Here is a 72089-nt window from a genome sequence, read left to right as displayed (position 1 = left end):
TTCGATTTTGCATACTTGAAAATCATGAACTACAATTAAGCATTGTAAAATTGAGTCGCAAGTGGAAAAAGGTGTAACATCTGCAACACAACGTTTACTTTTGGTATAACAGAGGGGTGAATGCAGAGGAGGCAGCTAGAAAGATTTGAACTGTGTTTGGAACGAGTGCTTTTGGTAAAAATACGCCAGAAAAAGATATTCGTGTTTCAACAAAGATCGTTCTGGCATGAATGATTTTCCACATTAAGGAAGTCTCGACTACTGATAGATGTGATAGATTACTATTTAACCATCATGCGATGTTTGCATTCAACAGGCAAAGTTCAGAAGTCTGGTGTAGGAGTACTGCATGCTCTAATTCGAAACAACAAAAATCAATGGAGTGACTATTATTGAACGTCATCAGGTCACTCATCGACCATTCCTATGCAGTACTGTTACTGGTGACGTATTTTGTTGCCTTTATTGTCAACTTCCTAAGAAGAAATAAAGGCTGTGCCCCACCAAAATACGGAAACTCGAGGAAAGAGTAACGTGAACATGATATTTTACATCTGATAATTCCAAAAGTGTGTTTTGGGCTACGAATTCTGCCCCCAGGGTGTGTGCAACACAGCTGGCATTTGTTGCCACAACTGAGACACCTTTCTTTCGCAGTGTAAGAAAATCGAGCAACAAAACTACATCACCTGTGCTATTGTATGATAACGCACTATGTTGATTTGAGAAAGAAAACAGTCCAGGAGATTGATAGAAAAGTCGTCTGTCAGGCACTTGTATTGATAGGGAAGTCCTCTCTCAAGCACTTGTCCCTCTCGTCATATATTTGTAAAATTTTACCTTTCCCGCTCTTGATCGATCAACCGTCAAGGCAATTCATTTCTAGACGGAAATACTCTTAAAACTACTCTGGTTTAATGACATCGTTAGAACCAGTAGGTTTCTACAGGCGTAGAGTTTGTAAACAACTTTAGCATTGTCAGATCGTTTTAGATATCGTGAAAGAAAATTCTGCTGCTGATTAATTTCTCTTTGATAATTACTGTTGCGTTTAGTAAACTAATGGAAAATGCAATCAAAATATTCACTGTACTAATACAGAAACATCACGACGGCAGTCTATCTTAATAAAGCATTAAGTGTCTGTGAGACGATTGAACCTATTTTAACACGAATTAGTAGGATATTACCATCTTTTGACTTCGAAAAGATCTGTATTTATTTCATTTCCTGTACCATTCGCAAGTATTATGAAAATGTGACATTTCATAGGTAAAATTATGTATTCACAACAACAAAAAATATGTCGGTAGAAAACAAAAGTGGCATTATGAATTTGGCAGTACCGTAAGGTTTTCGCTCTGACACTAAGAGTTACTGAAAGTAGCAAGACGAATTTTGCTCGAGCGTTGTCTTACGATTCCCTTATTGAGTTTTTATCAGCCTGCTTGTAGCTGTGCTACAAAAGAATTAAAAATCTGGCTTTCAGCGAGTCGCGAATGGCGAACGAAAGCAGCTTGCACCTGTTAGCTAAGCATGTTACCTGGGAACTGGTTTTTTCCTAAACTGGGAAGACGTCCATTTGTGGTTGAATTGTTGGCAAATGTCAGTCAGACGTGTGCCGTTGGTCTAAGCGTTTCGGTGTGTTGAATTTGTACCAAAGATTTTTCCACAGGTTTTTTCTGCCCAAATAGAGAGTTGAAGTTTCCCATTAGTATTTTCACGTCATCCTGGTGAATTTTGCTCATAGTATTTTCGACTTGGTTCCAGAATTTTTCCCATGCACTTCTAAGCGCTACAGTCTGGAACCGAGCGACCGCTACGGTCGCAGATTCGAATCCTGCCTCGGCTATGGATGAGTGTGATGTCCTTAGGTTAGTTAGGTTGAATTAGTTCTAAGTTCTAGGCGACTGATGACCTCAGAAGTTAAGTCGCATAGTGCTCAGAGCCATTTGAACCATTTTGAACCAGAATTTTTCGACATTTTCGGTGTTTTTCTTATTTTCGATGTTGGTGGGGACACGTGCATTGATGAGTGTATATTTTTTACTGGGGCTCTGAAGGAGCATAGTACCTAAGCTTACACACTACTTAACCTAAGGACAAACACACAAACTCATGCCTGAGGGAGGACTCGAACCTCCGCCGGGATCAGCCACACAGCCCATGACTGGAGTGCCCCAGATCGCTCGGCTAATCCTGCGCGGCTACTAAAAGTATACTCGTCCACAAAACCCATGTGGACAATTATCTGATAATCGGTCAGGCTTCGCTTTGTCGCAGCTCTTTAGCAAACAAGTCCATTTACTTTCAGGCTCCTCCTTACAATTCTTGCAGTGCAAGGTAATTGAAAAAACTCATCCACTCGACGCCAACTGAGGAACTGACTGGTGCATGTGTTGTTCAACACACAGTAGTTGTCAGCCTCACTAGAATCAATGATTGTGTGTCTGTGTGTGTGTGTGTGTGTGTGTGTGTGTGTGTGTGTGTGTGTTTTCGTGTTCATGCACAATCTGAATCAATACTATTAACATTAGAGAGACAACCAACAATAAATAATTCATCAAATATGACTGTAAAGTATTTTAATGCGATGGGAAGTTACTAACTGAATTTTCACCCAACCCACGTCCAGCATATTACGTTAAGTAAGATGTATTAACTCCATAGTATCGTTAGCAGAGACAGTGCGCTCTTGTTGTCGAGGCTCGCGACAAGCGCAGCGATCAGCAGTGCCCAATGCCGCCGCGATTTGTTTATGTTGGCTGAGCGTGGACACTGCAGCAGACGCTTCGCCATAAACAGAAAGAAATCACCTTGTCTCTGACCGCAGTGAGCGGATATCACTGCCTGCTTGTTCTTATAGTAACCAACGTGAGACTCTACTCACAGGAGCCATGGAGCAATTGCAATGGGTATCATGTCATTAGTCATCAGAATATTAACCAGTGATGAAATGTCCACTCTATATGAATCCCAAGAAAATAGGAACCTTCTCACAAAGGAATGTGAGGTGATATCAAAATTTATCCAACATACAAAAATTAACTGCAGGGCTTTCATGTATGCAGTAGTAGCACACAAGGAAATATTATGTCTTGGAAGCGTATATTTCATTTCCTCTTCTCATTTTAACGCCCTTGTTTTAGTATGAAGTGGGAAAATAAACACGAAAAACCCAAGTTCCTGAGAAGCATATAAGTCATTTCCTCTTCTCATATCATAACTTTTGTTTTAGTATGAGGTAAAAAAATAAACAGTTTAGGGTTCTGAAACATAATATGACACCAGATTCTTATCGTAGGCGCTATCGGAAACGCAAAAATCAGGGAGCTGTCCATTGTTTTGTCCAAAAGTCTGTTTCCTTTCATGCATTACTCACGTTAGGAGATTCTTATTTAAGGACTTGTGGGCATCAAGTTCTTCAGCAGAACAAGCCTTATGTTATTGTGCTAATTACGGTATGGAAAAAATGCAACAAAGACGAGTTCCCCTGGAGCACATGTCTGTATTCAGCAATGACCGCCAGCTGCCACAACACTTCACAGAATCCTTGCGGCGGGCAACACAACTGTGCGTGCACTTCAGACTTCATTCAGTAAGACGTCAGGAGATGGATGGAAACGTCAAATTAACGTTTCTTTCCGAGTCGTATTCAACCCAGAATGAGGTGTTATTAAGGTAGTTGAACGTTCTAGCAATTACACTTATATAATTCCAATATGAGTATTCAGATAGCCAAAAGAACCCGTGAGTGCGAAACCATCTGGAACTGCATTAACATCAAACTGCAAGAACTTGAGACAATACGTGGACTCTTCTCTTCGCTAGGTGACCTATTACTGATATTTAGGATTCTCACCTGCCTAGGCGTAATGGAAACGGAACTTCAGAGGCGCTTTCCGCTATTCTTGACAAACATGAGAAACTTGTAATCACTGCGAGTTACAACTGCGTGATGATAATGGTTCAGGTTGTCAGTAGTTGTGGTGGTGTTATGCTGTCAAACTGCTTACGGCAACGTTAATGGTGGCGCACATAATTTAGCGCTGACTACCTACCTAAGTAAAGATAGTATTGTGGCGTCGTCGCTTGTCTTTATTTGGCCTCAGCTTGAGTAATCCGATTTAACGAACATAGTACTACATTCGCGGGCTGCTAATGATACAGTATGACTACAGAGATCATCGTACGGGTATTACATTAATTCTGCAATGAATTGCTTAAAAAATGTTACCCTCAGCTATGCAGCTGGAATGACTCATTACACAGGTACTCTATGTTGCACTTGGTTAAGTGATCAGTTCGCTGCAATCCTGCTTCTTCTGTTTGTAAATGCTTGTATACGTCAAAAATGGTTCAAATGGTTCTGAGTGCTATGGGACTTAACATCTGAGGTGGTCAGTCCGCTAGAACTTAGAACTACTTAAACCTAACTAACCTAAGGACATCAGACACATCCATGTCGGAGACTGGAGTGGAACCTGAGACCGTAGCTCTCGCGCGGTTCCAGACTGTAGCACCTAGAACCGCTCGGCCACCCTGGCCGGCATACTTGTATACTGACCACTCGTTATTTGACTAAATTTGAACTACAATCTAATTCGCATGTATATGGCATGGGTTAGCTCCGGCACGAAGGTATGACTAAGGATTGGCTTCCGTTGGAGTCCCGTTATTTTGATGGCAAGACTAATGTTCGCAAATCACCTCTATTGCCTCAAAATCAATTGCATCTTAAATATCGAAGGACCGACGTCCGCACTGTCACAGCGCGTTGAAATACAGCAACGACAGCAGATGAAAATTTGTGACCGACTGAGCTTCGAACCTAGACCTGCTGTTTACTAGACAGACGTTCTGACCACTGCACTATTACTTTTTTTTAAAGTTTGAGAAGAATTTCAGCACCAGGTAGGCGGAGGCAAAGAGGGCAGGGGTCGAAAATCCGAGGCCTGGCCACAGTGCCTCCCCCATACCTGTCACTGAGCAGCTGCATTATTCACATGTATTCCATGTTTGCACTCATATATTCTTTTAAATTGTTGAACAAAATTGAAGTAGTAATTAAGGTAAAATAAATTACAGATTGTCGCCTCCAATCGCGTGCGATCCTTGTGGAACATAACTTATAACAGTGAACAGGGTGACGGAAAAATAAATAACAACCATTCATTCAGAAATATATTCACAATTTAAGTTATTATGCACTGGATGCATATGAAGTCTGTAAGGAAGCCATATATTTTTCAACAAATGGAAGAAGTTTCGGAGCCGGAGGGGTTTGCCAAATTAGAACAGTTGTGATTTAAGAACCGACGTAAAAGAATATCCCAGGAATAAAAAAAAGTGAAAGAATAGTATTCTGCTTCGAATCAATAAAACTGTCCATCTCTTTGTAGCCCACATAAAGCAATAGATAAAATTTTTTTAAAACATTCCTTATATTTGTTATTCTTCTTCAGCTTAAAATGTTCTTCTGCAATATAAAACATGCACTCTTCTAAGTTCGAAGTTTTGTTTATTACGACGTACAACACAAGCTGTTCCAGAAGCCACGAATAACTGTTATTCTTTGCGGACGGGTAACATTTCCAGTCAGGTTTAAAGCTTCAGTTATCGGTATATGACTTTCTGCGGTTCTGTGGATAGTGCTAATTTCTTCGTAGTTCAGTTCCAAATTCTGATTCTATTTTCACATAAGAAGATGTGCGCTACAGTTTCTAGAAGCCCACATTTGTCGCAGTATGAAGATGGTCTCAATTTGATTTTTCATAATCGTTCCGCTGCGGGTATGGTTTCGTTTACAACGTCGCACCATACGGCACTGACTCTAGTTGGTATAATTTTATTGTTGATATTTTTCCAGACGTTTCTCCAGTTTTTTGTAGGTTAATTCACCGGAATTGGTTTGTGTAGACGATGTCTGGTAATATAATCATAGACGGTTCTAGTGTTGGTTTGTGCTGGTGGAAGTCTTATACAGCTCCAATCGCCATAGTACTTTCGGACGTAATCTAGGCTGGCGTTTTACATTAACAGGAGCGTTCCTATCTCCAGGATCTAGCGAGAGGAACAGAAGTTTCGTGATTCTTGTCTTAGTGGCATGTATTAGTTTAAAGGCACGTCTTTAATTCCAAGTCCTCTGTTGTGCCTGTGCAAAGTCGCCGTGTTGAAGGGTACTTTGAAGATATTTTGTTTCCACACATACCAAGAGGCTACAGCTAATATTTTATGTGCAGTGACCTGCAGTATCGGTAAGACAGCTGTGACATGATAAATTTTGCTACGTATGTATGTATTTATAAACTGAACTTTCTGCAGTCACTCTAACGATCGCGTATCATGGTCCTTCAACATGGTTCCGATGACATTAAGTTTCCGCTCCCAACTGTTCGTGGCCATTCGCTTGGGGTTCGCCCTTAACCACAATCCGAGATGGAGACTCACTTCAGTTACATCTAACCAGTGCGCACTTATTGCACTATTGTAGGAACCGAGATGCAGTATTTTGGATTTAAAATTTTGTAAATTTGTGGTGAGAACGTATGGGACCAAGTAAGCTTACACACTACTTAATCTAACTTAAACTATGGACAATGCCGGAGGGAGGACTCGAAGCTCCGACGGTGGGCACTGTCGGGACACAGCAACCAACCTCTCTGCAGCACATATCTACGCTCCTCATCAGACGCGAATTCCCATCTTTGCCGTATACCACATGTGCGGTACTCCCCCCTCCCTCCCCCACCCCCCTCCTCACCGACCATTATTCCACTCGCTCGCGGCCACACTGTATTCCCGCGAGGGTTCGGACGATGTCGTGCGTCAGGGTTCGGACGATGCCGTGCGTCTTGCACTGAAAACTTTAGATGACCCGTCGAGAGCCAAATAATTATACAGGATGTTTCAGGAGAAATAGTAATTATTGTAGGAGATGGTAGTATAGACAAATTGCAGAAACAATGACATATAACATGTGTCCAATTTTTATTGAACATACATATAGCTGGGTTGTAATGTATCTAGAGGTAGCCCTAGATGGAAAAATATTATGAACACCTCACATAAATAATTTGTTCCACTGCGAAAGACAATCTTATAAGCACTAGAAGCTGCTGTAGGGTAAAAATGGGTCTAAACCCAGTACTTACTGGATATACACCTCTGTAAAAAGACCATTGGTAATTTATAGGCCTATAATATGAACAAAGTCGAACAGAAGGTGGCTGCTAGGGAGTCTGGCAAAGTGCAGAGACTGATCTGCTTTCACAAACAGATGGAATTAGCAGGACATCCACTCTTGGGATTGATATTACGCTAGACATGCCAGCCTTACACCTGTGGCTTAAAATGGAGACAGCGGCAGGGACATAAAGGCTAAATATTGGAAATAGCTGGATATAGTTAGAATATACGGAATCCCAAATCAGTATGGCGCTGGCTCGGGAAATGCCGACTAACTATACTATAACTTGTAGCTGTTTCAATAAACCCTGCCATGTAACAGTTGGAGGCAGGGAGCAGTGGAAGAACGAACCACTAAACCGTGCAGGAGACATAATATAGTGGTTTGCTGAGAGGTCGAGAACAGATGAATGTACCGGGTCTGGTGTACTGCCTAGAATCTCTTTAGGGAAGATGGCCACAGTATTACATGACATCTTCTATCAGCAAGTGCACGGAGGAGAATTAGAGTAGACCCTACAAAAATCGTAGCATCCACTTTTATTCAGACAGCCAAGCAGCTCTGAAATCTCTATCAGCCCGTACAACTAGATCGAAGGTCGTTGCAGAATGCCATGAAACATTTTCTTTCGGACGTGTCCGAAAGAACAGACATCACACATATATCCATATACAGGGTGTTTCAGGAGGAATAGTAGATATTTTAGCAGGTGGTAGTACAGACGAAATGCATAAAAAAATTCCATATAAATGCGTCCACTTTTTATTGAGGACAGAGATACAGCTGTTAGTACACGCTTTGACATAAAACTCGACCGGCGGCCGGCCGCTTCAAAGGCTAAGTCCGCGCCGATCGCGAAATGGGACAAAAAAACTGGCCAACTCGCTAATTCTCTAAGTCCGGTTATCTGCACAATCTGCAACACTGTAGACTGCGGCACTTCCTGGAGGAAAACTTGTCCCAAGATAGAGAGACTCTAGGCTGATTACGCCTGTGGTCTTCCGGTAGCGTGCGTTGTTTCTGTTCATGATGTCAGTGGATCGAGAGCAGCTGGCATAAAATATTTTTATAGCCTCTTCTGTCTGAATGCTGAAGACGTGAATGTAATGGTAGCGCAGATTCAATCTATTTCGCTTTGTGACACACCGATATCAAAAATTTATCTAGTAACGATTTTGCGGCAGATATCCTGCAGACTGTCCTCCTCTGGACGCCGTATGCGGCAAAGCTCCGGGATCCATTTGCTGGCTACTGGCAGCGGCCGTGGCGACAGCAGCGGCGCTGCACTCCCCCGTTCTTTATCGAAAGCGCCTGCTACCGCTCAACGCTATTGATGATTTAAAACGCTTTATTATTAAATGTTGCTCCACAGAACATTTCTACAATTTCCATTCACGCTCAAAAGCAACGGAGACAGACGCCCTGATTAGTAGGCGGGTAATCGGCAAGAGCTGAGTATGGCCCGAAATTAATTTTATAGACTGGGACGAAATTAAACCACCTCACTACATTCGATGAATTTATAAATGCTTCATACCTCGTTTCTTTTCCTTTCAAACTTAATTATTTGTGCAACTTTTGGTCAATGCTTGGATGTTTTCGTCAAGCCAGAGTGAGCGTCTGTGGTGTAAAGTGTATTACAGTTCTTGTTTCATTCCTTATGGTAAGTCTATGCGATAAACTGTGTGAATACCTTGCAATGCATGCTCTGTAGCAGTGCAGGCACACTGCACATTTGGAGTTCCATGTACGGGTTCATGAAGTATTTATTGTTGATCGGAAGTGATAGTTAAGGTCATCAGATTTAAACCAGAAAAATTTGTCGTTTTGAAGGTTTCAGAGAACGGAAAGGAATTGCTAACGCCGGTGTTAGAAAACGTCTACAGTTAAATGCTATTGCAAAAATTTAGAAGATGGGAACTATATTAATGAACAGGTGCACTTCATAAACAACCTTCCGACATGTTAGACCTATATGACGAACAAAGCTCAAATTTATATCGTTGACAGTCGGTTTGAATCTTTTCAGGACCTATTTTACAGTGAAGCACCTTGGAATTAGCAAAGCAGAAATCCATGATATTAACTTAATTTACTAAGTCGAAATCGGACGAAGATTGATGTTTAAAGGCATTCTTTAGATTTCGCATAAGAAATTTTTACTAGCAGTTTGCAACTCCATTAATTAAAATGAAAAATAAAAGGTTGTAGTCAGCGGCTTCTACCGTGATTCGAACTTATAGTACAAGCACTGCAACGCACAAGGGAACCTCTGAGCTAACGACACACTGGCGGCCAGAGGCGGACTATGGTCACTGCGATGTTGCCTGAGCCTCAAAACGCAACCTTAAACACACAAACAGAGGAGGTGGAGATTACTGTTTTAACATCCCGTCGACCACGATGTCATTAGAGACGGAGCACAAGCTCGGATTAGGGAAGGATGGGGAAGGAAATCGGCCGTGCCCTTCCTAAGGAACCATCCCGGCATTTGCCTGAAGCGATTTAGGGAAATCATTGAAAACCTAAATCAGGATGGCCGGGCGCGGGATTGTACCGTCGTCCTCCCGAATGCACACACAAACAGGTGTTACTTATGTGAAGAACGCCGTTCTTGGAGTCCAGAAATTAAATATACTTTCTAATTGTGTCATCTTGCAGTGGATTATATAGTACGAGTCTTCGATGTGGAAAACGAATGTCAAGTGAATTTAGCGAGGTAACGCCGACCTACACCCGGAAGTAAATGCACTATCAGAGTGTTGACAAATACTTGCTACGACGCTGCCATTTCTCAGCTCTCTGACGAGGCAGCTCTTCAGCGAAACGCTTGCCGTGATTCTCCGATACGGTTCTTCAGAGTGGAGACGCGCGCGCACGTTTGGTTTTTATGCGGCGTTCTCCCCTGATGGTTTCTGACTTCGCCTTGTGGGCTATGTATACATATGAGACATTCAATTATCATTAATCCAGAATGATACAAGTTTCAGCTTCCGGCGTGGAAGAAGGCTGTTGACGCCGACATTATATCATTTCAACGTAGGGAAATCAAAACGGATCATTCAATGTTTCTCATTCAACATAAAGCATGTGAGATAAATTTCCGTAACGTTCATAATCATCTAAAAATACAAACGAAGTAAAAATACACCGGAAGCTTATTCGAATTGAATATAATGTAAGATACCAAACGCTTTGCACCTCGATGTCGAATTTGTCCACTTGCAATCGTTTGCAGCATGCACATAGAATGTCATGATTACCACGAGAATGAAGAAATATGTTGGTAAGGATGGAAGCAAGAAGAGACGCAGTCAACAAATATTCTATTCCTCATGGCATTCATTTCATTTGACACGTACTGAAAGCGGGAATTTACTTTCGTTAACACGAAAGATATGCCGCACATATTGATAACGAGGAAGTCTGCGTCTTCATACGTTTCCTCCTTGAAATCTGTATGCTCTATTATATACTAAGTAGCCCGATCATTGTTTCAGTAATGTTACCCTCTTGTTTGACCCCGTAACGATGAACAGATTCCAAATGCATGTCTCTGCGTGAAAGTAGCTGTTCGAACCCTTCCTGGGTTGTTTTTTGTGTTTTATTGCTTGGAATTCCTGAAGCAGACCACTGTGCCTTCCCCCCTCGTGGGTTAGGTCTCAAAACTAAACCGCTTTGTATCCAATGGCATAATTTATTCATACAGCATCAGCATAAGACTCTTCCGAGTGAGAGAATGACAATAACAATCGTAACAAGAACAAGCAAATAATAAATGATGTTCATTCCAACGCAGAACGAGAATGGCTTTAAATATAAAAATCTATATCTATATCCATATCTATTGATCTTTGAGTTGGCACAATGCAAATATATTCTTAGCATTTAGTTACTGAATTTAGTTCTGGATGTTTGCAGAGAAAAGGAAAAGTCGGTACTTCTCGCTAGTGTAATATAATGTGAACCAGCAACTACCCTTTCCTTAGAACACGACTCAAGCAGGTCCTCAAGCAGGCACTGCTGCATTCTGTTCCCTGACATTGCTCTGATGACGGTTAATGCAGATAGTTCCGATTATGAAATACAAAACGTATTGTAGGTTAGTTCCTAGGATAGTAACATTGAATTTGCGTTGTAGATGGCACATGAACGTGATGACTATCCATATTCCTCATCAATATAAAAAGACAATATTTTGGGAATTTAGCGGGATTACTCAAAATGAATTCTGAAATTGGGTGACTGACCGCACAGGTGCTAAACGTCGTCAAGAGTATACGATGTCCTAATCGCATTAGGAATATGAAGATCGTCTTCGACAGCTCGCAACTTTCACATTGCTATCTCCACCCTACTCCAGACAGCTCTCGGTGGAGTTGCACTACGTTGCCGATGTTATGGAAGGCCTTCAAACCGACAACAGACCACATATTGAAAAATACAAGCCAATTCTCTTGCAGCGTAAGCTTATTGTAACTAATCTAAAAATTATTGGAGAGGAACATTGTCCTATTCAAAAAAAGTAAAATGTTACACACTATTGACGTCAAACGGACATTATCTATGTCCTGTCTTGTGTATAATATCAAGTGTACTATGAAAATGATTATATATAATGGATTATAAGGTAATGCATTGATACCAGATGGTGGGGGCCGGCCGATGTGGCCGTGCGGTTCTAGGCGCTTCAGTCTGGAACCGCGTGACCGCTACGGTTGCAGGTTCGAATCCTGCCTCGGGCATGGATGTGTGTGATGTCCTTAGGTTAGTTAGGTTTAAGTAGTTCTAAGTTCTAGGGGACTGATTACCTTAGAAGTTAAGTCCCATAGTGCTCAGAGCCATTTGAACCATTTGAACTATTTAACACAAAATGACATTAAAAATTTAAGTTATTCACGAGCAGCTAGTTGAGAATATGTATGAACATTAAATGACACGACGAACCGTCTTGTTCTGCATATGGATTCAAACCCAGCTCATGCAGACTAAGCAAAGATTTCGTGACTGACGAATACTAACAGTCATTCCTGATTAGGCATACAGAGAGTGATATACCTCGATTTTAGACAGTATCAGTTAGCAAATATCAACTTTAAATTGCATAACGCAAACACTTTTAACAGACGCGAATTCCTACCCAGCATCTATTGTCCCTGTTAACGAACTACGAGAGATGTTAAATATTGCTTCTTCACAAGTAACTTACTTGAAATGCCGTGAGGTAAAGCTGTGTGTTGGACACGGATTCGAACCCGGAACCTAATCGGATTGCCATCGAAGCACAGTCAAATGTGACATATCGGAATTTCGCGGCAGTAACTAGATGTTTTAACTGAAATGACGAGACGAAACATTAATTTTTTCCTTCCCAGCACTCCAACCCGGCACCTATCGCTGTTATATTCTAGAGAAAACTAACGTTAAATATGGGTTTGTTGCACCAGCAGTGACATGTGAGCATGTTTGAACTGAAATAATATGACGAAGAGTTCAGCGCTCACTGGGAATAGAGCCCCACACATATCGTTGTTGACTACACACAAAGAGACGTCAGCTACCGAATTTTTCTCCACCAGCTGCTCAGAATAGCATCTTGAACTTACAGTCATCTCGCAAATAGTTCTGTGTCTCACTGGGAGTTAAAAACGTCGGATATCGTTAGTGTTGACAGCGAATGAAAATACATTAAAAATCAAAATTATTATCCACCAGCAGATAGGTGTTCTCATGCTAGAGCTTGATAATACATAATTAAATCTTTAGTGCCGGGCCAGGATTCGATCCCATTCACGCATAATATGTGAAGGTGTTGAGGAATCTGCAGTTTTGAACAAACAACAAATTGTAGTCGAGCTGTATTGCCACGAAGGGATCAAATATCGCGTTAAGGGCGGTCTGAGTTGCATTCCCAGTTCAGAACCAATTTTATCGACATACAGAAGCCCAAATAAAAGATGGAATAAGTGTCCTGTGACCATACATAGCGTTTGTGTCGTCACTAGAAATAAATAACTAGTATAAGAAAGGTTACTGGTGATAGAGCTTCTACATGTCGCCACTCCAGACTTTATTGTGGTTCAACCTACCGTCTACTTGGTAAAGAAGGAATATCATCTTTAATGTGAATTTTCAGACCACGCAGCCATTATATCTCCTTCACTTGGTGTAGCCAGCAGAGAATGGAATCTGTCTCTCCCTATCTAAAATCATTGACAGAAGTGGGAATCGAACCCAGACCATAGGTATAACAACCTACCATCCGTCCAACAGACCACGAAATCCTCTTCTCTGCGAGTCATTTTTCTATCGTAACGCAGTTGCGCCACACTGCATGAGAATTCTGACACACAGGCTCCCTGTAGTAATTTGCAGCATGTTCGGTAAATTCATTTACTTGGTTGACCGAATCACCATGAACTAGCTGCCTCGGCTACCCAGTGCATACATTCGACTATTTTGTAATCACAGAAATAAAATCACGTTACTGCCACCTACACACAACTGCCAACATTGTAGGATGCAGAAGTTTAAATAGGAAGTGTTCCTTTCCACTTGAGCTATTCTATTGCGCTATCTGTTACTAGAAAACGTCGTTCAGTCCAAAAGAAAAGCTGTAACTGTTTGTCTCTCAGAAGTCAAGACCTGGCCATATGCATAATCTCACAGTGCTGTGGAATCCAAAAGTTCTGGAGGAATAGTTGCCGAGCTCTGGAGCTGTTGTAGCTACGTGTCAGCTTGTAGCATAGATAAGATGTCTCGAGTTCGAATACATTCAGTGCTACATTTTTTAAAACGCAATTCTGCTCTCTGCTGAAGTTATCAATCTAATGGAACTTTGAACATAATTCCCTTCACTTCTCAACCCAAAGTGGTCGCATGTGGAAAAAGGACTAACTACTGTGACATTTTGTTCTATTCAGGTTTAATAGACAGCAGGCAGCAGATGCATCTCGAAGATGTGCAGGGAGAGCGCATCGTGCCATAATATGTCAGAAAAGTATTTTCTACATTAGCCGTCGTGTGGTAGTGATATTTGATTCTTCTTCAAACTTTGATTGACAGCTTTAACTCAGAACAAATTTTCTACATGCATGTAATCAATAAACTGCATGTGCATTGTCAGACTGTCATAGGTAACATCAGAGAATTCGCATATATCGTTGATGATTAATTTCTCTCTCATATTTACTATTGTTTTAACAACACTAAAGGAAACCTTACGAAAATTGTGCACTGTATTATAAGAAATGAAATAAAACTAACCATGATAACCTTACGACGAAAGTATCTGTACACAAGCATGCCTCTATCGACACGAATTAATAAAATTCTACTCACTTAGATTTTGATTGGGTCTGTGTTTAATTGGTATGCTGTGTCATACTCAAGAGGTATGCAAATGTGGCATTTCATAAATATAGTTACGTATTCCTAGAAACCCAAAATTCGCTTGTCAGCAGCGGAAAGAGGCGTTACCTGTTGTGCAGCATTGTAAGTTTTTCAACATTGCACTATGAACTGAAAGCATTTTCTTGCGATTTCCTTATTGATGTTGGATCTGACTGCTTGTAGCTCTTTCACAGAAGGGATAAAAACTTTTCAGTCAGTGAGACTGGAACTGCGAACCGTAACAGACGCTGTTTCACAGATCAGCACGTTACCACAGAGCTGGCGAGGAGGTATGGGTCTCAGCTTCCTATTACGACGGCAATAGTAACTAGAACTCGTAAACCGCTATTTAAAGGTCGAGATTAGTTGCGTTTTCCACCTGCAACGACTTTCCTGGGCTGAAAACCGTAAGTTTTCCACCTTTTGTTACCCTTCAAGCTATAATAACTCAGATTATTCAATGGAAATGACAGGTAAAATCAAGTGAACTTTGAGGCTTAATTCCGTGCACACCAGGAAGTAGCTCGTCGATCACAGAGTTGCCAAACAGACGTTGCCTTGTTGCCAAATCTCAGTTACAGTACCAGCAGGAAGAAGACGAACCGATGTGATCCTACAGCGGTCTGGGAAGTGACCATAGCTGGTGTCTCCGAGTCGCGGCTGCTACGGCCTGGAATACGTAATGCGTCTGATTCGCTTTCTGTAACTAGGTTTAGGGACTGGAGCGTAATTACTAATAATACTCAGAACTGACTGCAAACTGAGCATCATTAATCAGTAACTCTCATTATTGTTTTTATATTTCTTTCGTAAGTGCACTCAAAACTAAGAAAGTCATTCACAGGCGTTTTCGTGCCTCGCCGACAGTCGGGCACAACATACAAATAAAAATAAAAAAGAATGTGTGTGTGTGTGTGTGTGTGTGTGAGAGAGAGAGAGAGAGAGAGAGAGAGAGAGAAATAAAAAGCAATGAGAGAGAGTGTAAAAAATTGTTGTAAAGAAATTGAATCATGGTATTTAAAGAAATCTTTCATTAAAATGACACGTTCCACATCATTACGAAATGTCGTATTCATGATCTATGGACCAAGAGTTAATCTTATGTAATCTAATCTAATCTAATCACATCATATTGATGATTAGCCATGAAGAGTCATGAATTACCGAAAGTTTTGCCAATACCAGTAACCAAATCTAAACTTGAAAATAAAAGACGACAATTTTTGTAATAAACCGTGACTCCTATCAAGACCCTTTCATCCCTGTTATCTAACCACGAAAGATGTCTGATATACCTCCATTCTGAAGTAACAAAGTGTGCATGCATTTAAAGATGAAGTGCATGATGTGAAGTTCTGTGACGGAGATACGAACCCAACACGTAATCCGATTGTTAACTAAGAAAAATCAAATGTTACGTATCGGTTTTTCTTACGAGCCGCTAGGTGTCTGAATCTAAAATAAGGATACAAACTTTTGTGCCTAAGCGACAATCGAACTGCACACCTACCGTGCATCCACGAATATAGCTTAAGTATCAGTTGCTTACTCATGAACAGTAAGATGTGTGCGTGTTTGACCAGAAATAACGACACCTGTTGCGATTGTTGGCAACACATGAACAGACATTGAAATTGCGCGTTAATTTTCACTAGCAGGTGGGTGTGCACTTGATAAAGCTAGAAATGAAATTATGAATATTTTTGTACTGGATCAGGTTTCAGACCCACATACTTACCTTTGGAGGAGACCTAGAGAAGATTGCAGTCTTGGGAAAAGGAACGAAATGACTGAACTATACTGTTCCGAGAGATTCAGATCCTCGAAAGAGGAGATACGAATTCGAATCACAGTCCAGCACCAAATTTTTAAACGTCTCTAGTTCAATCAAGTACAAGTAAAATAAGAGCCCTGTCCCTTTAAATGGCTATCGGTTCATCAAATAAAATAAAATTTTCTAATGTAAGTAAGCTTACTGGCGATTGTATTTCTTTTTACCATGACTTCCGCTGTGTCATTTCCCAACGTAAACCGGCTCTGCCCAGTTGGTAATGAAGGAACGTGATGTTTAATGCGGATTCTGGATTATAACGTCTTTCTCTTGAGGTTACCAGAGGTAAAATAAATCTGTTTGTGCCTCTTAAAAGTAAATGCCTGAACCCACGCATTGCACCTGTGATAGCTCGTTCCACCAGACCATTGTGGCCACATTACCCAGCCCCAGGAGCGTGCTTTAACGGATGATGTGTTTAGCTTACAAAATTAGTCACGGTGGAAAAAATGCGAGTCTGTTAAATGGTCAAGTAGAAGCAAGCTTCTGACGCAGAGATTATGCTATTCTCATGTCAGCAGGATGTAAAGACTCTTCTAGGCATCATAGGCTGGATGTGAAGCCATTTTGATTTTTCACAAATTCAGCAAATTTCTTAGTTCGAGAAAATCCACTGTGAAGTGTGAAGTTGCAGGATAATTCGATTATTACTGTTATTATTAATATCATTTTATTCATACCGCTGATGGAACACGACCGTAGTCTTGAGGTAAAACGCGAGACCAGCTAATATGACGTCTGGCGACCGAAAGCACATATCGACAACATTTTTATCGCCCCTTTCCTCTCGGTGCTGAAGCTATGAGTGTAATTCAAGCGAATCTACAATATCATATAAGCTGGTCTCGCGTTTAACCTCAAGACTACGGTCGTAGTCAAGAGTAATGTACTAAGGCTGGAGTCAAGACTTCCTCTGGGAAGTGCCGCAGTCTACATGTTGCTAGATCGAGCATATTGCCAGACATAGAATTCTGAGAGGAGCATGACTGTATTGTCCACCTTACGTGAACGACTCGGCGGTCAATTTTTTGGTCTGAGACTGTATCTACAACACATATTGCACGCTTAAGACCCAGAAGAATTTTAAAAAAAAGTAGTTTATGAGAGCAACGTTAACCATAGCGTTCGAAGTATTCATAGTATTGTATACGTGTATGTAAACGCCTTCCAATGGCCACTCAAGAAAGACAAGGATACACAGTCTAGCTTCAATATTATAAATACGCCTCAGTTTGTGGATGAACTCAGACTTAGGTTGATAATAATTTTGAAAATATAGCAGCACTGTACCCATTGGTGTTAAACTCGTTTTCAACCAATGATTCCCTCAGCTACAGGAACACTACTTCTGATACCTCCTAGACAAAATACTTAAGCAGTGTTATCAGACGAAAAGATCAACCTGACACAAACTGTGGGAAGTTTGTTTTACAACCTTCGTACCTGGATATTCAGCTTTTTCCTATTTGAGATATCTGTGAACGTTGCTGCTTAAGACGATTTAAGCATAAACTAGTATCCCTCAGCTTCGACAATGTTTAAAGAAATCGTCTTATCGGCACTAAATCGTGGTTTGTGAATTGTTTACCGGCCGTACTCTTCCGTACTTTGCCGGTTGGAAGGCGAAAGCTTACTGACAAATTTCACACAGAAATTATTGTCACAGTGTACTTATGGAGCCAAATGAGTCAATTGCGTATTTTCCGGTGAGAAAGAGCACTGGCAAACAGTCTTCGCTACATTAGGTTATTTAAACTGGTGTCACTCTAAGCTAGAATTTATGGTCAGCGACTAAGTGTAAGGTCAACGTTTCGAATGCGAGTTTTGCGACTGTGAAATACTTTTATACATTATAGAAGCGAATATTAAATTTGCACTAATATTGCGAAAATTTTGTACTTGGACAGCTTAGAATGAAAATACTTCTGTTTATTACAAAGGGAAACAATAGATTTTCTAAAACACTGTCTGTCATACACTACTTGAAACAGGTCATGTCGACCAAATCATGTGGAAGAACTAACAGCAACGTATATCGGAAGGCATAAGATCTCTTGCCGTTTGGTTTGTCAGTACTCGATAGCCATTTCTAGGCGAAAGTAAATGAAAAAAGGCAGTGCGTTTTTTTTTACCAAGTAACGTCTTCATCAATTACTTTAGTTTTAATGTAATCTACGAGTAATTGCTGGTGTTTGATATTAACATGAAAATGATTCCGTAGACACGGAAAGAACCTGTACTTGGGAAACTACTTCTATAGTGACCAAAAGGCACTAAATGATGTTCAAGCACTTGTGTTACAGCAGCAGTATGAATAAAATGATATTAATAATAACAGTAATAATCGAATTATCCGGCAACTTCACACTTCACAGTGGATTTTCTCGAACTAAGAAATTTGCTGAATTTGTGAAAAATCAAAATGGCTTCACATCCAGCCTATGATGCCTAGAAGAGTCTTTACATCCTGCTGACATGAGAATAGCATAATCTCTGCGTCAGAAGCTTGCTTCTACTTGACCATTTAACAGACTCGCATTTTTTCCACCGTGACTAATTTTGTAAGCTAAACACATCATCCGTTACAGCACACTCCTGGGGCTGGGTAATGTGGCCACAATGGTCTGGTGGAACGAGCTATCACAGGTGCAATGCGTGGGTTCAGGCATTTACTTTTAAGAGGCACAAACAGATTTATTTTACCTCTGGTAACCTCAAGAGAAAGACGTTATAATCCAGAATCCGCATTAAACATCACGTTCCTTCATTACCAACTGGGCAGAGCCGGTTTACGTTGGGAAATGACACAGCGGAAGTCATGGTAAAAAGAAATACAATCGCCAGTAAGCTTACTTACATTAGAAAATTTTATTTTATTTGATGAACCGATAGCCATTTAAAGGGACAGGGCTCTTATTTTACTTGTACTTGATTGAACTAGAGACGTTTAAAAATTTGGTGCTGGACTGTGATTCGAATTCGTATCTCCTCTTTCGAGGATCTGAATCTCTCGGAACAGTATAGTTCAGTCATTTCGTTCCTTTTCCCAAGACTGCAATCTTCTCTAGGTCTCCTCCAAAGGTAAGTATGTGGGTCTGAAACCTGATCCAGTACAAAAATATTCATAATTTCATTTCTAGCTTTATCAAGTGCACACCCACCTGCTAGTGAAAATTAACGCGCAATTTCAATGTCTGTTCATGTGTTGCCAACAATCGCAACAGGTGTCGTTATTTCTGGTCAAACACGCACACATCTTACTGTTCATGAGTAAGCAACTGATACTTAAGCTATATTCGTGGATGCACGGTAGGTGTGCAGTTCGATTGTCGCTTAGGCACAAAAGTTTGTATCCTTATTTTAGATTCAGACACCTAGCGGCTCGTAAGAAAAACCGATACGTAACATTTGATTTTTCTTAGTTAACAATCGGATTACGTGTTGGGTTCGTATCTCCGTCACAGAACTTCACATCATGCACTTCATCTTTAAATGCATGCACACTTTGTTACTTCAGAATGGAGGTATATCAGACATCTTTCGTGGTTAGATAACAGGGATGAAAGGGTCTTGATAGGAGTCACGGTTTATTACAAAAATTGTCGTCTTTTATTTTCAAGTTTAGATTTGGTTACTGGTATTGGCAAAACTTTCGGTAATTCATGACTCTTCATGGCTAATCATCAATATGATGTGATTAGATTAGATTAGATTACATAAGATTAACTCTTGGTCCATAGATCATGAATACGACATTTCGTAATGATGTGGAACGTGTCATTTTAATGAAAGATTTCTTTAAATACCATGATTCAATTTCTTTACAACAATTTTTTACACTCTCTCTCATTGCTTTTTATTTCTCTCTCTCTCTCTCTCTCTCTCTCTCTCACACACACACACACACACACACACATTCTTTTTTATTTTTATTTGTATGTTGTGCCCGACTGTCGGCGAGGCACGAAAACGCCTGTGAATGACTTTCTTAGTTTTGAGTGCACTTACGAAAGAAATATAAAAACAATAATGAGAGTTACTGATTAATGATGCTCAGTTTGCAGTCAGTTCTGAGTATTATTAGTAATTACGCTCCAGTCCCTAAACCTAGTTACAGAAAGCGAATCAGACGCATTACGTATTCCAGGCCGTAGCAGCCGCGACTCGGAGACACCAGCTATGGTCACTTCCCAGACCGCTGTAGGATCACATCGGTTCGTCTTCTTCCTGCTGGTACTGTAACTGAGATTTGGCAACAAGGCAACGTCTGTTTGGCAACTCTGTGATCGACGAGCTACTTCCTGGTGTGCACGGAATTAAGCCTCAAAGTTCACTTGATTTTACCTGTCATTTCCATTGAATAATCTGAGTTATTATAGCTTGAAGGGTAACAAAAGGTGGAAAACTTACGGTTTTCAGCCCAGGAAAGTCGTTGCAGGTGGAAATCGCAACTAATCTCGACCTTTAAATAGCGGTTTACGAGTTCTAGTTACTATTGCCGTCGTAATGGGAAGCTGAGACCCATACCTCCTCGCCAGCTCTGTGGTAACGTGCTGATCTGTGAAACAGCGTCTGTTACGGTTCGCAGTTCCAGTCTCACTGACTGAAAAGTTTTTATCCCTTCTGTGAAAGAGCTACAAGCAGTCAGATCCAACATCAATAAGGAAATCGCAAGAAAATGCTTTCAGCTCATAGTGCAATGTTGAAAAACTTACAATGCTGCACAACAGGTAACGCCTCTTTCCGCTGCTGACAAGTGAATTTTGGGTTTCTAGGAATACGTAACTATATTTATGAAATGCCACATTTGCATACCTCTTGAGTATGACACAGCATACCAATTAAACACAGACCCAATCAAAATCTAAGTGAGTAGAATTTTATTAATTCGTGTCGATAGAGGCATGCTTGTGTACAGATACTTTCGTCGTAAGGTTATCATGGTTAGTTTTATTTCATTTCATATAATACAGTGCACAATTTTCGTAAGGTTTCCTTTAGTGTTGTTAAAACAATAGTAAATATGAGAGAGAAATTAATCATCAACGATATATGCGAATTCTCTGATGTTACCTATGACAGTCTGACAATGCACATGCAGTTTATTGATTACATGCATGTAGAAAATTTGTTCTGAGTTAAAGCTGTCAATCAAAGTTTGAAGAAGAATCAAATATCACTACCACACGACGGCTAATGTAGAAAATACTTTTCTGACATATTATGGCACGATGCGCTCTCCCTGCACATCTTCGAGATGCATCTGCTGCCTGCTGTCTATTAAACCTGAATAGAACAAAATGTCACAGTAGTTAGTCCTTTTTCCACATGCGACCACTTTGGGTTGAGAAGTGAAGGGAATTATGTTCAAAGTTCCATTAGATTGATAACTTCAGCAGAGAGCAGAATTGCGTTTTAAAAAATGTAGCACTGAATGTATTCGAACTCGAGACATCTTATCTATGCTACAAGCTGACACGTAGCTACAACAGCTCCAGAGCTCGGCAACTATTCCTCCAGAACTTTTGGATTCCACAGCACTGTGAGATTATGCATATGGCCAGGTCTTGACTTCTGAGAGACAAACAGTTACAGCTTTTCTTTTGGACTGAACGACGTTTTCTAGTAACAGATAGCGCAATAGAATAGCTCAAGTGGAAAGGAACACTTCCTATTTAAACTTCTGCATCCTACAATGTTGGCAGTTGTGTGTAGGTGGCAGTAACGTGATTTTATTTCTGTGATTACAAAATAGTCGAATGTATGCACTGGGTAGCCGAGGCAGCTAGTTCATGGTGATTCGGTCAACCAAGTAAATGAATTTACCGAACATGCTGCAAATTACTACAGGGAGCCTGTGTGTCAGAATTCTCATGCAGTGTGGCGCAACTGCGTTACGATAGAAAAATGACTCGCAGAGAAGAGGATTTCGTGGTCTGTTGGACGGATGGTAGGTTGTTATACCTATGGTCTGGGTTCGATTCCCACTTCTGTCAATGATTTTAGATAGGGAGAGACAGATTCCATTCTCTGCTGGCTACACCAAGTGAAGGAGATATAATGGCTGCGTGGTCTGAAAATTCACATTAAAGATGATATTCCTTCTTTACCAAGTAGACGGTAGGTTGAACCACAATAAAGTCTGGAGTGGCGACATGTAGAAGCTCTATCACCAGTAACCTTTCTTATACTAGTTATTTATTTCTAGTGACGACACAAACGCTATGTATGGTCACAGGACACTTATTCCATCTTCTATTTGGGCTTCTGTATGTCGATAAAATTGGTTCTGAACTGGGAATGCAACTCAGACCGCCCTTAACGCGATATTTGATCCCTTCGTGGCAATACAGCTCGACTACAATTTGTTGTTTGTTCAAAACTGCAGATTCCTCAACACCTTCACATATTATGCGTGAATGGGATCGAATCCTGGCCCGGCACTAAAGATTTAATTATGTATTATCAAGCTCTAGCATGAGAACACCTATCTGCTGGTGGATAATAATTTTGATTTTTAATGTATTTTCATTCGCTGTCAACACTAACGATATCCGACGTTTTTAACTCCCAGTGAGACACAGAACTATTTGCGAGATGACTGTAAGTTCAAGATGCTATTCTGAGCAGCTGGTGGAGAAAAATTCGGTAGCTGACGTCTCTTTGTGTGTAGTCAACAACGATATGTGTGGGGCTCTATTCCCAGTGAGCGCTGAACTCTTCGTCATATTATTTCAGTTCAAACATGCTCACATGTCACTGCTGGTGCAACAAACCCATATTTAACGTTAGTTTTCTCTAGAATATAACAGCGATAGGTGCCGGGTTGGAGTGCTGGGAAGGAAAAAATTAATGTTTCGTCTCGTCATTTCAGTTAAAACATCTAGTTACTGCCGCGAAATTCCGATATGTCACATTTGACTGTGCTTCGATGGCAATCCGATTAGGTTCCGGGTTCGAATCCGTGTCCAACACACAGCTTTACCTCACGGCATTTCAAGTAAGTTACTTGTGAAGAAGCAATATTTAACATCTCCCGTAGTTCGTTAACAGGGACAATAGATGCTGGGTAGGAATTCGCGTCTGTTAAAAGTGTTTGCGTTATGCAATTTAAAGTTGATATTTGCTAACTGATACTGTCTAAAATCGAGGTATATCACTCTCTGTATGCCTAATCAGGAATGACTGTTAGTATTCGTCAGTCACGAAATCTTTGCTTAGTCTGCATGAGCTGGGTTTGAATCCATATGCAGAACAAGACGGTTCGTCGTGTCATTTAATGTTCATACATATTCTCAACTAGCTGCTCGTGAATAACTTAAATTTTTAATGTCATTTTGTGTTAAATAGTTCAAATGGTTCAAATGGCTCTGAGCACTATGGGACTTAACTTCTAAGGTAATCAGTCCCCTAGAACTTAGAACTACTTAAACCTAACTAACCTAAGGACATCACACACATCCATGCCCGAGGCAGGATTCGAACCTGCAACCGTAGCGGTCACGCGGTTCCAGACTGAAGCGCCTAGAACCGCACGGCCACATCGGCCGGCCCCCACCATCTGGTATCAATGCATTACCTTATAATCCATTATATATAATCATTTTCATAGTACACTTGATATTATACACAAGACAGGACATAGATAATGTCCGTTTGACGTCAATAGTGTGTAACATTTTACTTTTTTTGAATAGGACAATGTTCCTCTCCAATAATTTTTAGATTAGTTACAATAAGCTTACGCTGCAAGAGAATTGGCTTGTATTTTTCAATATGTGGTCTGTTGTCGGTTTGAAGGCCTTCCATAACATCGGCAACGTAGTGCAACTCCACCGAGAGCTGTCTGGAGTAGGGTGGAGATAGCAATGTGAAAGTTGCGAGCTGTCGAAGACGATCTTCATATTCCTAATGCGATTAGGACATCGTATACTCTTGACGACGTTTAGCACCTGTGCGGTCAGTCACCCAATTTCAGAATTCATTTTGAGTAATCCCGCTAAATTCCCAAAATATTGTCTTTTTATATTGATGAGGAATATGGATAGTCATCACGTTCATGTGCCATCTACAACGCAAATTCAATGTTACTATCCTAGGAACTAACCTACAATACGTTTTGTATTTCATAATCGGAACTATCTGCATTAACCGTCATCAGAGCAATGTCAGGGAACAGAATGCAGCAGTGCCTGCTTGAGGACCTGCTTGAGTCGTGTTCACATTATATTACACTAGCGAGAAGTACCGACTTTTCCTTTTCTCTGCAAACATCCAGAACTAAATTCAGTAACTAAGTGCTAAGAATATATTTGCATTGTGCCAACTCAAAGATCAATAGATATGGATATAGATATAGATTTTTATATTTAAAGCCTTTCTCGTTCTGCGTTGGAATAAACATCATTCATATTTGCTTGTTCTTGTTACGATTGTTATTGTCATTCTCTCACTCGGAAGAGTCTTATGCTGATGCTGTATGAATAAATTATGCCATTGGATACAAAGCGGTTTAGTTTTGAGACCTAACCCACGAGGGGGGAAGGCACAGTGGTCTGCTTCAGGAATTCCAAGCAATAAAACACAAAAAACAACCCAGGAAGGGTTCGAACAGCTACTTTCACGCAGAGACATGCATTTGGAATCTGTTCATCGTTACGGGGTCAAACAAGAGGGTAACATTACTGAAACAATGATCGGGCTACTTAGTATATAATAGAGCATACAGATTTCAAGGAGGAAACGTATGAAGACGCAGACTTCCTCGTTATCAATATGTGCGGCATATCTTTCGTGTTAACGAAAGTAAATTCCCGCTTTCAGTACGTGTCAAATGAAATGAATGCCATGAGGAATAGAATATTTGTTGACTGCGTCTCTTCTTGCTTCCATCCTTACCAACATATTTCTTCATTCTCGTGGTAATCATGACATTCTATGTGCATGCTGCAAACGATTGCAAGTGGACAAATTCGACATCGAGGTGCAAAGCGTTTGGTATCTTACATTATATTCAATTCGAATAAGCTTCCGGTGTATTTTTACTTCGTTTGTATTTTTAGATGATTATGAACGTTACGGAAATTTATCTCACATGCTTTATGTTGAATGAGAAACATTGAATGATCCGTTTTGATTTCCCTACGTTGAAATGATATAATGTCGGCGTCAACAGCCTTCTTCCACGCCGGAAGCTGAAACTTGTATCATTCTGGATTAATGATAATTGAATGTCTCATATGTATACATAGCCCACAAGGCGAAGTCAGAAACCATCAGGGGAGAACGCCGCATAAAAACCAAACGTGCGCGCGCGTCTCCACTCTGAAGAACCGTATCGGAGAATCACGGCAAGCATTTCGCTGAAGAGCTGCCTCGTCAGAGAGCCGAGAAATGGCAGCGTCGTAGCAAGTATTTGTCAACACTCTGATAGTGCATTTACTTCCGGGTGTAGGTCGGCGTTACCTCGCTAAATTCACTTGACATTCGTTTTCCACATCGAAGACTCGTACGATATAATCCACTGCAAGATGACACAATTAGAAAGTATATTTAATTTCTGGACTCCAAGAACGGCGTTCTTCACATAAGTAACACCTGTTTGTGTGTGCATTCGGGAGGACGACGGTGCAATCCCGCGCCCGGCCATCCTGATTTAGGTTTTCAATGATTTCCCTAAATCGCTTCAGGCAAATGCCGGGATGGTTCCTTAGGAAGGGCACGGCCGATTTCCTTCCCCATCCTTCCCTAATCCGAGCTTGTGCTCCGTCTCTAATGACATCGTGGTCGACGGGACGTTAAAACAGTAATCTCCACCTCCTCTGTTTGTGTGTTTAAGGTTGCGTTTTGAGGCTCAGGCAACATCGCAGTGACCATAGTCCGCCTCTGGCCGCCAGTGTGTCGTTAGCTCAGAGGTTCCCTTGTGCGTTGCAGTGCTTGTACTATAAGTTCGAATCACGGTAGAAGCCGCTGACTACAACCTTTTATTTTTCATTTTAATTAATGGAGTTGCAAACTGCTAGTAAAAATTTCTTATGCGAAATCTAAAGAATGCCTTTAAACATCAATCTTCGTCCGATTTCGACTTAGTAAATTAAGTTAATATCATGGATTTCTGCTTTGCTAATTCCAAGGTGCTTCACTGTAAAATAGGTCCTGAAAAGATTCAAACCGACTGTCAACGATATAAATTTGAGCTTTGTTCGTCATATAGGTCTAACATGTCGGAAGGTTGTTTATGAAGTGCACCTGTTCATTAATATAGTTCCCATCTTCTAAATTTTTGCAATAGCATTTAACTGTAGACGTTTTCTAACACCGGCGTTAGCAATTCCTTTCCGTTCTCTGAAACCTTCAAAACGACAAATTTTTCTGGTTTAAATCTGATGACCTTAACTATCACTTCCGATCAACAATAAATACTTCATGAACCCGTACATGGAACTCCAAATGTGCAGTGTGCCTGCACTGCTACAGAGCATGCATTGCAAGGTATTCACACAGTTTATCGCATAGACTTACCATAAGGAATGAAACAAGAACTGTAATACACTTTACACCACAGACGCTCACTCTGGCTTGACGAAAACATCCAAACATTGACCAAAAGTTGCACAAATAATTAAGTTTGAAAGGAAAAGAAACGAGGTATGAAGCATTTATAAATTCATCGAATGTAGTGAGGTGGTTTAATTTCGTCCCCGTCTATAAAATTAATTTCGGACCATACTCAGCTCTTGCCGATTACCCGCCTACTAATCAGGGCGTCTGTCTCCGTTGCTTTTGAGCGTGAATGGAAATTGTAGAAATGTTCTGTGGAGCAACATTTAATAATAAAGCGTTTTAAATCATCAATAGCGATGAGCGGTAGCAGGCGCTTTCGACAAAGAACGGGGGAGTGCAGCGCCGCTGCTGTCGCCACGGCCGCTGCCAGTAGCCAGCAAATGGATCCCGGAGCTTTGCCGCATACGGCGTCCAGAGGAGGACAGTCTGCAGGAAATCTGCCGCAAAATCGTTACTAGATAAAATTTTGATATCGGTGTGTCATAAAGCGAAAGTCTTCAGCATTCAGACAGAAGAGGCTATAAAAATGTTTTATGCCAGCTGCTCTCGATCCACTGACATTATGAACAGAAACAACGCACGCTACCGCTAGACCACAGGCGTAATCAGCCTAGAGTTTCTCTATCTTGGGACAAGTTTTCCTCCAGGAAGTGCCGCAGTCTACAGTGTTGCCAGATTGTGCAGATAACCGGACTTAGAGAATTAGCGAGTTGGCCAGTTTTTTTGTCCCATGTCGCGATCGGCGCGGACTTAGCCTCTGAAGCGGCTGGCCGCCGGTCGAGTTTTATGGCAAAGAGTGTACGTAACCCTAACAAACTCAAATCAAAGGCAAATGAGGACGTTCAAAGTTGATTTTCAAAAATTTCCCCACCAACTTCAATGCACATTTGACTTCTCTTGATAACACCACTTCTAGATCTTCTGAGGTCGTCTTTGCGTTCTTTTATGAGGGCTGCACTATTCATAATTCGAACGATCAGATCGGCTCTTGGGTTTACTTTTTCTTTGTAGACTTCGCCTTTAACCATCCCCACAGGCAAAAATCCAAAGAGAGAACGTCCAGGGACCTTGAAGGCCAAGAAAAGTGCCCATATCTAATGATCCATCTTCCAGAAAATGTTAGGTTTGGATAATGTGTCACCTGACGCATAGAATTCGCAGGAGCCCCGTCATGCTGGAGGAACATAGGCATTCCTGTAGCCAAATAAACCTCTTCCAATAACGCTGGAAGTCATTTTCAAGGAAATGTAGACAACTGGGTCCTGTAAGGACCAACATACGAAACATAAATGCATTGAACCCAGCTGTATGTACGAAATAAAAATTGGACACATGTAATATGGCATTTTTTCTGCAACTTGTCTATACTACCACCTCCTACAATATTTATTATTCCTCCTGAAACTTCCTGTATAATTATTTGGGTCTCCGCGGCTCATCTAAAGTTTTCTGTTCTAGGTAGAAATTAGCACTATCCACAGAACCGCAGAAAGTCATGTACCGATAACTGAAGCTTTAAAACTGACTGGAAATGTTACCCGTCCGCAAAGAATAACAGTTATTCGTGGCTTCTGGGACAGTTTGTGTTGTACGTCGTAATAAACAAAACTTCGAACTTAGAAGAGTGCATGTTTTATATTGCAGAAGATCATTTTAAGCTGAAGAAGAATAACAAATATAAGGAATGTTTTAAAAAAATTTTATCTATTGCTTTATGTGGGCTACAAAGAGATGGACAGTTTTATTGATTAGAAGCAGAATACTATTCTTTCACTTTTTTTTATTCCTGGAATATTCTTTTACGTCGGTTCTTAAATCACAACTGTTCTAATTTGGCAAACCCCCTCCGGCTCCGAAACTCCTTCCATTTGTTGAAAAATATATGGCTTCCTTACAGACTTCATATGCATCCAGTGCATAATAACTTAAATTGTGAATATATTTCTGAATGAATGTTCGTTATTTATTTTTCCGTCACCCTGTTCACTGTTATAAGTTATGTTCCACAAGGATCGCACACGATTGGAGGCGACAATCTGTAATTTATTTTACCTTAATTACTACTTCAATTTTGTTCAACAATTTAAAGGAATATATGAGTGCAAACATGGAATACATGTGAATAATGCAACTGCTCAGTGACAGGTATGGGGGAGGCACTGTGGCCAGGCCTCGGATTTTCGACCCCTGCCCTCTTTGCCTCCGCCTACCTGGTGCTGAAATTCTTCTCAAACTTTAAAAAAAAGTAATAGTGCAGTGGTCAGAACGTCTGTCTAGTAAACAGCAGGTCTAGGTTCGAAGCTCAGTCGGTCACAAATTTTCATCTGCTGTCATTGCTGTATTTCAACGCGCTGTGACAGTGCGGACGTCGGTCCTTCGATATTTAAGATGCAATTGTTTTTTGAGGCAATAGAGGTGATTTGCGAACATTAGTCTTGCCATCAAAATAACGGGACTCCAACGGAAACCAATCCTTAGTCATACCTTCGTGCCGGAGCTAACCCATGCCATATACATGCGAATTAGATTGTAGTTCATATTTAGTCAAATAACGAATGGTCAGTGTACGAGTATGCCGGCCAGGGTGGCCGTGTGGTTCTAGGCGCTACAGTCTCAAACCGCGCGAGAGCTACGGTCTCAGTTTCGACTCCAGTCTCCGACATGGATGTGTCTGATGTCCTTAGGATAGTTAGGTTTAAGTAGTTCTAAGTTCTAGCGGACTGACCACCTCAGATGTTAAGTCCCATAGCACTCAGAACCATTTGAACCATTTTTGACGTATACAAGCATTTAAAAACAGAAGAAGCAGGATTGCAGCGAACTGATCACTTAACCAAGTGCAACATAGAGTACCTGTGTAATGAGTCATTCCAGCTGCATAGCTGAGGGTAACATTTTTTAAGCAATTCATTGCAGAATTAATGTAATACCCGCACGATGATCTCTGTAGTCATACTGTATCATTAGCAGCCCGCGAATGTAGTACTATGTTCGTTAAATCGGATTACTCAAGCTGAGGCCAAATAAAGACAAGCGACGACGCCACAACACTATCTTTACTTAGGTAGGTAGTCAGCGCTAAATTATGTGGGCCACCGTTAACGTTGCTGTAAGCAGTTTGACAGCATAACACCACCACAACTACTGACAACCTGAACCATTATCATCACGCAGTTGTAACTCGCAGTGATTACAAGTTTCTCATGTTTGTCAAGAATAGCGGAAAGCGCCTCTGAAGTTCCGTTTCCATTACGCCTAGGCAGGTGAGAATCCTAAATATCAGTAATAGGTCACCTAGCGAAGAGAAGAGTCCACGTATTGTCTCAAGTTCTTGCAGTTTGATGTTAATGCAGTTCCAGATGGTTTCGCACTAACGGGTTCTTTTGGCTATCTGAATACTCATATTGGAATTATATAAGTGTAATTGCTAGAACGTTCAACTACCTTAATAACACCTCATTCTGGGTTGAATACGACTCGGAAAGAAACGTTAATTTGTCGTTTCCATCCATCTCCTGACGTCTTACTGAATGAAGTCTGAAGTGCACGCACAGTTGTGTTGCCCGCCGCAAGGATTCTGTGAAGTGTTGTGGCAGCTGGCGGTCATTGCTGAATACAGACATGTGCTCCAGGGGAACTCGTCTTTGTTGCATTTTTTCCATACCGTAATTAGCACAATAACATAAGGCTTGTTCTGCTGAAGAACTTGATGCCCACAAGTCCTTAAATAAGAATCTCCTAACGTGAGTAATGCATGAAAGGAAACAGACTTTTGGACAAAACAATGGACAGCTCCCTGCTTTTTGCGATTCCGATAGCGCCTACGATAAGAATCTGGTGTCATATTATGTTTCAGAACCCTAAACTGTTTATTTTTTTACCTCATACTAAAACAAAAGTTATGATATGAGAAGAGGAAATGACTTATATGCTTCTCAGGAACTTGGGTTTTTCGTGTTTATTTTCCCACTTCATACTAAAACAAGGGCGTTAAAATGAGAAGAGGAAATGAAATATACGCTTCCAAGACATAATATTTCCTTGTGTGCTACTACTGCATACATGAAAGCCCTGCAGTTAATTTTTGTATGTTGGATAAATTTTGATATCACCTCACATTCCTTTGTGAGAAGGTTCCTATTTTCTTGGGATTCATATAGAGTGGACATTTCATCACTGGTTAATATTCTGATGACTAATGACATGATACCCATTGCAATTGCTCCATGGCTCCTGTGAGTAGAGTCTCACGTTGGTTACTATAAGAACAAGCAGGCAGTGATATCCGCTCACTGCGGTCAGAGACAAGGTGATTTCTTTCTGTTTATGGCGAAGCGTCTGCTGCAGTGTCCACGCTCAGCCAACATAAACAAATCGCGGCGGCATTGGGCACTGCTGATCGCTGCGCTTGTCGCGAGCCTCGACAACAAGAGCGCACTGTCTCTGCTAACGATACTATGGAGTTAATACATCTTACTTAACGTAATATGCTGGACGTGGGTTGGGTGAAAATTCAGTTAGTAACTTCCCATCGCATTAAAATACTTTACAGTCATATTTGATGAATTATTTATTGTTGGTTGTCTCTCAATGGCCGGCCGCGGTGGTCTAGCGGTTCTGGCGCTGCAGTCCGGAACCGCGGGACTGCTACGGTCGCAGGTTCGAATCCTGCCTCGGGCATGGGTGTGTGTGATGTCCTTAGGTTAGTTAGGTTTAAGTAGTTCTAAGTTCTAGGGGACTTATGACCTAAGATGTTGAGTCCCATAGTGCTCAGAGCCATTTGAACCATTTTTTTTTGTCTCTCAATGTTAATAGTATTGATTCAGATTGTGCATGAACACGAAAACACACACACACACACACACACAGTCATTGATTCTAGTGAGAGTGACAACTACTGTGTGTTGAACAACACATGCACCAGTCAGTTCCTCAGTTGGCGTCGAGTGGATGAGTTTTTTCAATTACCTTGCACTGCAAGAATTGTAAGGAGGAGCCTGAAAGTAAATGGTCTTGTATGGTAAAGAGCTGCCACAAAGCAAATCTTGACCGATTATCAGATAATTGTCCACATGGGTTTTGTGGACGAGTATACTTTAAGTAGCCGCGCGGGATTAGCCGAGCGGTCTAGGGCGCTCCATTCATGGGCTGCGTGGCTGATCCCGGCGGAGGTTCGAGTCCTCCCTCGGGCATAAGTGTGTGTGTTTGTCCTTAGGATAATTTAGGTTAAGTAGTGTGTAAGCTTAGGTACTGATGACCTTAGCAGTTGAGTCCCATAAGACTTCACACACATTTGAACATTTTTTTATACTTTTAGTAACCAACCCACCCACGATCATTACGTAAGATTTCTGGAAGGCTTAGGGAATTGATTTCATTAAGTCGTCGACAGTGTAGCGTGATGGTTTATTTCCCAACATATGTTTTCTATATTTGTCCAAAGGTCGCTTGCTTTTGTAGATCCACGTGGCAATGGCCTTGTTATCTCTGCCCACATATTCTCTATCTGGTTGATGTTTGGTGATCGTGGAACAAACGGCAACAGCTTTATCCTCTCTTGGGCCTGAAACCAATCACGCACTGCTCTGCTATGATGGATGGGGCTCTGCTCCTGTAAATAAACTATTATCTCGTTAGTCCATGTATTTATATTTAAATAACGTATTTGTAATAAGCACATTGGATTATTATTTTTTGACAGTGTTTAAGAATTCAGGCCCTGTCAGAGATAAGTGATCTATATTCAACAGTCCGATTAAGAATGTGATTTGCCCAGTCTATCACATGATGAGAGTCGTAGTCAGATATCCACATTAAGACTGCCTAGCTGAATCCGATTAGAACTATCTGGTATCGAAACGAAATTACAGAAATCGGATAATTTGAACGTTTGTATTGCAACAATGCTGCGCACATAAATTCCTATGATGGAGTAACAGGTAGCAACTGGCTAAAAAAAATTGAGAAATATGTCTTCTAGCAGCAATGTAACGTAATTATAACCCACATTTATGTGATGGAAATACTGAATCGAACAATACACATCTATTTCAGTGGTGGGAAGATACACCATATCGGATTTGCTGATGACATAATGACAATAATAATAATAATAATAATCGCGTGTGGCGGATAGGGGAAACCCTCCCCCATATGGGTGGTACCGAGGAAATCAAATACTAGGGGTGAACCAAATACTAACACAATCCTGAACGGCTACCAAATCCGTTGAACCCAAAATCGAGACACGTCTGAGTGAAATTCACCGCTACTCTGGTCACCGTCTCTTAGCTCAATGAGCTTGGCTGAAAATATTTGCTTTCAAAGGCTTCAACACCCTCTGGTCCTGTCCGGTCCATTTATCACCCAAGCCAAACCAATGAAACACAAGCAAACATGAACTATGCAAGCAAAGTCAACTTTACCCCAGGTGGTACACAACCCGGCTGTCGACAGGCGGCAGTTGGATTTTCGGATTCTGGGGAGTCCAGGTTAGCACGGCAGAGAATATCGAAGATCTCTGGTAAATTTCCCTACAAGGAAGAAACATACATTTAAAAGTAAACATCGATACAATGATCCAAACACGAAAACTAAATAATCTCACAAAAGAAATCCACTGACAAAAAATTCTCATCCTTGCTCTTCAAGAACCACGACTAACTGACAATGAAACCTTGCATTAGGGAAACCATTGCGTCTTCAAAAGCAAAATACAACAAAAGGTAGCGAAAGGCGTACCAATCTTCGGCATTGCATTTCTCGAACACAGATCTATCATCAACTCTGTCAAAGAAATCACACCCATCAACAATGAAAAGGTTCAAATGACTCTGAGCACTATGGGACTTAACACCGGAAGTCATCAGTCCCCTGGAACTTAGAACTAATTAAACCTAACTTAACCTAAGTACATCACACACTTCCATGCCCGAGGCTGGATTCGAACCATCGACCGTAGCAGTCGCGCGGTTCCGAACTGAAGCGCCTAGAACCGCTCGGCCACCGTGGCCGGCCCATCAACAAGCGACTTATGACTATGCTCATTCAGAGCCACAGTAAAAAATATACACTCATCAATGCACGTGTCCCCACCAACATCGAAAATAAGAAAAACTCCGAAAATGTCAAAACATTTTGGAACACACTCGAAAATACTATGAGCAAAATTCACCAGGATGACGTGAAAATACTAGTGGGATACTTCAACTCTCTATTTGGGACAGAAGAAACCTGTAGAAAAATCATTGGCACAAATTCAACACACCGTAACACTTAGACCAACGGCACACGTCTGACTGACATTTGCCAACAATTCAACCACAAAAGGACGTCTTCCCAGTTTAGGAAAAAACCAGTTCCCAGGTAACATGCTTAGCTAACAGGTGCAAGCTGCTTTCGTTCGCCATTCGCGACTCGCTGAAAGCCAGATTTTTAATTCTTTTGTAGCACAGCTACAAGCAGGCTGATAAAAACTCAATAAGGGAATCGTAAGACAACGCTCGAGCAAAATTCGTCTTGCTACTTTCAGTAACTCTTAGTGTCAGAGCGATAACCTTACGGTACTGCCAAATTCATAATGCCACTTTTGTTTTCTGCCGACATATTTTTTGTTGTTGTGAATACATAATTTTATCTATGAAATGTCACATTTTCATAATACTTGCGAATGGTACAGGAAATGAAATAAATACAGATCTTTTCGAAGTCAAAAGTTGGTAATATCCTACTAATTCGTGTTAAAATAGGTTCGATCGTCTCACAGACACATAATGCTTTATTAAGATAGACTGCCGTCGTGATGTTTCTGTAGTAAGCTGAATTTAATTTGTATTAGTACAGTGAATATTTTAATTGAATTTTCCATTAGTTTACTAAACGCAACAGTAATTATCAAAGAGAAATTAATCAGCAGCAGAATTTTCTTTCACGATATCTAAAACGATCTGACAATGCTAAAGTTGTTTACAAATTCTACGCCTGTAGAAGCCTACTGGTTCTAACGATGTCATTAAACCAGAGTAGTTTTAAGAGTATTTCCGTCTAGAAATGAATTGCCTTGACGGTTGATCGATCAAGAGCGGGAAAGGTAAAATTTTACAAATATATGACGAGAGGGACAAGTGCTTGAGAGAGGACTTCCCTATCAATACAAGTGCCTGACGGACGACTTTTCTATCAATCTCCTGGATTGTTTTGCTTCTCAAATCAACATAGTGCGTTAACATACATTAGCACAGGTGATGTAGTTTTGTTGCTCGATTTTCGTATACTCCGACCGAAAGGAATGCTCGATGAGTGACCTGATGACATTCAATAATAGTCACTCCGTTGATTTTTGTTGTTTCGAATTAGAGCATGCAGTACTCCTACACCAGACTTCTGAACTTTGCCTGTTGAATGCAAATGTCGCATGATGGTTAAATGGTAATCTATCACATATATCAGTAGTCGAGACTTCCTTAATGTGGAAAATCATTCATGCCAGAACGATCTTTGTTGAAACACGAATATCTTTTTCTGGCGTATTTTTACCAAAAGCACTCGCTCTAAACATAGTTCAAATCTTTCTAGCTGCCTCCTCTGCTTTCACCCCTCTGTTATACCAAAAATAAACGTTGTGTTTCAGGTGTTGCACCTTTTTCCACTTGCGACTCAATTTTACAATGCTTAACTGTAGTTCATGATTTTCAAGTATGCAAAATCGAATGTTTAACTGCAAGATGATAACTAGAACTTCAAATTCGAAAATGACAGTTGATACATACACTGACAGCGTGGCGCCGCGTTCACATGGGCGGCGCCGGATTTCAGGCGGCGGGTGGCGTGTGGCCGGTGGCCGGTAGCCGCTGCATTGTGAGGAAACGCTCGAGCGTAAGCTGTTATGATCGCGGCGCAGCCACGAGCTGTCCTGCGGAGTTGTTTCTGGAATACTTGTCATTGCTGGTGGGTAGAATGTTAAGCGAATTATCTTCGATGCTCAATCAGAATCATAACTTTAGACCGAAATGTGGAAAAAAAAAATTGTTGGACACGAACAGGAGACCATAAGCTTAGAATGCATGACGATTACCATTTTTTCTTTTCTTTTTTTTTATTGTTCATTATCGATCGTTGTGTTTGGTCATTGCGGACGTCGCAGGACATCCTGTTCAAGTTCGGTGGTTGATCATTCCACTCAGTTTTTTTATTACAGAGGCCAACCGGCTCTCTGACCGAACACGCTGAGCTACCGTGCCGGCTAGCACTAGACCACGGGCTCACACAATCCGAGAACATCTCGGAAGTAGATAACACTTCCTCCTAACGCTTCCGCATCTTACAGTGTTGCCAGATTGTGCAGATGGCCAGTCAGTTTTATTGGCTACGTTAAGTGAATAGACTCGGACTTAGTCTCTGTGGCAGGCGGCGGGCGGTCAATTTTTATGTCTAAAACTGTACTCCAATGTGTTTCATTCACGTATCTGTGTGGCGCTAAAGTGTGGTTATGGATAATACGTATGCTCAGATTGCGAATGCAACATAATAAGTAAAGAGAGGGAAATGAATTAGGCACCCTTCGTCTTCCGTAACATCAAATATATTTTAGTTATTCTATCTTAAATGAACTGCGCAGAAAATCATTCACCAGAAGTAAATAACTTGTTAGCAACATCAGATGATATTAACAGCTTTCCGGCGCGGGTTAGCCGTGCTTTCAACGGCGTCATATCGCGGATCGCACGTCTGCTTGCGCCGTCAGTTCGAATCCTTCCCCGGGCGTGGATGTGTGTTAAGTTAGGTTGGTTTAAGTAGTTATAGGGCTAGGGACTGATGACGTAAGCAGTTTGGTCGCATAGTTCTTGGAGCCGTTTTTTGACCTTTCACGTAATTTTTTTTTTCATAAACGGCCGTATCTTTAGATTGCGTTGACATAGAAGCTCACTTTTTTACACCACCAAGGGACCGGTTACCACAAGAAGTGCGATACATTTCCGCTTATTATGTCTACCCGTTCTGGAGGTAAACGGGTTTTAAAGTTTGGGTAGACCGATAGACGGTCAAGAAAGTGAGACTTGTAGGGTTCCGTTTTTACCGGTTTAGGTGACGAAATCCTAACAACGAAAACAGCTACGACAGATACTGAAGATGAGGGCTGCATAAATAACACCCCCTACTCTTTATTCGAAATGTTCTAGTTGCAGTCGATACATCAGCATATTAATCGTAGCTACGCTTTCGATCCAAATCACGTTTACAGGAATGCAAATAGAATCCATTTGCCTATACACGTGGTAGTTCACATCCCAGTATTAATGCTACCGCGTTTTAGAAGTGCCAACATTCTCATTGTTAGCTAGCTTAAGAAACACTGAGGCTAATGAACGTTTTGCGGCTGTGGCGAGTCTAGTGGAGAATTCGAAACTGTGTAGAATGCGTTTGGCAGCTGTGGAGCCGTTTATTTCCTGGGGTGGTGCAGAAATATCCTACTAAATTTACTCTCTAATAACAGTATTTTGCTATTTCGATAAACATCCCGAATGGTTGTCACATAAGCGGTGACATAAAGGAAGAAAATTCATGTTTTTGAGTCCAGAAAGCTCTATGCAACAGAAACTGCAGATCAATATGCCATTTTCATTGCGAAATTGGTGGCTTATTCATGTCTGGGGTAATAATAGAGGTTTGCATGGGTTGTCTGCTAGCGTAGTGAAAGGAAGGTCTGGTTTGTTTTCGGTTCTAATCTCGATGGAGGCAGGTAGAATATCAGTAAAGCAATTTTAAGAAATTCTCGCGGCCCCAATACGTTTTATCGCTACCTTTATTCTGTACTGGCTCCCTGTGCATGTCAATATGACACTCTTGTAGAATTTCATACATGTTACTGCCTACTTTTTCCGCTTCTGTCAATAATGGATTTGACTTAAGTGTGGCACTGAATGATTTTTAACTGAATTTCGTTATGAATCTTCACGCATTGTTAAATTTCACACTTTCATGGTAGGTCAGCAACGGTAATCCAGTATGACTGGTCTGAACGTTGACACAGACCGTTTCGCGGCCGAAAGCGGATAATATTTTGCTAATTCGTAACGATCCGGCGTTCTTTGTATTACTAAAAAAATTATGTTATCTCGATAAGTTGAAATTCATTTTTATTGGTACAGTTCATACCAGTTAGCGTTTCTTCTTTCAGTTCTGTCTTACATTTACGTGTTGTATTTAACACACTAATCAGCATTAATATAGTCTTACAAATTATTGAAAACAGCCTAAAAAAGTTCAGATAGTTTGTCAATTTCACGCAAGTGCATAGTATGTTGGTAGCACTTCGTCGCCTTGCCTGTTATGCTGTGTAGCAGACTTTAAAGCCGTGCGGATCAGCATAACGAAAAGGCGAGGGGTCTCGCTCGTTTTGTCCACGACTGTACCTACTGCAACCTACATCCTTCTTAATTTGCTTAATGTATTCATCTCTTGGTCTCCCTCTATAATTTTTACCCTCCACGCTGCACTCCAATACTAAATTGGTGATCCCTTGAGGCCTCGGAACATGTCCTACCAACGGATTCCTTCTCCTAATCCAGTTTTGCCACAAATTCCTCTTCATTCCATTTCTATTCAGTACCTCCTCATTAGTTACATAATCTACCCATCTAATTTTCAGCCCTCTTCTGTAGCACCACATTTCGAAAGCCTCTATTCTCCTCTCGTCTAAACTATTTATTGTCCATGTTTCACATCCATACATGGCTACACTCCATACAAACACTTTCATAAGAGACTTCCTGACGCTTAAATCTATACTCGATGTGAACAAATTTCTCGTCTTTAGAAACGCTTTCCTTGGCATTGCCAGTCTACATTTTATATCCTCTATACTTTGATCATCATCAGCTATTTTGCTACCCAAATAGCAAAACTCATCTACTACTTTAAATATCTCATTCTCTAATCAAATTCCTTCAGCATCGCCTGATTTATTTGGACGCATTATCATAGTTTTGCTTTGGTTTATGTTCATCTTATATTCTCCTTACCAGAGACTGTCTAAAACCGTTCAACTGCTCTTCCACGTCTTTTGCTGCCTCTGACAGAATTACAGTGTCATCGGAAAATCTAAAAGTTTTTATTTCTTTTCCACAGATTTTAATTCCTACTCCGAATTTTTCTTTTGTTTCCTTTACTGCTTGCTCAGTATAGAGATTGAATAACATCGTTGATAGGCTACAACCACGTCTCACTCCCTTCCAGCCCACTGCTTCCCTTCCATGCCTCTCGACTCTTATAACTACCATCTCGTTTCTATACAAATTGTAAACAGCCTTTTATTCACACTATTTGACCCCTGCCACCTTCAAAATTTGAAAACGCGTATTCCAAAAAAATGGTTCAAATGCCTCTGAGCACTATGGGGCTTAACATCTGTGGGCATCTGTCCACTAGAACTTAGAACTACTTAAACCTAACTAACCTAAGGACATCACACACATCCATGCCCGAGGCAGGATTCGAACCTGGGACCGTAGCAGTCGCGCGGTTCCGGACTGAGCGCCTAGAACCGCTAGACCACTGCGGCCGGCACGCGTGTTCCAGTCAACATTGTCAAAAAGCTTTCTCTAAGCGTACAAATTCTAGAAACGTAGGTTTGCATTTCCTTAACCTACCTTCTAAGGTAAGTTGTAGGGTCAGAATTGCCACGCGTTTTCCAAACTGATCGAGGTCGGCTTCTAACGGGCTTTCCGTTCCACTGTACAGAATTCGTGGTAGTATTTTGCAACCGTGACTTATTAAACAGATTGTTATGTAAGTTTCACTCGTGTCAACGCCCACTTTCTTTGGGATTGGAATTATTATATTCTTTTTGAAGTTTGAGGGTATTTCCCCTATCCCATACATCTTGCTCACCGGATGGTGGAGTTTTGTAAGCTTTGGCTCTCCCAAGACTATCAGTAGTTCGACTGGAGTGCTGTCTACTCCCAGGGACTTGTTTCGAGTCAGGTCTTTCAGTGTTCTGTAAAACTCGTCGCTCAGTGTCATATCTCCAATTTCATCTTCACCTACGTCCTCATCTATTTTTATAATATTGCCCTCAAGTACATTGCCCTTGTATAGACGCTCTATATCCTCCTTCCAGCTTTCTGCATGGCTCTCTTTTATCCAAAGGTCTCTTTAATTTTCCTGTAGGCAGTATCTACACTATGTGACCAAAAGTATCCGGACACTACCAAAAATATACGATTTTCATACAGGTGCATTGTTCTGCTACCTACTGCCAGATACATCATATCAGAGATCTTAGTGTCATTAGAAATCGCGAGAAAGCAAAATGGGGTTCTCCGCGGAACTCACAGACTTCGAACGGACTGAAACGGACTGGCCCGAATCCTATAGAGCACCTTCGGGATATTTTGGAACACCGATACCGCGACAGGTCTCACCTACCGACATCAATACCAGTACTCAATGCAGCACTCCGTGAAGAATGGGGAGCCATTCCCCAAGAAACCTTCCAGCACCTAATTGAACGTATGCCTGCGAGAGTGTAAGCTGTCAACAAGCCTAAGGGTGAGCCAACACCGTAATGAATTCCAAAATTACCAATGGAGAGCGCTACGAGCTTGTAAGTCATTTTCAGCCAGGAGTCCGGATACTTTTGATCACATAGTGTATCTTACCCCCAGTGATGTATACCTCTACATCCTTACATATGTACTCGAGCCATCGCTGCTAAGACATTTTGCACTTCCTGTCTATATCGATTTACAGAAGTTTCTCTTCCTTTTGGCTGCTTCTTTTGCAGCATTTTTATATATTCTCTTTTCATCAATTAAATTCAATATCTCTTCTATTACCCAAAGATTTATTCTAGTGCTAGTGTTTTTACCTACTTGATGCTCCGCTGCCTTCACTATTTCATATCCCAAAGATACCCATTTTTCTTCTACAGCATTTGTTTCAGCAGTTCTTGTTAATCGTTCCATAAAGCTCTCTCTGAAACTCTCTATAATCTCTGTTCTTTCAATTTATCCAAGTCTCATCTCCTTAAATTCCCACCTTCTTGCAGTTTCTTCTGTTTTAATCTCCAGTTCATAACCAATAGATTGGGATCAGAGTCGACATCTGCCCATGGAAATGTCTTACAGTTTAAAACCTGGTTCCCAAATCTGTGTCTTACGATTATATAACCTGTCGGAAACCTTCCAGTGTCTCCAGGGCTCTTCCAAGTATACAACCTTCTTTCATGATTCTTAAACCAAGTGTTAGGTATGATTAAGCTATGCTCTGTGCAAAATTCTACTAGGGGGCTTCCTCTTTCATTCCCTACGCTCATTCCATATTCATCTACTACTTTTCCCCTTCTTCCTTTTCCCATTATCGAATTCCAGTCCCCAGTGACTATTAAATTTTCGTCTCCTCTTACTATCTTAATGATTTCTTTTATCTTATCATTCATTTCAACAATCTCGTAGCCATCTGCAGAACTAATTGGCATACAAACCTGTACTACTGTGGTAGGTAGGGGGTTCGTGTCTAACTTGGCTACAATAATGACTTCACTATACTGTTCGTAATAGCTTACCGGCGCTCCTTTTTTTTTTCAATATTAAAACTACTCCTGCATTACCCATATTTGAATTTGCATTTCTAACCCTGTATTCACACCTGACCAGAAATCGGGTTCCTCCTGCCACCGAACTTCTCTAATTCCCAGTATATCTAACTTTAACCTATCGATTGCCCTTTTTTAAATTTTCTAAGCGACCTGCCTTATTAGGGGATCTGACATTCCACGCTCCGATCCATTTAACGCCAGTTTTGTTTCTACTGATAACGACGTCCTTTTGAGTATAGTCCTCGCCCAGAGATCCGAATGTGGGACTTTTTTACCTCCGGAATATTTTACCCAAGAGGACGCCATCTTCATTTAACCATACAGTAAAGCTGCATGCCCTCGGGAAAAGTTACTGCTGTAGTTTCCTCTTGCTTTCAGCCTTTTGCAGTACGAGCACAGCTAGGTTGTTTTGGTTAATGTTACAAGGCCAGATCAGTCTATCATCGAGACTCTTTCCCTGCAACTACTGAAAAGGCTGCTGCCCCTGTTCAGGAACGACAAGTTTGTCTGGCCTCTCAACAGATACCTTTCCTTCGTGGTCGCACGTTCGCACGTTCGGCAAGGTCCGTGGTTTACGGCGCGAGCGGGGGGTGGGGAGGGGGGTGGAGGGAGCCACACCCCCTGAGAAACTTGAGACACTAATGCTTCTCATTACACCATTAATTTTCACCTTTCTTTTATTTATATATTAATTTTCAAGAGGATGTATTTCTGTGTTTGGATTTTTTGTTTGATCCAATGAGCTTACTACCCAACCACGTATATTCACTGGTTGTGCTAATTTTCAGTCAACGTTAACTCTCAATTTCCTTAGTCTGTCTGCAATAGAATTTTTTCAATACGACTGTATACCATCGTCCTGACTGGCATTGTTTGTGTTCGCTGATTGCGAATCTCTTTCTCAGTACTCGTATAACTACATTAAATGACTACAGACGACCACCTGAATAATGGATGTGAAGGTAAACCTACATCCCATGTGCCATTAAGGGGGACGTGCTGTATGTCTCCATTCGGGAAGGGATAACACGTCTTGCGTACACAGTTAATGTCTGCCATTATGTCTCGAAAGTTCTTATGATGTTTTGACAGTGACTCCATTGTCATTTTAAATCAAGGGAGGGTGTCAATACGGGAAGTGGTTACCGCTAAAATGGTGTACATTACAGTGAAGCAATTCAGACGTTCGGCCGTCATCGCGAGACACAAAATACGGAAGCTCTGCTTCATAGCAGTCTCCGTGGTCAACAACATGATTTGGTGACCGGTATCCACAAATCACTGCTAGTCGGAATTCGAAGCGAATAGAACATAACTACGTGCCGTCGTTTTAGAGGAACTGCGAAGTCGGTATCGGTCTAGGCAATACACACCTGACTCCCCACGATCAAATCCCCTTTACACTCGTTTTACTATCGACATTTCACATCACCTGCTACAAATATAAAGAATGCCGCGATCTTCCCCATCTGTGCTGCGAAACTCCGCAGCACATTCAGAAAGATTTTACGTCCAAGTATTACGCACTAGTTTAAAAATAAGACCAAATTTTAGATAAATATTATTAATAAAAAGAGACGTCAAAGAGAACAGTGCTAATATAACGACCTGTAAAACTGCAATCTGCTTACCCCTATTGAAAATGTTTTGTGTTCAGTTAATCAAGGGACGTGATATTTACGTCCCGGGAAAGCAAATTAAAGGAATGGTGGAAGATCGTTTTAGGTTTAACGATTCGCCGCCGGCATAGACATTAGTGATGGAGAGCACTAACTAGGATTGGAGAGCGCATGACAAGAGAAATGTCATACTGGCATATACGTTAAGAGCGGTCCCTGTGGTCGGGCGGTTCTAGGCGCTTGAGTCTGGAACCTCGTGACCGCTACGGACGCAGGTACGAATCCGGCCTTGGGCATGGATATGTGTGATGTCCTGAAGTTAGTTACGTTTAAGTAGTTTTAAGTTTTCTGAAGTCATCAGATGTTACGTCCCATAGTGCTCAGAGCCATTTGAACTATTTTATACGTTAAGAGATCCGGATAACCAGACGGGGATTTCAACCTGCGCCCTCGCGAATGTGAGTCCACTGTATGCCAGCCAGTGCGACAAATCTGGTCGGCATGTCAATATCGTAGTGAAGTTGACAGACTGTGTATGGTGAATGCCCACTTAATAGATATTATAGACAGTCAGTGTTTCCACGGAGATCCATGTTATTTTCCCTGGTCAGTGTATATCATTGAAGGCAAATGATGGAATGGGTTCTTTCAAAAGTAGAGTGTTCTAGCGCTAAGGTTAAAATGGTTGAAATGGCTCTGAGCGCTATGGGACTTAACATCTGAAGTCATCAGTCACCTAAAATTAGAACTACTTAAATCTAACTAACCTAAGGACATCACACACATCCATGCCCGAGGCAGAATTCGAACCTGCGACCGGGCTATAAACCCTGATTTTCCTTCTTATTTTAAACCATTTTTGCAGCAGTGTTCTATCGGTATAAAGAGACAGGGAATGTAGTAACACGAGGACAGTGCAAATAAAAGAAGCAAAAGTTATAGAGAATTGTTGGCTGTATGGCCCCTCTTAGCCTAATGAGGTACATATCCCCTCCTCCGTTCTGTGCACAATGATCAATGTCCCGTGCGACATATGACTGAGAAGTTGTTAGTCCGTAGAACGTAGGTGTCAGTAATGGACGTGTGTCTTGTGTGATGCCATATTTGTCATGTGTACGCTGATCAGAATAGGGAGACACGGGAAAACGTCGCCCAAATATAGCCTCCTTCTCTCGAAGGGTGCCACCAGGTTAGATCATCCAGTCTGAAACAAGCACCTTTGTCAACAGTGTAAATTATCACATTTCTTGACACACTGCAGAACTGTGGAGTATAAGAGGTATACGGAATCAGAATTTGAAGAAATCCCCCAAGCCTCAATATCTTTATGTTCAATATATTTATCCACTTTACTATAAAAAGTATCCTCACAACGTGCCCTTCAGGGCAGTAACTTGCACCTATAGGTGCACACAGAGAGCAACATGCCCTCCAGTGCAGTCACTTGCGCCTACAGGTAAACACAGAGTGCAACGTGCCATCCGGGGCAGCCACTTTCACCTACAGGTTCACGTCACTTGCGCCTACAGGTGCAAACAGAGAGCAACGTGCCCTCCAGTGCCGTCACTTAAGCCTATGGTTGCAAACAGAGGGCAACGTGCCCTCCTGGGCAGTCACTTGCGCCTGCAGGTGCACACTGAGGCCAACGTGCCCTCCAGGGCAGTCACTTGCGCCTACAGGTCCCCACGGAGATCAAGGTTCCCTCCAGTGCAGTCACTTGCGACCTACAGCTGCACACAGAGAGCATCGTGCTCTCCAGTGCAGTCACTTGCGCCTACAGGTGCACACAGAGAGCATCGTGCCCTCCAGTGCAGTCACTTGTGCCTACAGGTGCAGGTGCACACAGAGAGCAACGTGCCCTCCAGTGCAGTCACTTGCGCCTACAGGTGCACATAGAGAGCAACGTGCCCTCCAGGGCAGTCACTTGCGCCTACAGGTGCACACAGAGACAAACGTCCCCACCAATTCAGTCACTAACGCCTACAGGTGCACACAGAGGGCAACGTGCCCTCCAGTGCAGTCACTTGCGACTACAGGTGCACACAGAGAGCAATGTGCCCTCCAGTGCAGTCACTTGCGACCTACAGCTGCACACAGAGAGCAACGTGCCCTCCAGTAGAGTCACTTGCGCCTACAGGTGCACACAGAGAACAACGTGCCATCCAGTCAGGTCAGTTGCGCCTACAGGTGCACACAGAGAGCCACGTGCCCTCCAGTGGCACTTGCGCCTACAGGTGGACACAGAGAGCAACGTGCCTTCCAGTACAGTCACTTGCGACTACAGGTACACACACAGAGCAATGTGCCCTCCAGTGCAGTTGTTACTTGCGCCTACAGGTGCACACAGAGAGAAACGTGCACTCCAGTGCAGTCACTTGCGCATACAGGCTCACACAGAGAGCAACGTACCCTCCAGGGCAGTCATTTGCGCAAACAGGTCCACACAGAGAACAACGTGCCCTCCAGTGCAGTCACTAGCGCCTACAGTTGCACACAGAGAGCAAGGTGCCCTCCAGTACAGTCACTTGCGACTACAGGTGCACACAGAGAGCAATGTGCCCTCCAGTACAGTCACTTACGCCTACAGGTGCACACAGAGAACATCGTGCCATCCAGTCAGGTCAGTTGCGCCTACTGGTGCACACAGAGAGCAACGTGCCTTCCAGTGCAGTCACTTGCGACTACAGGTGCGCACAGAGAGCAATGTGCCCTCCAGTGCAGTTACTTGCGCCTACAGGTGCACACAGAGAACAATGAGCCATCCTGTGCCGTCACTTGCGCCTACAATTGAACACAGAGTGCAACGTACCCTATAGGGAAGTCACCTGCGCCTACAGGTACACACAGAGAGCAATGTGCCTTCCAGTGCAGTCACTTTCACCTACAGGTGCACACAGAGAGCAACGTGCCTCCAGCGCAGTCACTTGCTCATACAGGTGAACACAGAGTGCAACGTGCCCTCCAAGGCCGTCACTAGCACCTACAGGATTACGTCAATTGCGCCTACAGGTGCACACAGAGAGCAATGTGCCCTCCTGTGCAGTCACTTGCGCCTACAGGTGCACACAGAGAGCAACGTGCCCTACAGTGCCGTCACTTGCGCCTACAGTTGCACACAGAGAGCAACGTGCCCATCAGAGCAGACACTTGCGCCTGCAGGTGCACACTGAGATCAACGTGCCCTCCAGGGCAGTCACTTGCGCCTACAGGTCCCCACAGAGATCAAGGTTCCCTCCAGTGCAGTCACTTGCGACCTACAGATGCACACAGAGAGCATCGTGCCCTCCAGTGCAGTCACTTGCACCTACAGGTGCACACAGAGAGCAACGTGCCCTCCAGGGCAGTCACTTGCGCCTACAGGTCCAAACAGAGACCAAGGTTCCCTCCAGTACCGTCACTTGCGCCTACACGTGAACACAGAGGGCAACGTGCCCTCCAGGGCAGTCACTTTGGCCTACAGGTGCACAGAGGGAGCAACGTGCCCTCCAGTGCCGTCACTTGCGCCTACGGTTGCACACGGAGAGCAACGTGCCCCCCCTGGGGCAGTCACATGCGCCAACAGGTGCACACAGAGACCAACGTGCTCTCCAGAGCAGTCACTAGCGATTACATGTGAACACAGAGTGCAACGTTCCCTCCAGGGCAGACACTTGCTCCTACAGGTTCACGTCACTTGCGCCTACAGGTGCACACAGAGAGCAACGTGACATTCTGTGCAGTCACTTGCGCCTACAACTGCACACAGAGTGCAATGTGCTCTCCAGTGGCGTCAATTGCGCCTACAGGTGAACACAAAGTTCAACGTGCCATCCAGGGCAGTCACTTGAGCCTACAGGTGCACACAGAGACCAACGTGTTCTCCAGTGCAGTCACTTGCACCCACAGGTGTACATAGAGAGCAACGTGCCTCCAGTGCAGTCACTTGCGCCTACAGGTGACCACAGAGTGCAACGTGCCATCCATGGCAGCCACTTGCACCTACAGGTTCACGTCACTTGCGCCTACAGGTGCAAACAGAGTGCAACGTGCTCTCCAGTGCCGTCACTTGCGCCTACGATTGCAAACAGAGAGCAACGTGCCCTCCAGGGCAGTCACTTGCGCCTACAGGATCGCACAGAGACCAACATGCCCTCCAGGGCAGTCACTTGCGCCTGCAGGTGAACACTGAGACCAACGTGCCCTCCAGGGCAGTCACTTGCGCCTACAGGTCCCCACAGAGATCAAGGTTCCGTCCAGTGCAGTCACTTGCGACCTACAGCTGCACACAGAGAGCATCGTGACCTCCAGTGCAGTCACTTGCGCCTAAAGGTCCACACAGAGATCAATGTTCCCTCCAGTACAGTTACTTGCTCATACAGTTGCACACAGAGAGCAACGTGTCATCCACTGCAGTCACTTGCGCCTACAGGTGCGCACAGAGAACAACATACACTACAGTGCAGTCACTTGCGCCTACAGTTGCACACAGAGAGCAACGTGCCCTCCATTGCCGTCACTTGCGCCTACAGGTGCACACAGAAACCAACTTCCCGTCCCCCTCCCCCCCTAGTGCAGTCACTTGTGCCTACAGATGCATACAGAGAGCAATGTGTCGTCCAGTGCAGTCAGTTGCGCCTACAGGTGCATACAGAGAGCAACGTGCCGTCCAGTACAGTCACTTGCGCCTACAGTTGCACACAGAGAGCAACGTGGCCTCCAGTACAGTCACTTGCGACTACAGGTGCGCACAGAGAGCAACGTGCAATGCAGTACAGTCACTTGCGACTACAGGTTCACACAGAGAGCAACGTGTCCTCCAGCGCAGTAACTTGCGCCTGCAGGTGCACACAGAGAGCAACGTGCCTTCCAGTGCAGTCACTTGCTCCTACAGGAGCACACAGAGAGCAATGTGTTCTCCGGTGCAGTCACGTGCGCCTACAGGTGCACACAGAGGGGATTTTGCCCTCCAGTGCAGTCACTTGCGTATACTGGTGCACACAGAGACTAACATGCCCCCCAGTTCTATCACCTGCGCGTACAGGTGAACACATAGTGCAACGTGCCTCCAGTGCAGTCACTTGCTCCTACGGGTGCACACAGAGAGCAACGTGCCCTCCAGTGCAGTCATTTGCGCCTACGGGTGCACACAGAGTGCAACGTGCCTCCAGTGCAGTCACTAGGGCCTACAGGTGCACACAGAGAGGAACATGCCCCCCAGTTCTATCACTTGCGCGTACAGGTGAACACAGAGTGCAACTTGTCTCCAGTGCAGTCACTGGGGCCTACAGGTGCACACTGAAAGCAAAGTTCCCTCCAGGGCAGTCACTTGCTCTTACAGGGTCACACAGAGAGCAACGTTCCCTCCAGTGCAGTCATTTGCGTCTACAGTTGCACACAGAGTGCAACGTGCACGCCGGGGCAGTCACTTGCGCCTACTGGTGCACACACAGAGCAACGTGCCCGCCAGTGCAGCCACTTGCGCCTACAGGTGCACACAGAGAGCCACATGCCCTCCAGTGCAGTCACTTGCGCCTACAGGTGCACACAGAGAGCAACGTGCCCTCCAGTGCAGCCACTTGCGGCTACCGGTGCACAGAGAGAGCAACGTGCCCTCCAGTGCATTTATTTGCTCCTACTTGTGCCAATACAGAGCAACGTGCCCTTTAGTGTAGTCACTTGCGCCTGCAGGTGCACACAAAGAGCAAAGTGCCCTCCACGGTAGTCACTTGCGCCTACAGGTGCACACAGAGAACTCTGGCAATCCCACACCCCAGGACAGCAGTACTAACACCAGCAATAAGCGTTGCCTACTCCCACTACTGTGCATACATTCTCAAACTATATTACTCGAGCTAAGCTAAAATACCGTTCTAACTAACTTCGGAAGGCTCAACGATGCCGACTGACCACCGTGTCATCCTCAGGCGACAGGCATCACTGGATGCCGGTATGCAGGGGCAAATTGTCAGCTAACTGCTTTCTGACCGTTGTCAGGTTTTTGTACACGGGGCCGCTACTTCTCGATCAAGTAGCACCTTAGTTGCTTCAGAAGGGCAGAGTGCGCCCCGCTTGCCAAAAGCGCTCGGCAGACGCGGAGGGTCTACCATCCAAGTGCTAGCGAAGGCCAACAGTGCTGATCTTCAGTGATCTGATGAGAACGAATGTTACCACCTCGGCAAGGGTGTTGGGTTTTAAAGGAACAATTCGGTACAAATAAATTATTCTCCCTTTTGCTTGCTTATAAAATTAAATGTCACCTTCATTTTAAACTACCTGTTATTTCTTTAATTGCCATATTTCTTATGATACTACCAAATTAAGGATCGTGCATCAGTATATTTGAATATTTTCCAATCCAAAGTACGTGTCAGTACGACATTAATATCGTGCACAGAATCCATACATTGCCACGTGTGAAAAGTACTTACCACAAGAAATTTATCTTCAGCCTTGGGAGATGATTTTCAATGTCATACAAACCTATTTTTAGTAGTCCCCTGAGTTCTGTCCGCATATAGAGCAATACGGTGAATGTGAATTATTCATTGTATCCCACAGATTTCATAAGCCATACAAGATACTGAAGCAGGTTTCTGGCTCATGGTAATACACAAGTAGGACGAGATTGAACCATTTGGTTCTCATCCGATACTTTCGTACCTTTAGACGCAAGTAACTATTTATTCTTTTCAGTGATGATGATGAGGTCCCGTACTCGAGGAGCGTTACGATGCGAGAGACCCTCACCGCCGACTACGCAAGGAACTAGCGGAGGAGCTTTGCCATTGCTTTCCTCCGACCGTAATGGAGATGAATGATGATGATGGTGAAAACCACACCTAATCATCTCGAGGCTGGGGAAATCACTGATCACGCCGGGAATCGAGCCTGGGACCCCGTGCGCGGTAAGCGAGAACGCTACCGTAAGACCATGAGCTGTGCACTCTAGCAGTGGTATAACGTATTTTTTAAGGGTCATTTATAGCTTATTAAAGGAGAATTTATGTGGGCTTGCAACAACATAGAGGGAGAAATTCAACATTTTTTACTGAGAACGAGCTTTTCATAAGCTCTTGACCGATCTTTTCCTCAGTTCTCTGTTTAGTAATAGACAACGATCTGGATTCCGCTACAACTACAACAGCGTTACTATTCTAGCGGTATCAAATTACGGAAAGTATTTACGTATTTGTAAAAGAAGCCACACCTACAAGAAAAATGCAGTCCTTACACAGAAGTGATGCTTCTCTGAAGGAAAAAAGTTAAAATAGCCAGACGAAAATTATCCGACACCTCCGCTGCAGTATCGCAAGGATGATCTAAACCGGCCGCGGTGGCCGTGCGCTTCTGGCGCTACAGTCCGGAACCGCGTTACTACTACGGTCGCAGGTTCGAATCCTGCCTCGGGCATGGGTGTGTGTGATGTCCTTAGGTTAGTTAGGTTTAATTAGTTCTAATTTCTAGGGGACTTATGACCTAAGATGTTGAGTCCCATAGTGCTCAGAGCCATTTGGACCATTTTTGGATAATCTAACCCATTGTATTTTTAGTACAGAACAACCAGAATGGAACTTCACTTACCAAGTAAACATGAAACAATTCACAGCAATTTAAACAGCACCTCTTCCTTCGTATCCCCATTCAGAGTGAAGTACTGACAGTTTCTGTATGTTTGCGTGCGTACATGTGTGTACATTTCTACGTATTACTCTTCATAGATACACATGCACCAACATCACTTTCTTCCAAAGGGAACTACGCTGCTTTTCAGCTCGAGAATATTAATGTTCCTTGAGGGAGCGTATATATTTCGTATTTTGAAATCTGTGAACATAGTGAAAACTAGCAGAACCCGTCTGCTACCTCATCAGTATGAACATAGATCGTCAGTATCTTTGAAGAACGGTTCGTGTAAGTTCTGTCGTTCGCACTGAACAACACAGAAAGAAAAATAGGTACACTATTTGCAGTTAATGTTACTTCGTATTTCACAAGTCACTAAGGCGCAGAAAGAAAAAGCTTTCGTAAGTTTCAGTCTGCAACTGTTCATCAGCGAAAATGCAAGGCGGTTACTGGATTCCACAGAAATCGCAGCAGATGTGAGAACTTACTTTCGCCTGACTTCTATGGCTTCCTCCACTTCAGAGAGGTGCCATCATTGCCGAATTCACAGCAACACCATGTTAAATTAACCATTTTAAATTTCGCTTATTTTGCCAAACCACAGTGTAGTTTACACCTATTAACTTCACTAAAATGCTAATGCAATTCATTTGCGAAAGATTCCAAATCTTAATCCATTATTAAATAAGCAACTAACTGCAAGATAGGTCAATAATTTATGAAATACCTGATTATCGGCATCAAGATAAATGTGTAATCTCTTACTTATGTCTGTGCACACTGACACAATTACTCTTTTCACTGCTATGGACCACTTTCTTTTAAATAAACATTACTAAATCGGAAAAAATTTATCGTTTCACATACTGCATTATACACGAAAATTTCGCATCTTGAACCGTTTATAAAGTGTGATAAGTGCTATAAATAATTGAGTGTCACTTTATTGTTTGCAACAGATGGGTGGAAGTGAGAGCGCTACATAAAAACGATTTACTCAAAATTAGAGATTAGACATTTGATGGAAGACTCATTACGTTAGCTACATCTTATGCATAGCAACGTATGATTAAAAATGCTCTAAAAGCAAACACATAGCGAGTCCTTTTTTTCAGTGCAGATTTTTTAAATTTCGCGTGGTGGGGTAAGTAATTCCGAAAAAATTTAAGAGGACCTGGAGGACGCTCCACTGAACAATTTGATTTTGGGAACCTGGGGTCGGAAAAGCTGGCTTCAGGTGATAATAGGAATAAAAACAGCACCGCGAACTTTTTATTTACATTACTTACAGTTAATTCCAAATACTATCATTGACACACTGAACGTAACATTCGTACTGTATCTTAAAAAGTGTGCTGGAACTGCCGGTCATTGACCTCAATCCAAGCATCACATCGGCGAAGAAGATTCTGACGCACCCTGACAAATATCCCTGGTTGGTTCAAATCACATTACAGGCAGCTACAATTTTGGTAACTAATTCCATCTCCAAATCCACTTAGGTCTGATACACAAGTGACTTTACATATTTCTATTGGAAATAAGTTGGATTCAGGTCCAGTGACCTCGCAGGCAATGTAATAGCACCTCCCCGTCAACTACAACGACTAGGAAATACTTTATAGTAATTAGGCTCGTCTTCTTCGTTTCCTTGCAGGAAATAATGCACATGTTAATAAACAGCACAGGACGTGTAAACTTGTTCGCATGTCAGTTCTAAGTAAGCAGGAAAACAATAATTTTAAGCAAAGCGGTAGACAGGTTTACTTCCGTATCTCCTTAAGCTAGCTTTTCCGATCCCAGGTTCCCTACCTCAAGTTGTTCATCAGTGCATTCTCTGTATCCAATAGAATCGTTTCTGTATAATCATCTGAGAAAGGGTGCAAACTAGAACATATGCACCACTCTATGCTTCTTCAGCGTTGCACGTCGGGTTCGTGCCTCACTGAAGTGCGCAAAGATTGCTTCGTTCTTTCTAGCCAGGCAGACTGCGAATGCCCGCTGTGACCGATGCTGACGCGCCGTTGGTTAACACTGCGATGTTCTTCAAGCTGCATCAAGAGGCCTGACGGCCTCCACCGCTACGCGGGTAATCTCAATTCTTTGTGCATACACGCGTAGGAAACACTGATGCTATGCTTCTAACGAGGGGTTGTACCATGCATTTCTTGCCGTAGCAGATGTATGTGAACCGGTCGGTGATTATTCACGTGGTTTTATACTTGCTACACACATACGAGGTGCATTCAAGTTCTAAGGCCTCCGACTTTTTTTCTCCGGACTGGAAAGAGATAAAAACATGCGCATTGTTTTAAAATGAGGCCGCGTTCATTGTCAACACGTCCCAGAGATGGCAGCACCATACGGCAGATGGAATTTTACCGCCAGCGGCGAGAATGAGAACTGTATTAAATACTTAAAATGCCGACGTTTTCCTTACTTGAACAGCGTGCAATCATTCGTTTTCTGAATTTGCGTGATGTGAAACCAATTGAAATTTATCAACAGTTGAAGGATACATGTTGTGATGGAGCTATGGATGTGTCAAAAGTGCGTTCGTAGGTGCGACAGTTTAATGAAGGCAGAACATCGTGTGACAACAAACCGAAACAAACTCGGGCTCGCACAAGCCGGTCTGACGACATGTTTGAGAAAGTGGAGAGAACTGTTTTGGGGGATCGCCGAATGACTGTTGAACAGATCGCCTCCAGAGTTGGCATTTCTGTGGGTTCAGTGCACACAATTCTGCATGACGACCTGAAAATGCGAAAAGTGTCATCCAGGTGGGTGCCACGAATGCTGACGGACGACCACATGGATGCCCGTGTGGCATGTTGCCAAGCAATGTTGGCACGCAACGACAGCATGAATGGGACTTTCTTTTCGTCGGTTGTGACAATGGGTGAGACGTGGAAGCCATTTTTCAATCCAGAAACAAAGCGCCAGTCAGCTCAATTGAAGCACACATATTCACCGTCACCAAAAAAATTTCGAGTAACCGCCAGTGCTGAAAAAATGATGGTGTCCATGTTCAGGGACAGAGAGGGCGTAATTCTTACCCACTGCGTTCCAAAGGGCACTACGGTAACAGGTGCATCCTACGAAAAGGTTTTGAAGAACAAATTCCTTCCTGCACTGCAACAAAAACGTCCAGGAAGGGCTGCGCGTGTGCTGTTTCACCAAGACAACGCACCCGCACATCGAGCTAACGTTACGCAACAGTTTCTTCGTGATAACAACTTTGAAGTGATTCTTCATGCTGCCTACTCACCTGACCTGGTTCCCAGTGCCTTTTGGCTTTTTCCAACAATGAAAGACACTCTCCGTGGCCGCAAAATCACCAGCCGTGCTACAATTGTCTCAGCAATTTTCCAGTTGTCAAAACAGACTCCTAAAGAAACCTTCGCCGCCGCCATGGAATCATGGCGTCTGCGTTGTGAAAAATGTGTACGTCTGCAGGGCGATTACGTCGAGACGTAAGGCCAGTTTCATCGATTTCGGGTGAGTAGTTAATTAGAAAAAAAGTCGGAGGCCTTGGAACTTGAATGCACCTCGTAGCTCAGGAGCATCGCACGATTTGCTCTCAAACGCTACTCGTTGGCCATTTCATTCTCACACAGCTTCCTCTTCAAGTTGCTGCTACTAGATGCTGAAGCCCCAGCCCACTGTGTCATCAGTGGTGAGGCTGAGTATTCTAAGCAACATCAACGAAACGTGTAGGTAAACTTATCAGGGTTGACGCCTCGGTTACCCTCCACAACGTTTTATCGTATTCTAAAGCACTTCCCCAGATCCAGCTTTCCAACCTGCTCACTGCTACTGTAACTTAATATTTTAATTCAAAAGATAACTGGAATTTCGATTACCCGATCCCATTTCTGTACCATTCAAATACAGATCAGACAGTTTGCCTTAGTAATTGCTGGGCCATGGACGGGATACACTGCATTAAAACGATAGTACTGGTGTATGATGTTGAAAACAGCACAAAGTTTAAAAGCCTAAATAATGTTATAGTAAATGTCGTATGGCTAGAGCCTCCCTTCAGGTAGGCCGTTCGCCGGCTGCAAGTCTGTCGACTTGACGCCTCTTCGACGTCTTGCGCGTCGATTGGGATGAAATGATGATGATTAGGACAACTCAACACCCAGTCCCTGAGCGAAGAAAATCTCCGACCCAGCATGGAATTTAGTCCGGGCCCTTAGGATTGACATTCTGTCTCCCTGATGACTCAGCTACTGGGGACGGACAATGTTATAGTGTTATTCTGTTGTAATATTGGTGTACTAAAGTCTTAAACACTTCAACAAGTTGATACTTTTTCTGTATGTCGCTGAAATTAATTTAACCTTACTTTCCTTGTCTGACAGGCACATATCTCTTAGTTCTGACACGTTTCAACGTTTTGTGCGTTATTTTATGTTACATTCCAAATCAGAAACAGGATTTTTTATCGCAAAAGTCACCACATATTGGATCAATAGGACTTAGATACATTTTTGTGCACTTCACACTGATACTTTTTTGTCTTCACTTCTTCAGTTCTCAGGCGCATCGTATATCTTACTTTCCGTTTCATTAATCACGAACATTTCTGTTTATAATGCCCGGTGTTGCTGCTGAAGATCCTTGCATTCCATTTTCTTGAGTTGTAATCTTGACCACTTTCTCTTAAATGGCTTCGAGAATGGATGCCGTAGCTGCTGTGTTGAGTATAAGTAGTTATACTAGCTGAACTTCTACTTCCTTCCGCCACAACCTTCCGTAATTATTATAGGTCTCATTATTTCTGGTAGATATTATTTGAACTTTTACTGTCTAATTTCGAGATATAAAGGGAACGAAAAGGTATGGCACAGTGCAAGCGTCCCTATATTTTAACCTGGCGTAAGTGGGGCACATTTCATCCAATATATCGACTCGTGTTTTTGTGGAATTGTGCCATCTGTTAATTTCGGACTTCTTTTCTCTTCTGTTCTGTCATCTGTTTTATTATCTAAGTAAGCCCTACATATATGAAAGAAGTCTCTCGTTCATGTTCTTTTTTGGCGCATATGACACGGTTGCCACATTTTTTTTGTAATCTACACTCCTGGAAATTGAAATAAGAACACCGTGAATTCATTGTCCCAGGAAGGGGAAACTTTATTGACACATTCCTGGGGTCAGATACATCACATGATCACACTGACAGAACCACAGGCACATAGACAGAGGCAACAGAGCATGCACAATTTCGGCACTAGTACAGTGTATATCCACCTTTCGCAGCAATGCAGGCTGCTATTCTCCCATGGAGACGATCGTAGAGATACTGGATGTAGTCCTGTGGAACGGCTTGCCATGCCATTTCCACCTGGCGCCTCAGTTGGACCAGCGTTCGTGCAGGACGTGCAGACCGCGTGAGACGACGCTTCATCCAGTCCCAAACATGCTCAATGGGGGACAGATCCGGAGATCTTGCTGGCCAGGGTAGTTGACTTACACCTTCTAGAGCACGTTGGGTGGCACGGGATACATGCGGACGTGCATTGTCCTGTTGGAACAGCAAGTTCCCTTGCCGGTCTAGGAATGGTAGAACGATGGGTTCGATGACTGTTTGGATGTACCGTGCACTATTCAGTGTCCCCTCGACGATCACCAGTGGTGTACGGCCAGTGTAGGAGATCGCTCCCCACACCATGATGCCGGGTGTTGGCCCTGTGTGCCTCGGTCGTATGCAGTCCTGATTGTGGCGCTCACCTGCACGGCGCCAAACACGCATACGACCATCATTGGCACCAAGGCAGAAGCGACTCTCATCGCTGAAGACGACACGTCTCCATTCGTCCCTCCATTCACGCCTGTCGCGACACCACTGGAGGCGGGCTGCACGATTTTGGGGCGTGAGCGGAAGACGGCCTAACGGTGTGCGGGACCGTAGCCCAGCTTCATGGAGACGGTTGCGAATGGTCCTCGCCGATACCCCAGGAGCAACAGTGTCCCTAATTTGCTGGGAAGTGGCGGTGCGGTCCCCTACGGTCTTGGCGTGCATCCGTGCGTCGCTGCGGTCCGGTCCCAGGTCGACGGGCACGTGCACCTTCCGCCGACCACTGGCGACAACATCGATGTACTGTGGAGACCTCACGCCCCACGTGTTGAGCAATTCGGCGGTACGTCCACCCGGCCTCCCGCATGCCCACTATACGCCCTCGCTCACAGTCCGTCAACTGCACATACGGTTCACGTCCACGCTGTCGCGGCATGCTACCAGTGTTAAAGACTGCGATGGAGCTCCGTATGCCACGGCAAACTGGCTGACACTGACGGCGGCGGTGCACAAATGCTGCGCAGCTAGCGCCATTCGACGGCCAACACCGCGGTTCCTGGTGTGTCCGCTGTGCCGTGTGTGTGATCATTGTTTGTACAGCCCTCTCGCAGTGTCCGGAGCAAGTATGGTGGGTCTGACACACCGGTGTCAATGTGTTCTTTTTTCCATTTCCAGGAGTGTATATAAGGAACTGTGTGTTTCACCTTGCTTCACATACACAAGTTCAGAAAGAAATTCAGTTTTGTTTTATGACATTTGCCAAACAAAGGAAGTTTCTTCATCAACAGCTGCTACTGGTAAACGTAACGGCTGACATTATAATACGGGGTATCCCAGTTGTGAATTTGATATTTTTTATGCCGATCTGGCTCTTTTCCGACGTATGTCTCCGTGGCAAAGGCGTACGAAGTTCTGGTATGACAGATTGTTACAATTTTCAAACCGTACTTCAATGTCCTTTTTTGTACTTGCGAAAATAACAGATTTCTCTGAAAGCGATTAAGTGTTCATCCACCATGGTGTATTCAAACACTAAAATTCTTGTTACAATTCGCCTAGAACAGTTCATATACAGGGCGATAGTAATTGAACTATATGAAAAAAACGTAAATCAGTTGCAGATTACGGCTCTCACACACTTTATTAAACATGTAAACGTCACTACAAATATTCGGATCTAGGTTATGACATGTTCGATATTCCTACCGTCATTGGCGATGATGTGGCATAGAAGAATAGATAAATTGTGCATGATCCGCTGGAGTGTCGGAACATCGATGCTGTTGGTAAGCCCCTGAATGGCTGTTTTCAGCTCAGCAATGATTTTGGGGTTATTGCTGTACATCTTATCTTTAATACAGCCAGACAAAAAGGCGATGTGTCTAGATCCGGAGAATATGGCAGCCAATCGAGGCCCACGCCAGTACCACAGAGCAAAATGAGGTCCCCAAAGCGCTCCTCCAGGACATCAGACATTCTCTTGCTTCGCTGGGGTCGAGCTTCTTCTTGTATGAACCGCATCTTGTCGAAATTAGAGTCACTTTGGATAATGCGGATGAAATGGTCTTCCAAAACCTTCACGTACCGTTCGGTAGTCACGGTGCCATCAAGGAATATCAGCCCAATTATTCCGTGACTGGACGTTGAACACCACGCAGTTACCCGTTGAGGGTGAAGATACTTCTCGATCGCGAAATGGCGATTGTCAGTCCTGCAAATGCGCCAATACTGCTTATTGACGAACCCATCTACATGAAAGGAGGCTTCGTCGCTAAATTAAACCATATCCAAATACTAATCCCCATCTTGCTCCGCGGCCAACCGTGTAGTTTGTACGTCCTAACGCAAACCGTCCAGAACTTAGAAGGCTTTTATTTCACATAATTCAATGTCACCCTGTATCTCCCTAGATTTTAATTTCCTCTCTTATCCCTTATGTTGTTGCAAGTCATAGTGGGTGCAGTATTACCTCTTTTCTTTTCCTCTCGCCTGATTCGAACATCATAAAACCGTATACATCAGAAAAGAACTAGGATCCAAAGTCATACTTGTGTATAATATCACAATTGCAATACCTCTTGTGTTCCACAGGCCGCTTAGGTTTAAATTTTCTGAGCGGAAAAAAACAAGAATGTAATCCAACTAAAAGTCCTCTGAAGGCCTAGCGGTACCGACCGACCGCCATATCATCATGAGCCGATAGGCGTCACTAGATGCGGATATGGAGGGCTATGTTGGCGCACATCGCTCTCCTGGTCGTCGTCAGTTTGCGAGAACGAAGCCACATTTTCTCAGTTAAATAGCTGCTCAGTTGTCCTGACAATGGCTGAGTGCACCCCGCTTCCCAATACTGCTGGGTAAATCCCAACGGTCACCCGTTCAATTGACAGCCAAGCCCGACAGCTCTTAACTTTGGTGATTTGACGGGAACTAGAGTTATCACTGCGGCGAGGCTGTTGCCCGAAGTAACCCAACAAAAGCGCTAACTTCAGCCACATATATCACTCTCGCGTTTCCTTTCTGGACAAAAATCCTCGTATGTGCAAATTAGTATGGCCTCATACTTTTTCGTACATAACTTCAAGAAAGAGAAAAGAAGTACTCTAATATCGATTTAACAGTTCTGGCAGCATCTCGCACTCGTCATAGACAAATAATTGTATTTTGAGGCTGTGTCCTAACATTTCGTGAGTTGCCTTATTTCTTCTTGGAAATCGATTGTCGTTTGTCAGTTTTTGGCGGGATCGAGCAGGTTAGGTTAGACTAGCTTTTAACTTGCAAGGATGGGCTGGATACCACTACGCCTCTGTGTCTAGTTACGGGTGCTGAAATGCGCCGTTTTCTACTTAAAAAGGTGCTGGATGAACTGTATCTGTCTCGAAAAGAACGTTTCGAGTACTGTACACTCTGTCTTCAGTTATTGGAATTGCCACACACGTTTTACGAAATACCTACCATGTATTACGAAAATATGTACCGGTAGTTCCCATGATAGTCTGCACTAAGGACCTCTGGAAGACATGCTCTTCAGAGTTTGTTTATTATGCTACAGTCACGAATTTGGTGTATAAAGGTTTTGGCAGTGCTGTTGGAGTACATAATGGTCAATTTACATGGTGAAAGTTGTGGTGTCACCGCTAGACACCACACTTGCTAGGTGGTAGCCTTTAAATCGGCCGCGGTCCGTTAGTATACGTCGGACACGCGTGTCGCCACTATCATTGATTGCAGACCGAGCGCCGCCACACGGCAGGCCTAGAGAAACTTTCTAGCACTCGCCCCAGTTGTACAACCGATTTTGGTAGCGATGGTTCACTGACAAAATACTCTCTCGTTTGCCGAGACGATAGTTAGCATAGCCTTCAGCTACGTCATTTGCTACTATCTAGCAAGGCGCCATGCTCAGTTACTATTGATATTGTGAATCATGTACAGTCAAGAGCGACGTTCACCAGTTATGGATTAAAGTTAAGTATTCGACCAGCTACGTCCGGTTTTTCTAAAGTCTAATTTCCTTGTCCTGTTCCAGACCTCACGCTAGCCTGCGTGAGCTAAAACGCGTGCCTTTCGGCTTCCTCTAGTAACCCGGTGTTGGCTCTCCTGCCAAACCACAACAAAAGTAGATGTTTCTGTTATATGATGAATGGGAAAAATCTGGGTGCGAGTTATTAAGTATTATTTAATTTATGAAAAGTAGATTTTTGGTTAGACAGCAGCTCTCTTTATTCTAAAACAGGTCAATATTAATGCAATGCTGCCAGTAAATATATTCAGATAAGAGATAAGGCAGAATCGCTGCTGTCTGAACACTTGTCAAGTGGATTTGAGGAGGGACGTGACAATATTTCTTGTAGCAATATTATTTATGTGCAGCCTTTAGTAAGGAAAATCACTCATGTTACAGTGTCGTTTAAGGCACTTGTACGGAACATAGCTACAAAATTCGGTATGAAATAAATTAAAAATATCTTACTATTTGTAGTGCAAGAGTGAAAAGTTTATCTTTTAAATTAATATCTAGGGCATGGTAATAGCGTCTGACATATCACACAAAAACTTTGAAATTGTACTGTTCAGAACGCGGTACAGGCCTAATCACTGGAAAGATGTAATCACCAGATGTCTAATATAAAAGTGTCGCTTCAGTGATTGTCGTTCGCCATATGTGTGAAAGACGAGCACAACGTCTGGAGTAAGGTAGCCTGACTAGTAAAGCACTGTAAAGCGCAAACACATACGAACACTAGATTTACAAACCACTTCATGCAACAGAATAACCAGCCTGGTGACGTAAACCCGCCAGTAAATAGTAACAGTAATTTGTAGACAACTAATGTCGACCTACTGCACCCCAAGAAGATCCATTACAGTAGCTTAAATCATAAGATGCACAATCCCTCTCACTTGAACAAATTATGTTTCGAGTTTATTATCTGCACCTAAAACTTTTGGTTACGTTTTTGCCTACTCGTGTTTTCAAGTCATCCTGTGATTTCAGTCCATAGATTACCAACTTCATCCTCATTATCATGTTTTTTATTCTCAGGAGGCCAAAAACTACTCCTGATGAAGATGATATTTGATTTGTGGGACGCTCAACTGCGTGCTTATAAGCACCCGTATAGATTCCCAATCTTAACACTGTCCAGTATAACCACATTCCCGAATGATGAATAAGTGCTGAGGGCAAAACAAACACCCAGTCCCTGGAAGGAGTATATCCCCTACCCGGCCAGAGACAGAGACCTCGTGATCCAGAAGCAGCAACGATAGCCACTAGACGACTAGCTGCAAACACTGAAAAGTCCCCTTAGAAAAATTATGAATGACTGTGCTGGCAAAGTTCTACGTTATTTGATTTTCAAACAGCGGAGCAGAACACAAAGTACTCAGTTTTCTCTTTACTTATTCTGATCATCACTAAGCAGACACACAATATTTTTGCACAACGCAATCTGACTTTCAATAATCCCTAAAAAAAGAATGGCTCTGACTAACAATAACCTATACCTTTCATAAATCACTCAATTCACAAAAATCTTCGTTACTCGAACTACTGCAGTACAGCGAGCACCAATACTGCGAGCTAAATGAAAGATTCTAACTACTGAAGGCACTAACAACTAATTAACAAATGAAAGATTTTGATAGAGAACAAACAATGTACTTACAGTAATAATGTTCAGAAGTCACCGTATATATCTACCAATTCATGACAACCATCTTTACAAATTTTCTTTTTTTGGCGGACATACGTCCAGATCGTCCGTTTATAGTAACCTCTCAAAACTGTGGCATCTCTCTCTCCACATCCACCACTGCTGGCGGCTTACCTGCAACTCCCAACGCTACGTGCTGTTCACATCCAACTGCACAACACTACACCAGCGAATATTCCAACAATGAGTGCAACCAGCCACAGATCGCACACAGCACAGTCAGTGATTTTCATACAGAGTGCTATGTGGCGTTACCAACATAAAAACCTAAACAGCCTACTTACAACACAAACCACTCCACTGACTAAATTTATCAGTTTCTCACAGTCTAGGTCTCTTGTCGTGTCGGCCATTATGATCGAAGAAGAGTACACTACTGGCCATTAAAAGTGCTACACAACGAAGATGGCGTGCTACAGACGTGAAATTTAGCCGACAGGAAGAAGATGCTGTGATATTCAAGCAATTAGTTTTTCAGAGCAATCACACAGGGTTGGCGCCGGTGGCAACACCTAAAACGCGCTGACATGAGGAAAGTGCCGAACCGATTTCTCATACACAAACAGCAGTTGACCGACGTTGCCTGGTGAAACGTTGTTGTGATGCCTCGTGTAAGGAGGAGAAATGCGTATCATCACGTTTCCAACTTTGATAAAGGTCGGATTGTGGCCTATCGCCATTGCGGATTATCGTATCACGACACTGCTGCTCGCGTTGGTCGAGATGCAATGACTGTTAGCAGAATATGGAATCGGTGAGTTCAGGAGGGTAATACGGAACGCCGTACTGGATCCCAACGGCCTCGTATCACTAGCAGTCGAGATGATAGGCATCTTATCCGCATGGCTGTAACGGGTCGTGCAGCCACGTCTCGATCCCTGAGTCAGCAGATGGGGACGTTTGCAAGACAACAACCATCTGCACGAACAGTTCGACGACGTTTGCAGCAGCATGGACTATCAGCTCGGAGACCATCGCTGCGGTTACCCTTGACACTACATCACAGACAGGAGCGCCTGCGATGGTGTACTCAACGACGGACCTGGGTGCACGAATGGCAAAACGTCATTTTTTTCGGATGAATCCAGGTCCTGTTCACAGCATCATGATGGTCGCATCAACGTTTAGTGACATCGCGGTGAACGCACACTGGAAGCGTGTATTCGTCACCACTATAGTGACGTATCACCCGGCGTGATGGTATAGGGTGCCATTGGCAATGACGGCACTTTGAACAGTGTACGTTACATTTCAGATGTGTTACGACCCGTTTCTCTACCCCTCATTCGATCAATGCGAAACCCTACATTTCAGCAGGATAATGCACGACCGCATGTTGCAGTTCCTGTACGGGCCTTTCTGGATACATAAAATGTTCGACTGCATCCCTGTCCACCACATTCTCCAGGTCTCTAACCAACTGAAAACGTCTCGTCAATGGTGGCCGAGCAACTGGCTTTTCACAATACGCTAGTCACTACTCTTGATAAACTGTGGTATCGTGTTGAAGCTGCATGGCCAGATGTACCTGTGCACGCCATCCAAGCTCTGTTTGCCTAGGCGTATTAAGTCCGTTATTAAGGCCAGGAGTGGCTGTTCCGGGTACTGATTTCACAGGATCTATGCACCCAAATTGCGTGAATTACTCCTTCCAGGGACAGGGTGTTTGTTTTGCCCTCAGCACTTCACCATCATTCGGGAATGTGGTCAGACTGGACAGTGTTAAGAATGGGAATCTGTACGGGCGCTTATAAGCACGCAGTTGAGCGTCCCACAAATCAAATATTCTCGTCATCAGGAGTAGTTTGTGGCGTCCTCAGAATGAAAAACATGATAATGAGGATGTAGTTCGTAATCTATGGACTGAAATCACAGGATGACTGGAAAACACGAGTAGGCAAAAACGTAACCAAAAGTTTTTGGTGCAGAAAATAAACTCGAAACATAATTTGGTGTTTGCGCTTTACGGTGATCCATCTGTTGATCACATGTCAGTTCTAGTATAATATATTTGTCCAATGAATACCCGTTTGTCATCTGCATTTCTTCTTGGTGTAGCAATTTTAATGGCCAGTAGTGTAAACTGATCTGAACTTCATCGATTGTCGTCTGAAATCTGTACGTTCGGGTAATGAAATCGGCTGCATTGTGACCGCGCACGTAGTGACTTACTGATCTGGGAAGATCGGCCGTCTGTGGGTGATGTGGGTCATCGACGGAATCCTCCGATATCGGTGCCACTGTGACCGCAGCCTAAGCCTGTAGTTTTGTTCGCCTGTTGGACCAACTTTTGTGAAAACTGGAATAATCGTTGGGCCAGCTGTGACGCCCATTTTACGCACAGCCTTAAGGCAGCGAGCGTAATGCCGCTAGCTGGACGGGATGGCGGCTGCGGCGGTGCCCGCTGCCTGCAGCGGACGACCGCGTACGCAGTGGCCCGTCTTGAGGTCGCCGCTCCGTAACGAGGCCGCCAGTCCGGCGCCTGATGAGGTCCCAGCCTCCGGGGGGCAGTCCGGCCAACCAGGCTCCAGAGCTCCTGCGCCGCCACCACTTGTGACAGGTCTCGGCTGGCCGGCGCTCCAACAATGCCTCATGCCTGCCGCCTGCGTCCAATGTCTCCACTGGTCTCTGTGTGTGTGTGTGTGTGTGTGTGTGTGTGTGTGTGTATCCTCAGTCCGGCTGGCGGAGTCGCTTTCCTTGCTACTGGGTCTGACTAGGCAGGCTGTGCCTTCCACAGCGATCGCTACTTCCCACACAGTCCAACGACAAAACTCACTAAATTGGCACCTGAAACTAAAAAACGGAAACGTGTACGTCGCTGTCCAAAATTAAAGCAACAAACTGCAGTGTCCCCATCCTGTTCACGATATAATCATGCAAACTGTCAACACGTGTCTGTACGATCGTATTCTGCCGGGAAAATGGCGTTCCGATCAACTGACAACCACGCCATCAATGACGTCAGCGCACCTATCAAGCGCGGTACTGTTTGCATGGTGGTCTCACATCAACAGTCGCTGTGTACACACTCACAGACGGTGCGGTATGGTACAGAGAAGACGCCTACACACTCTCTGCTGTGGAGGGCGGTAGAAAGAATGGAAGCTGGGAAACTGCAATGGCCCGATGGCATATTGCGAATCTTTCTGTTGTTTCTCGCATGAGTTTATATAAACCGAAACTGTGTCCTGGAGACCAGGACAGGGCTGACCACGTGTGTCATAAGGGGACCATTATTTGGCTGTAAGGGCACTACGGTGCCGCCTTAGTACTGCACTGCATCTGCCATCTGAACTCGCAGTATCCCCTGGTCGCGAGGCGACCGGTGTGTAGGAGGCTTCAGCAGACTGGCTTTTATTCTTGGAGACCTGCTGTTTACCTCTGGCATGTCATCGCAGAACGGAACGTCTAGAGTGGAGCTGTCAACATGCCACATGGATGGTCGATCGTTGGGTCAATGTTCTCTCCACAGATGAATTCTGATTTGGTCTGGAGAGTTATTCTCGACGGATTGGCATCTGGAGGTGAAAGTGGAACACGATTCAAGGATCCAAATGTTGAGGAAAGAGACCGATATCGAGGTGGATCCCCAATGGTATGGGCAGGGATTATGTTGACCACTCTAACACGTTTTCACGAGATTGCACGGGTGAACCAGCAAGATTGAACTGCTATCAGGTTGTTGCGAGGTACTGTGGGCCCAGACTACGTACTGATGGACGATAATCCTCGACCTCAAAAGACATGGGTAGATGCTGATTATTAGGAAACGGGAGATACTGCACGCATGGCGTGGCCTACTTGCTCTCTCTACTTGAATCTCGTCTCGGATGCACTAGAGAGACGGGTATCATCACACCATCATACACCAACCACTCTCCACGACATTTGAGCAGCTCTACAGGAAGAATGGGCATTTTGCCTCAACATGAGATTGACATTATTCACAGCATGTCCCATTGTTGTCAGGCCTATATTGGTACCAGGGATGATTACACCCCATACTGAGCACATTAACCAGTAGTTAGAATGTGTGTGGAAATCCGTAAGTTGGAAGAAAACCGAATAACATTATTGTCTACCTTTATGCATGTTGCAGCTGATTACGTTCTGTATTCTTTACATTGTTTGTACATTACGATCACCTGTTGATACTGTTTTATGGCAAAATGAATGCAGCCGTTTGTTTCTTTAGTTTTGAACACCTGTGTATATCACTACACAGCTGCGAAGGTCAAACAGTTACTCCGTCGCAGTTTCACGTTGCCTGCCTAACGGCTTAAAGTGGCAACTAAAATTGGATTTTCAGTCCCACGTTTGTGACAGTATTCGCGTTTTTCTTTCAACGAAACTCCCTTACAACGTGGAAAGCTGGGAATTTTGCACAACATAGTTACGCATCTCTTCTTTCAAATACAGTTTCCTTAAGAAAGCTGTCACTTGAATAAAGGGATGGTGATTTTCTTTAGTATGTCACATTGCTGGGAGTGCAGATTGCCCAACTATGTGACACTTATCATTTTAAACAGAAAACTCATCCGTAATCGATGTGCCTTATTGTTTCAATCCATCTGTTGTAACATGCAAATTCTACTTGCTACAAATTAGCAATTTTAACCCACAACGCATCAACAAAAAAAGTCACACAACTTTCTATGTCTTCTCAAAAACATGGCAGTCCACTTTTTTCCAGCCTGATTATCCTTGAACTCGGAACAGTGTTATAGGTAACATGAGCAATTACAAGGACACAAATTAGATACTCTTATGGCTCTGATACGTATTGCCTTCCATAGTTTGTAAGTGCCCAAGATCCATTTTGCGTTTTCATTTTCCTCCTTTTATAAATCAGATCTCAGTGCACTCGATGTCTTTTATGAGCCTGAACAACTGTGAGCATTTTATTCCTCACGTCCTTTAAGATCCTTTCCAGTAATGGCAGCGAATAATGTTTTTTGTCTCACTATCCACCTTTCTTTTACTCGGCAAACCGCTACCACACAAAAAGCCATTTCTGTAGCAATGAACATGAGAAAAGTCTAACCTAACTGTCGCAGAATTCGAAAAGAGCTAGTGTTACATTTTTGGGAATGGAACTTATAATTTTTCATACAAACGACCAGAAAACTTTAATTGACACAAAGTTGACATTGCCAAGGGTCGAATTTTGTTACTGATATTATTGAGATGAACGTACCAACTTGCTGGTTTTCTCGGGACACTATGTATAGCGAGGGCAGAGTAGACTACATCAATTACCGGCGGGGTGGCCGAGCGGTTCTAGGCCCTACATTCTTATCCTACATTGTCTACATCCCGACCTGGATTTTCCATTAACTGAAATATTACTGATAGAATCTGTGTATTTTTCGTGAAGCAGCGTAGCTCTTAGTGCACACAAAGTACGCTGACTATATTCACGCAGTATTCGAGCAGGAGAGAACTTAGCAACTTCCAATACACTGTACACAGAATTTTAAACCTTTTAGGAACTTCCTCCCTGAGACCATCCCCCTCTCTCCCACCCTCCACACAAAGTGCGAGAAGCAACTTGCCCCCCTTCTTGCAGCGGTGTATAATTGGTCTCTAGAAGTGCGTAGCGTTCCAAAAGATTGCAAAAGGGCACAGGTCATCCCCGTTTTCAAGAAGGGACGTCGAACAGATGTGCAGAACTATAGACCTATCTCTCTAACGTCGATGACTTGTAGAATTTTGAAACAAGTATTATGTTCGAGTGTTATGACTTTTCTGGAGACTATAAATCTACTCTGTAGGAATCAACATGGGTTTCGAAAAAGACGATCTTCTGAAACCCATCTTGCGTTACCGTCCACGAGACTCATGCGGGTTCCAAGGTAGATGCCGTGTTTCTTGACTTCCGCAAAGCGTTAGATGCAGTTCCCCACAGTCGTGTAATGAACAAAGTAAGAGCATATAGACTATCAGACAAATTGTGTGATTGGATTGAGGAGTTTCTAGATAACAGAACGCACCATGTCATTCTCAATGGAGAGAAGTCTTCCGAAGTAAGAGTGATTTCAGGTGTGTCGCAGGGGACTGTCGTAGGACCGTTGTTATTCACAATATATATATATATATATATATATATATATATATATATATATATATATTCCTGGAAATGGAAAAAAGAACACATTGACACCGGTGTGTCAGACCCACCATACTTGCTCCGGACACTGCGAGAGGGCTGTACAAGCAATGATCACACGCACGGCACAGCGGACACACCAGGAACCGCGGTGTTGGCCGTCGAATGGCGCTAGCTGCGCAGCATTTGTGCACCGCCGCCGTCAGTGTCAGCCAGTTTGCCGTGGCATACGGAGCTCCATCGCAGTCTTTAACACTGGTAGCATGCCGCGACAGCGTCGACGTGAACCGTATGTGCAGTTGACGGACTTTGAGCGAGGGAGTATAGTGGGCATGCGGGAGGCCGGGTGGACGTACCGCCGAATTGCTCAACACGTGGGGCGTGAGGTCTCCACAGTACATCGATGTTGTCGCCAGTGGTCGGCGGAAGGTGCACGTGCCCGTCGACCTGGGACCGGACCGCAGCGACGCACGGATGCACGCCAAGACCGTAGGATCCTACGCAGTGCCGTAGGGGACCGCACCGCCACTTCCCAGCAAATTAGGGACACTGTTGCTCCTGGGGTATCGGCGAGGACCATTCGCAACCGTCTCCATGAAGCTGGGCTACGGTCCCGCACACCGTTAGGCCGTCTTCCGCTCACGCCCCAACATCGTGCAGCCCGCCTCCAGTGGTGTCGCGACAGGCGTGAATGGAGGGACGAATGGAGACGTGTCGTCTTCAGCGATGAGAGTCGCTTCTGCCTTGGTGCCAATGATGGTCGTATGCGTGTTTGGCGCCGTGCAGGTGAGCGCCACAATCAGGACTGCATACGACCGAGGCACACAGGGCCAACACCCGGCATCATGGTGTGGGGAGCGATCTCCTACACTGGCCGTACACCACTGGTGATCGTCGAGGGGACACTGAATAGTGCACGGTACATCCAAACCGTCATCGAACCCATCGTTCTACCATTCCTAGACCGGCAAGGGAACTTGCTGTTCCAACAGGACAATGCACGTCCGCATGTATCCCGTGCCACCCAACGTGCTCTAGAAGGTGTAAGACAACTACCCTGGCCAGCAAGATCTCCGGATCTGTCCCCCATTGAGCATGTTTGGGATTGGATGAACCGTCGTCTCACGCGGTCTGCACGTCCAGCACGAACGCTGGTCCAACTGAGGCGCCAGGTTGAAATGGCATGGCAAGCCGTTCCACAGGACTACATCCAGCATCTCTACGATCGTCTCCATGGGAGAATAGCAGCCTGCATTGCTGCGAAAGGTGGATATAGACTGTACTAGTGCCGACATTGTGCATGCTCTGTTGCCTCTGTCTATGTGCCTGTGGTTCTGTCAGTGTGATCATGTGATGTATCTGACCCCAGGAATGTGTCAATAAAGTTTCCCCTTCCTGGGACAATGAATTCACGGTGTTCTTATTTCAATTTCCAGGAGTGTATATATAAATGACCTTGTGGATAACATCGGAAATTCACTGAGGCTTTTGGTGTATGATGGTGTAATGTATCAAGAGGTTGTAACAATGGATAATCGTACGGAAATGCAGGAAGTTCTGTAACGAATTGACGCATGGTGCAGGGATTGGCAATTGAATTTCAATGTTGACAAGTGTAATGTGCGGCCAATACACCGAAAGGAAGATCCTTTATCACTTAGCTACAATATAGCAGGTCAGCAACTGGAAGCAGTTAATTCCATAAATTATCTGGGAGCAGGCATGGGGAGTGATTTAAAATAGAACGACTACATAAAATTAATCGGCGGTAATACAGATGCCAGACTGAGATTCATTGAAAGAATTCGAAGGAAATACAGTCCGAAAACAAAGGAGGTAGGTTACAGTACACTTGTTCGACCACTGCTTGAATGTTGCTAACCGGTGTGGGATCCGTACCAGACAGGGTTGATAGAAGTGATAGAGAAGATCCAACGGAGAGCAAGCGCGCTTCGTTACAGGATCATTTAGTGATTGCGAAAGCGTTACGGCGATGATAGATTAACTCCAGTGGAAGACTCTGCAAGAGAGACGCTCAGTAGTTCGGTACGGGCTTTTGTTGAATTTTCGCGAACATACCTACAGCGAGGAGTCAAGCAGTATATTGCTCCCTCCTACGTATATCTCGCGAAGAGACCATGAGGATTAAATCAGGGAGATTAGAGCCCACACATAGGCATACCGACAATACGAGACTGGAATAGAAGGGAGAACTGATAGAGGTACTCATGGTACCCTAGGCCTGACTCCGGCAGGTGACTTGTGGAGTACGGATGTTGATGTAGATATAGATGTAGATGCAGTGAAGCGAAAAATGTTTATCGGTTCATTTACTCGTATTTTCACTGTTCATGGAGTAGAAATTTGAAAAACAGGCTTGACGTATTAATTCATTATTTGTTTATTACTAATTCTAATCGAAGCACATTTTACAGACAGTATCGCTCTGTATCACTGAATGCATCAGTCTGTTTTCCAGATACTATTTGTTCCGATTAGCTGATCTTCCAGGTCTTCTATGCTCTTATTGGAAAATCTCAATAATCCCTTACCGCGTCCTTCAGTCTTATTTTCCCGCTTTCTCCTCTGTTTCCTTTACTGTTTGGTCACTGTACAGGTAGAATAAAAAGGTCTATTGGCTACAGCTTTGTCCCATTTCCATCGTTGCTACTGCCTTCGTTTTTACTTCCTACAACACTTGTAACTGAAGTATAATTCATCGTATCGTTTCGCTTCACGCGTTTTAACTGTCATAACGTCGTCTTTCTAACTGGTGTTTTTCAGTTGATAGTGTCACACACGTTTCTAAATCCGCTCCAGATATTATGCCGATCAGGTTCCTTACAGAGTATGCCGATAGAATAACCCCATACTTAGCATTCATATACAGCCGCTCGCCCGATGAAAGATCCCTACTTATGACTGAAGAGTTGCACGGCTCTACACCAATGGACAAGATAAGAAATAGGAATAGTACGATGAATTACAGACCCATATCATAGAACTGCAGCAGGATTGTGGGACATATACTGCTTTAGAAAATTACCATTTACCTCGAAGGAAACGGTCTATTCTTACATAGCACGGATTCGGAAAGTATCATTGTTGTGAAACACAGCTAGTTCTCTATTTCTATGTGGTAATGAGTGTTAGCGACAGGTGACCTCAAACCGATTCCATATCTCCAGAAGGCTTTTGAAGTCATATCTCACAAGAGACTTCTAATCAAATCACATTCCTAGGAAGTCTTTGTACGGTTTTACGGCTGTTTTCGTGATTTCCGTCAGAAAAGTCGCTGAACATAGCAACAGACGAAAGATCAACTATTAAAACAGACGCTATATCTTCCGTTCACCAAGGAACTGTAAGAGGCCCTGTGCTGTATCTAATCTACATTAATGATTTAGGAGACATTCTGAGCAGCACTGTCCCATAATTTGCAGATGATGCTGTCAGTTAAGTCATCAGAAAATCAGAATCAATTGCAAAATAACTTAGATACAATATGTGTACGGTGTGTAAAGTGGGGACAGACTCTGAATGAGGAAACGTGTGTGGTCATCCTCATGAGAACTAAAGAAAAAATCCGTTATGTTATGGTTACTCGATAAATAACACAAGTCTAAAGGCTGTCAATTCAACTAAATACATGCGAATTACAATAGTTGCGAAAAGTTTAAAATGGAACAATGAATAAACACTGTTGTCGCGAAGGCAAAGCATTTTACTGGAACATCGTAAAATCCACTCCATCCCCTTTTTACAAAACCGCCAGAAGTATCTCAGTTTGATTAGGGATTCCGTAGAAGATCGTACAAGAGACATATAGTGCGGCTGGCGGTGTTTTTGAGTGCGAGACTTACAGAGGATTTCTTGCTATCTATTTTGCCGCAAAGCTCTTGTAGTTGATGTCCCTCCCAGAAGCAGCATCGGCGCCATCGAATTCTCTGGAAAGGGCAATTCTGTATCCTGTAGTTTCTATGTGATGAAGCGGGAAGCTATAGTAACATAAATAACGTTCTTGGAATCTCTTGTAATGCGAATATTTACAATTATCCAACAATAAAGAAACAATTCATCACTTTTGACTCAAAACTGGCTATTTCGGAAAGCATGGTCTTATGACGGATCTAGTTCGAAAGGCATCCTACATGGCGACC

This window comes from Schistocerca cancellata, chromosome 1 (assembly GCF_023864275.1).
Source record: "Schistocerca cancellata isolate TAMUIC-IGC-003103 chromosome 1, iqSchCanc2.1, whole genome shotgun sequence".
In the NCBI taxonomy this organism is placed as follows: domain Eukaryota; kingdom Metazoa; phylum Arthropoda; class Insecta; order Orthoptera; family Acrididae; genus Schistocerca; species Schistocerca cancellata.
This window is presented reverse-complemented; position numbering follows the sequence as displayed.